This window comes from Bos taurus, chromosome 2 (assembly GCF_002263795.3).
Source record: "Bos taurus isolate L1 Dominette 01449 registration number 42190680 breed Hereford chromosome 2, ARS-UCD2.0, whole genome shotgun sequence".
In the NCBI taxonomy this organism is placed as follows: domain Eukaryota; kingdom Metazoa; phylum Chordata; class Mammalia; order Artiodactyla; family Bovidae; genus Bos; species Bos taurus.
The window spans coordinates 109,622,078-109,694,166 of record NC_037329.1 but is presented as its reverse complement, the minus strand read 5'-3'; the positions used below and the strand labels follow the sequence as shown (position 1 = coordinate 109,694,166).

The 72,089-nt window shown below is 41.5% G+C and overlaps 1 protein-coding gene across 1 annotated transcript; it reads left to right on the top strand.

Moving 5' to 3' along the window:
- The first annotated feature begins 16,169 nt into the window (after positions 1–16,169).
- EPHA4 (EPH receptor A4) lies at positions 16,170–67,507 on the top strand. Its single transcript, NM_001083441.1, is given in 4 exon segments — positions 16,170–16,289; positions 19,493–19,560; positions 23,716–24,379; positions 66,535–67,507. Coding segments are annotated over 4 exon segments (876 nt in total). The 5' UTR covers positions 16,170–16,198; the 3' UTR covers positions 66,588–67,507.
- Positions 67,508–72,089: the final 4,582 nt, after the last annotated feature.

The following is a 72,089-nucleotide window of genomic DNA, read 5'->3' as shown; positions in this document are numbered from 1 at the left end:
TTTATGGTGGATTCTTTAGGGTTTTCTATGTAGAGAATTGTGTCATCTGCAAACAGTGAGAGTTTTACTTCTTCTTTTCCAATTTGGATTCCTTTTATTTCTTTTTCTGCTCTGACTGCTGTGGCCAAAACTTCCAAAACTATGTTGACTAGTAGTGGTGAGAGTGGGCACCCTTGTCTTCTTCCTGACTTTAGGGTAAATGCTTTCAATTTTTCACCATTGAGGATAATGTTTGCTGTGGGTTTTTCATATATAGCTTTTATTATGTTGAACTATGTTCCTTCTATTCCTGCTTTCTGGAGGGTTATTTTTTTTTTATCATAAATGGATGTTGAATTTTGACAAAGGCTTTCTCTGCATCTATTGAGATAATTATATGGTTTTTATTTTTCAATTTGTTAATGTGATGTATTACATTGATTGATTTGCAGATATTGAAGAATTCTTACATCCCTGGGATAAAGCCCACTTGGTCATGATGTATGATCTTTTAAATATGTTATTGGATTTTGTTTGCTAGAATTTTGTTAAGGATTTTTGCATCTATGTTCATCAGGGATATTGGCCTGTAGTTTTCTCTTTTTGTGGCATCTTTGTCAGGTTATGGTATTAGCATGATGGTGGCCTCATAGAATGAGTTTGGAAGTTTACCTTCCTTTGCAATTTTCTGGAAGAGTTTGAGTAGGATAGATGTTAGCTCTTCTCTAAATTTTTGGTAGAATTCAAGGTGAAGCCATCTGGACCTGGGCTTTTGTTTGCTGGAAGATTCTGATTACAGTTTCAATTTCTGTGCTTGTGATGGGTCTGTTAAGATTTTCTATTTCTTCCTGGTTCAGTTTTGGAAAGTTGTACTTTTCTGAGAATTTGTCCATTTCTTCCAAGTTGTCCATTTTATTGGCATATAGTTGCTGATAGTAGTCTCTTATGATCCTTTGTATTTCTGTGTTGTCTGCTGTGATCTCTCCATTTTCATTTCTAATTTTGTTGATTTGACTTTTCTCCCTTTGTTTCTTGATGAGTCTGGCTAATGGTTTGTCAATTTTATTTATCTTCTCAAAGAACCAGCTTTTGGTTTTGTTGATTTTTGCTATGGTCTCTTTTGTTTCTTTGCATTTATTTCTGCCCTAATTTTTAAGATTTCTTTCCTTCTACTAACACTGGGGTTCTTCATTTCTTCCTTTTCTAGTTGCTCTAGGTGTAGAGTTAGGTTATTTATTTGACTTTTTCTTGTTTCAGTACAGGCATACAGGTATGCCGTATTGCTATGAACCTCCCCCTTAGCACTGCTTTTACAGTGTCCCACAGGTTTTGGGGACACTGTAAAAGCACTTCACGACCCAGATAATCATGATGATGTGATCACTGACCTAGAGCCAGACATCCTGGAATGTGAAGTCAAGTGGGCCTTAGAAAGCATCACTATGAACAAAGCTAGTGGCGGTGATGGAATTCCAGTTGAGCTATTTCAAATCCTGAAAGATGATGCTGTGAAAGTGCTGCACTCAATATGCCAGGAAATGTGGAAAACTCAGCAGTGGCCACAGGACTGGAAAAGGTCAGTTTTCATTCCAATCCCAAAGAAAGGCAATGCCAAAGAATGCTCAAACTACTGCACAATTGCACTCATCTCACACGGTAGTAAAGTAATGCTGAAAATTCTCCAAGCCAGGCTTCAGCAATATGTGAACCGTGAACTTCCAGAAATTCAGGCTGGTTTTAGAAAAGGCAGAGGAACCAGAGATCAAATTGCCAACATCCGCTGGATCATGGAAAAAGCAAGAGAGTTCCAGAAAAGCATCTATTTCTGCTTTATTGACTATGCCAAAGCCTTTGACTGTGTGGATCACAATAAACTGTGGAACATTCTTCAAGAGATGGGAATAGCAGACCACCTGATCTGCCTCTTGAGAAATCTGTATGCAGGTCAGGAAGCAACAGTTAGAACTGGACATGGAACAACAGACTGGTTCCAAATAGGAAAAGGAATATGTCAAGGCTGTATATTGTCACCCTGCTTATTTAACTTACATGCAGAGTACATCATGAGAAACCCTGGACTGGAAGAAGCATAAGCTGGAATCAAGATTGCCGGGAGAAGTCTCAATAACCTCAGATATGCAGATGACACCACCCTTATGGCAGAAAGTGAAGAGGAACTAAAAAGCCTCTTGATGAAAGTGAAAGTGGAGAGTGAAAAAGTTGGCTTAAAGCTCAACATTCAGAAAATGAAGATCATGGCATCCGGTCCCATCACTTCATGGGAAATAGATGGGGAAACAGTGGAAACAGTGTCAGGCTTTATTTTGGGGGGCTCCAAAATCACTGCAGATGGTGACTGCAGCCATGAAATTAAAAGACGCTTACTCCTTGGAAGGAAAGTTATGACCAACCTAGATAGCATATTCAAAAGCAGAGACATTACTTTGCCAACAAAGGTTCATCTAGTCAAGGCTACGGTTTTTCCAGTGGTCATGTATGGATATGAGAGTTGGACTGTGAAGAAAGCTGAGTGCCAAAGAATTGATGCTTTTGAACTGTGGTGTTGGAGAAGACTCTTGAGAGTCCTTTGGACTGCAAGGAGATCCAACCAGTCCATTCTGAAGGAGATCAGCCCCGGGATTTCTGTGGAAGGAATGATGTTAAAGCTGAAACTCCAGTACTTTGGCCACCTCAGGCAAAGAGTTGACTCATTGGAAAAGACTCTGATGCTGGGAGGGATTTGGGGGCAGGAGGAGAAGGGAATGACAGAGGATGAGATGGCTGGATGGCATCACTGACTCGATGGGCATGAGTCTGAGTGAACTCCAGGAGTTGGTGATGGACAGGGAGGCCTGGTGTGCTGCGATTCATGGGGTCGCAAACAGTCGGATATGACTGAGAGACTGAACTGAACTGAACAGGTTTTGGATTATTGTGTTCTCATTTTCATTCGTTTCTATGCATATTTTGATTTCTTTTTTGATTTCTTCTGTGATTTGTTGGTTATTCAACAGCGTGTTGTTCAGCCTCCATATGTTGGAATTCGTAATAGTTTTTCTCCTGTAATTGAGATCTATTCTTACTGCATTGTGGTCAGAAAAGATACTTGAAATGATTTCAATTTTTTTTTTTTTGCATTTACCAAGGCTCTATTTATGGCCCAGGATGTGATCTATCCTGGAGAAGGTTCCATATGCGCTTGATAAAAAGGTGAAATTCATTGTTTTGGAGTGAAAGGTCCTATAGATATCAATTAGGTCTAACTGTTCTATTGTATCATTTCAAGTTTGTGTTTCCTTGTTAATTTTCTGTTTAGTTGATTTATCCATAGGTGTTAGTGGGGTATTAAAGTCTCCCACTGTTATTGTGTTATTGTTAATTTCCCCTTTCATACTTGTTAGCATTTGTCTTACATATTGTGGTGCTCCTATGTTGGGTGCATATATATTTATAATTGTTATATCTTCTTCTTGGACTGATCCTTTGATCATTATGTAATGTCTTTCTTTGTGTTTTTTCACAGCCTTTGTTTTAAAGTCTATTTTATCTAATATGAGTATTGCTACTCCTGCTTTCTTTTGGTCTCTATTTATGTGGAATATCTTTTTCCAGCCCTTCACTATCAGTCTGTATGTGTCCCTTGTTTTGAGGTGGGTCTCTTGCAGACAACATATATAGGGGTCTAGTTTTTGTATCCATTCAGTCAGTCTTTGTCTTTTGGTTGGGGCCTTCAACCCATTTACATTTAAGGTAATTATTGGTAAGTATGATCCTGTTGCCATTTACTTTATTGTTTTGGGTTCAAGTTTATACACCCTTTTTGTGTGTCCTGTCTAGAGAAGATCCTTTAGCATTTGTTGGAGAGCTGGTTTGGTGGTGCTGAATTCTCTCAGCTTTTGCTTGTCTGTAAAGCTTTTGATTTCTCCTCATATTTGAATGAGATCCCTGCTGGGTACAGTAATCTGGGCTGTAGGTTATTTTCTTTCATCGCTTTAAGTATGTCCTGCCATTCCCCTCTGGCCTGAAGAGTTTCTACTATCCTTATGGGAATCCCCTAGTGTGTTATTTGTTGTTTTTCCCTTGCTGCTTTTAATATTTGTTCTTTGTGTTTTATCTTTGTTAATTTGATTAATATGTGTTTTGGGGTGTTTTGCCTTGGGTTTATCCTGTTTGGGACTCTCTGGGTTTCTTGGACTTGGGTGATTATTTCCTTCCCCATTTTAGGGAAGTTTTCAACTATTATCTCCTCAAGTATTTTCTCATGGTCTTTCTTTTTGTCTTCTTCTTCTGGGACTTCTATGATTTGAATGCTGGGACATTTAACATTGTCCCAGAGGTCTTTGAGATTGTCCTCATTTCTTTTAATTCATTTTTCTTTTTTTCTCTCTGATTCATTTATTTCACCATTCTATCTTCTACTCACTAATCCTATCTTCTGCCTCCATTATTCTACTGTTGGTTCTCTCCAGAGTGTTTTTTATCTCATTTATTGCATTATTCATTATATATTGACTCTTTTTTATTTCTTCTAGGTCCTTGTTAAACCTTTCTTGCATCTTCTCAATCCTTGTCTCCAGGCTATTTATCTGTGATTCCATTTTGTTTTCAAGATTTTGGGTCATTTTCACTATCATTATTTGGAATTCTTTATCAGGTAGATTCCCTATCTCTTCCTCTTTTGTTTGGTTTGGTGGGCATTTATCCTGTTCCTTTACCTGCTGAGTATTTCTCTGCCTTTTCATCTTGTTTATATTGCTGTGTTTGGGGTGGCCTTTCTGTATTCTGGCAGTTTGTGGAGTTCTCTTTATTGTGGAGTTTCCTTGCTGTGGGTGGGGTTGGACGGGTGGCTTGTCAAGGTTTCCTGGTTAGGGAAGCTTGTGTCGGTGTTCTGGTGGGTGGAGCTGGATTTCTTCTCTCTGGAGTGCAATGAAGTGTCCAGTAATGGGTTATTAGATGTCAGTGGGTTTGGTGTGACTTTGAGCAGTCTGGATATTGAAACTCAGTGCTGTGTACTTGTGTTGCTAGAGAATTTGTGTGGTATGTCTTGCTCTGGAACTTGTTGGCCCTTGGGTGGTGCTTGGTTTCAGTGTAGGTATGGAGGCGTTTGATGAGCTCCTATCAACTAATGTTCCCTGGAGTCAGCAGTTCTCTGGTGTTCTCAGGATTTGGACTTAAGCCTCCTCCCTCTGGTTTTCATCTTATTCTTACAGTAGCCTCAAGACTTCTCCATCCATACAGCACCGATGATAAAACATTTAGATTAAAGATGAAAAGTTTCTCCACAGTGAGGGACACCCAGAGAGTTTCAAAGAGTTACATGGAGAAGAGAAGAGGGAGGAGGGAGATAGAGGTGACCAAGAGGAGAAGAGGGGGAAATCAAAAGAGGAGAGAGAAAGCTAGCCAGTAATCACTTCCTTATGTGCTCTCCACAGTCTAGACCACTCAGAGATGTTCACGGAGTTACACAGAGGAGAAGAGGGAGGAAGGAGACAGAGGTGGCCAGGAGGATAAAGGGGGGAATCAAAAGGAGAGAGATAGATCCAGCCACTAATCAGTTCCCTAAGTGTTCTCCACAGTCCAGAACACACAAAGAGATTCACAGAGTTCGGTAGAGAAGAGAAGGGAGAGGGAGGAGATAGAGGTGACCTGGTGGAGAAAAAGGAGAGTCCAAAGGGGGAGAGAGCAGTCAAGCCAGGAATCTCGCTCCCAAGTAAAAATGGGTACTGAAGATTGGATTCTTAAAGGTACAAAATTGATAACAAATACCAAAAAGCAAAGATTAAAAATCTAGAATAGAGGTTGGATTCTCAAAAATATAATATTAAAGAAAAAAACAAAGTCACAAAAATTATAAAATATATATATATATGAAGTTTGCTTTAAAAAATGTGGTCTTTTATTTTTGCAAAGTAATAGTAGGTTATACAAATGAAAATTAAAGGAGTAAGAGAGGACTTAAAAATTTTTTTAAATTTTTTTAATTTAAAAAATGATAATAGTAAAAATATATCTAGGACTTTCTCTGGTGGTGTTGTGGACAGCGTGGGGTCAGTTCATTTTCAGATAGTTCCTTGAACTGGCTTATACTTCTCAAGATCTATAGGCCCCTTCCTATGTAGTCAGTGCTAACTACAGGGTTTTAACCAATTGCACCTGTCACTTCCAAGGCTGTTCTCTTTGTTTGTTTTAGCTTCTTCAGTTTGCTGGTCTCTTCAGTGTCTAATTTCTGCCCTGACACAAGGGGGCGGTAGTGGACACTTTTTTAGGCTCACTTGTTCAGTCGTGCTGTGGGGAGGGAGGAACACTGCAAACAAATGACACTGGCGTGTGCTCACAGTGTCTCAGCCTCACTGGGTTTGCCCCTGCTCACAGCGTGTGTGCGTTCCCTGTCTACACTGCTTAGGCTCTAGGTTACTCTGACGGGAACTCTCTGAGGCTGGCCCTGGGTTGTATGTACTTCCCAGGTCTAAGCCGCTCAGGTTCAGGTACTCAGGTACTCCACAAAGGTGCGGATTCGGTTGGGCCTGCGTTTTGTGCCCTTCCCAGGTCCAAGAAGCTCAGGTGACCAGGTGCTTGGCGAGTGTGGTCCCTGCGACTTATCGCCTCCCCCATCCCTGCCACTCGGTTTTCTGGGTGTACAACCGGTGCACCTTCTCAGGTGTGCCGTGTGTCTCTTGTGGGGAGCTGATCTCTGGCTGTGACCCTCCCGGCGGATGTTGACCATCCAGAATCCCAAGAAGTCTTGGTTAGCAACGAAGCCTGCTTGCAGTTTGGAAGAGGATGCCTCTCTGGGGCCGTGATTACCCCCTTCCAGCTCTGGCTGCCCTCGCCTGCCTGTCTCCAGCGGGGGATGGGCCAGTCCGCAGCCGGCTAGCTCTGCTCAGTCCTTTGTTCTGTGAGCGGGCCTGGCGGTGTCTTAGGTTAGGGCTTTTCCCAGGATAGCTATCCCACAGTCTGGTTTGCTATCTCCAGATAGTTCCCTTGCCCTCAGGGCATTCAGGATTGGTCCTTACTCTAAGCAATGCAGCCCGCGCCTCCCTGCCCAGGCCCCGCTTGCTAGTGGCAGATGTGGGCATCTGCACTGCTTCTCTGCTGGGAGTTACCATTGGGCACGTATTCTGTGGGTTTTAATTATTTATTTATTTTTCCTCTCGGTTATGTTGCCCTCTGAGGTTCCAAGGCTCACCACAGACTCGCCAGTGAGAGTGTTTCCTGGTGTTTGGAAACTTCTCTCTTTTTAAAGACCCTTCCCAGGATGGATCTCCATCCCTACCTCTTTTGTCTCTCTTTTTATCTTTTATTTTTTTTCCTACCTCCTTTCGAAGACAATGGGCTGCTTTTCTGGGTGCTTGATGTCCTCTGCCAGCATTCAGAAGTCAGTTTGTGGCATTTACTCAGCATTCAAATGTTCTTTTGATGAATTTGTGGGAGAAAGTGGTCTCCCCGTCCTATCCCTCTGCCATCTTAAGACTGCCCTCCTGCTTTTTTCTATCCTAAATCCCCCACAGGGTGTGCCCTTGGAGGCGGTTTTGTGGCTGATGACTCAATGGCCAATGACGTTCATTTTTTACTGAATTGGCAGGCAACAGTGTTTTGTTCACAGTATATATCTGACATTTTAGACATCTTTAAAATATTCAGAGATCTTTTGAAATTACAAAATAAATATTTGGAGTACCAGCATTATACAAATGCTTTAGACGATGATGAAGGAAAAGAGATTTAGGTTTCCAAACTTGCATTCTCATTATACACTAAATCATACATTATGTTTATGATTCTGCTATTTTTCTTACTTGCAGCATTTCACTGCAATTACACATAGTTTTTCAGAAATAAAATTTTTTTTTAAAAAAAGAGGGGGGAGGAATGGCTGTTGCTGTACTTCCTGAAAATTGGTTCTTTAACCAGAAAATTACTTCTCTTTTAAAACAGCTAGAAAAAAGTTCCAGTTTATGCTAACTCAATACTTTTTAAATTTATTTTTAATTGGGGGATATTCCTATATATACTGGGGCTTCCCTGGTGGCTCAGCCAGTAAAGACTCTGCCTGCAATGTGGGAGACCCTATATATTATTATTAGTTTTTAATCATGAAACACTTTTAATTCCAAAGGCTCTTTTAATAATCACAAATCAACATGGTTATTAAACATTACAATATTTAATAGCTAAAATATTTAGTGATTGTAACTTGCAGCTTTACATTGGCATTTTGAGTAAAAATGAGTGAACACCATTTCCAAGGTATTTTATCAAAGGGGGTCCAAGTAAAAAGCATTTTACATTTCTTCCAGGGCATGGCTTTGATGCCTGAAAAATAAAATAGTTTTGATGTTTGACTTATGTTCCCAGTGCAGCCAAAAACAATGCAAACGATCTGCTCTGCATTCTTCTGAAGAGAGGTGAATTGTCTCTGAAAAATGTTTTGTTCTTGGCCTCTAGAGTCGCTGTGGAACTGAACTGGGTGTCTTCTCCTCTCTCCACCTCACTCTCTGCAGCTCCCAGGAGAACAAAAGTTCCCTGATGGTTTCTATTGGGTTCCATCTGGGTCCCCCGACTCCCACGTGTGGGTGCCATGCCTGCTCTGGGCTGAAAAGACAACTTTACATCTTAAACATGTGATCTTTGGCACTTGAGAAGTGTTTGTTAGAGTTGAACACAAATTCAGATACAGCACCAGAGTTTCAGAAAAGTCTTGACCCTTGAATGCAGAGTTCCAATTAATAGCAAGGAGAGATAAGAAAGCCTTCCTCAGCGATCAGTGCAAAAAAATAGAGGAAAACAATAGAATGGGAAAGACTAGAGATCTCTTCAAGAAAATTAGAGATACCAAGGGAACATTTCATGCAAAGATGGGCTCAATAAAGGACAGAAATGGTATGGACTTAATAGAAGCAAAAGATATTAAGAAGAGGTGGCAAGAATACACAACAGAACTATACAAAAAAGATCTTCATGATCCAGATAGTCATGATGGTGTGATCACTCACCTAGAGCCAGACATCCTGGAATGTGAAGTCAAGTGGGCCTTAGGAAGCATCACTATGAACAAAGCTACTGGAGGTGATGGAATTCCAGTTGAGCTATTTCAAATCCTGAAAGATGATGCTGTGAAAGTGTTGCATTCAATATGTTAGCAAACATGGAAAACTCAGCAGTGGCCACAGGACTAGAAAAGTTCAGTTTTCATTCCAATCCCAAAAAAAGGCAATGCCAAAGAATGCTCAAACTACTGCACAATTGCACTCATCTCACACGCTAGTAAAGTAATGCTCAAAATTCTCCAAGCCAGGCTTCAGCAATGCATGAACCGTGAACTTCCAGAAATTCAGGCTGGTTTTAGAAAAGGCAGAGGAACCAGAGATCAAATTGCCAACATCTGCTGGATCATCGAAAAAGCAAGAGAGTTCCAGAAAAACATCTATTTCTGCTTTATTGACTATGCCAAAGCCTTTGACTGTGTGGATCACAATAAACTGTGGAAAATTATTCAAGAGATGGGAATACCAGACCACCTGACTGCCTCTTGAGAAACCTATATGCAGGTCAGGAAGCAACAGTTAGAACTAGGCATGGAAAAACAGACTGGTTCCAAACAGGAAAAGGAGTATGTCAAGGCTGTATACTGTCACCCTACTTATTTAACCTATATGCAGAGCACATCATGAGAAATGCTGGGCTGGATGAAACATAAGCTGGAATCAAGATTGCCAGAGAAATATCAATAACCTCAGAAATGCAGATGATACCACCCTCTGGCAAAAAGTGAAGAAGAACTAAAGATCTTTTTGATGAAAGTGAAAGAGGAGAGTGAAAAAGTTGTCTTAAAGCTCAACATTCAAAAAACTAAGATCATGGCATCTGGTCCCATCACTTCATGGGAAATAGATGGCGAAACAGTGGAAACAGTGGCTGACTTTATTTTTCTGGGCTCCAAAATCACTGCAGATGATGATTGCAGCCATGAAATTAAAAGATGCTTCCTCCTTGGAAGGAAAGTTATGACCAACCTACACAGCATATTAAAAAGCAGAGACATTATTTTGTCAACAAAGGTCCATCTAGTCAAGGCTATGGTTTTTCCAGTGGTCATGTATGGATGTGAGAGTTGGACTATAAAGAAAGCTGAGCACAGAAGAATTGATGCTTTTGAACTGTGGTGTTGGATAAGACTCTTGAGAGTCCCTTGGACTGCAAGGAGATCCAACCAGTCCATCCTAAAGGAAATCAGTCCTGGGGTGTTCATTGGAAGGACTAATGTTGAAGCTTAAACTCCAATACTTTGGCCACCTGATTCGAAGAGCTGACTCATTTGGAAAGACCCTGATGCTGGGAAAGATTGAAGGCAGGAGGAGAAGGGGATGACAGAGAATGAGATGGTTGGATGGCATCACTGACTCAATGGACATGAGTTTGGGTAAATTCTGGGAGTTAGTGTTGGACAGGGGAGGCCTGGTGTGCTGCAGTTGATGGGGTCGCAAAGAGTCGGACACAACTGAGCTGCTGAACTGAACTTGAAATTCCCATCCTTTCTCTCTCTCTTTTTTTTTTTAACTTTTTATTTTTATTGGCATATAGCCATTTAATAATGCTGAGATAGTTTCAAGTGGACAGCAAAGGGACTCAGCTATACATATACCTGTATCCATTCTTTCCCCAACTTTCCTCCCATCCAGGTTGTCGCATAACATTGAGTGGAGCTCACTGTACTGTACAGTAGAGCCTTTTTGGGTTCCCATTTTAAGTACAGCAGTGTATACATGTCAATCTCAAACTCCCTGACTGACACTTCTCCCTATCGTTCCCCCGGCAACCATAAGTTCTCCAAATCTATGAGTCTGTTTCTGTTTTGTAAATAATTTCATTTGTATCATTTCTATTTAGATTCTGCAGTAAGGGGTGTCATATGGTATTTCTCCTTCTCTGACTTACTTCAGTCAGTATGACAATCTCTGGGTCTATCCATGTTGCTGCAAATGGCATTATTTCATTCTTTTAATGGCTGAGTAATATTCCCCATCCTATCTTTCTTATCTTTTTCTGCCTCAGTGATTCTGAAGGTCTTTTCCTGTGTCTTGGTATCTCACCCTTCTGAACAGTCAAGACCTGAGCTCTGTGGCTCACTTTCCCCCTCGGGTGTCAAGGGCTAACAAGAAATAGTATCAAAGCCTTTGCATCTAAAGATGAAATCTCCAACAAAGTTTCCTGGGAGTTTTAGGAAGCCCATCAACTGGTGTTTCAGGTCACTATATTTCAGGTGATAGTGAGGTTGGGAGCATTTTTTCTGATGAAAGTGGATATTTCATTAGAGCTTAGGTTATTTAATATCACCAACTTCTTGACTTGGTGGTAGCATTTTTGATTCCTTACACCTTGCTTCATTTAATTATTTTTGAAATATTACCTCTGAAGACAGCTACAATCCCTAGATTCAAATCCTACTGAATCATGTAGGGATACAAGAGTTAAGGGGCTTCCCTGGTAGCTCAGCTAGTAAAGAATCTAACTGTAATGCAGGAGACCCCACTTCGATTCCTGGGTTAGGAAGATCCTCTGGAGAAGGGATAGGCTACCCACTCCAGTATTCATGGGTTTCGCTGGTGGCTCAGACAGTAAAGAATCTGTCCCGCAACGCAGAAGACCTGGGTTTGATCCCTGAGTTGGGAAAGTCCCCTGGAGGAGGGGATGGCAACCCACTCCAGTATTCTGGAGAATCCCCATGGACAGATGAGCCTTGCAGGCTACAGTCCATGGGGTTTCAAAGAGTTGGACACAACTGAGTGACTAAGCACAGCAGTCAAGTGTGAGCTGTAATATATCAACAGTAAAAGGAAAGGAAACTCTTAGAATTTATTTCCATACCTACTCCAGGAGTTGGTGAAATAAAGCCTCCTCCCCTCATGGAGAGCAAAAGGTAAATCACAGAGCTTGGTTTCCTCGTGGAAGAGAAGGTTCAAGCTGAACAAATGATTGCTCATTTAACAAATATTAATCCTTACTAATGAAATATTATTTGAAAGTAGTAGTAGCTACTGACCACTAGCTGAATACCATACAATCTGCTCTACAAAATTTTTTCAATTTTCAGAAGCATCATGTAACTATCTCAAGTTCACAGATAAGAAAACCATATCTTAGAGGGTTAAAGTAACTTACCCAGAGACACACAGCTAGTAAAAGAGCTGTTAGAATGCCAAAGTAAGGATTTCAGTCTTGAAAATCCTGGTTCTGGCAATGACAGGAAGTCACTGGAGCACTGTTGGAGGCTCCATTTTATAGTAAATGGACTGAAGTCCAGGGAAGTCCAGCTACACTAGCTAGATACTCTGGCAGAGCATCTGGTAAAAGGCAGAGTGTATTTCTATTCTCATTCTGACCGTTTCTCTAGCCTTCCACGCACTTTCTTTCTTGTTGCTCATTTGTCCAAAGGTCTTGTTACTTGGGTAAAACTGGCCCTCCACTTAGAGATAGAAATTCTAAGAGACCTGGAATTATTTTAAAATGTCTTTACACATTAAAGATACTTTTGAAATTCAGCCTTCATTCATATAAGCATTTTAAATGCACTTTGTAGCTCAAATTTTTATGGTAGGCAATGAAAAAAAAAGGAAAAATTTTATAAAAAATTCAAATTATTAAATTATTATTTTCATTAAGCTTATAAGACTATATATTTTGACATATTTCTTATTGGATTCAAAGTATTCTCAACTTCTCACAGCAGTTAGGAGGCTAGTTTTACTCGAGGCAAGCCAATTTATATTAAAAGCAGGTGATTTTAGGTGCTTTTGATGTAGTATTCTATTGTATGCTTGTGACTCCATTGAGTGATTGATTTTTATAAGTACTCCCAAGTGTCTGAAAACTCCAAGGTGTTTTCTAATAAAGTAGGGGGTTTGCATAGAAGGTGGATGGACCAATACCATTTGGTCCATTGATGGACTAAGACCACGATCTTTTTTTTTTCTCTGTTGCCCTGTTTTTTTAAAGGAAGAATGGTGTCTATTAGATTAGGACAGTTTTCCTCTAGGTTGTCACAATGGATAGAGTAATTTGGAAGATCTCCTGGAGAAGGGAATGGCTACCCACTTCAGTATTCTTGTCTGGAGAATTCCATGGACAGAGGAGCCTGGTGGGCTACTGTAGTCCATGGGGTTGCAAAGAGTAAGACACAACTGAGTGACTAACATTTCTTTTTCCTTTTTTTTTTTTTTTTAATTGTACTACAACTTTTTAATGGAAAACACTGAATAAACATAAGCGTAGAAAGGATAGTGTAATGACTTCAAGAGTCCCGTTTTTCAGCACTTAAAAACACACCAAAATTTTCCAATACTGTTTTATCTATTTATTCCTTTATACTTTTTCTTTCTTTTCCATTTTTTTTTATTGGAATGTTTCTAGAGAAAGCCAAGCTATCATATACTTTTATCCTAAATACTTCAGTATGCAACAGCTCATTTCTGATCTTCAGCCCAGAACTGTTTTAAAGAGAAAGTTACAGTTCAGTTTTTCCGAGTTAGCATTTCCTGTCTCTTGGGTTTCCAGATTATTGGGCTGCTTTGGGTCTTGAAAAGGGAAATGGGAAGAAAAAAGGGGACTGAAGTCACTGAATGTCCTCTAGCAAATGAAGCCTTGCTTTCAGGCAGCTGTAGCCAGAAAGATTTTAAAATTCAGCGTGCATATAGGGTAGGGGGGAAGGGTTGGTTCAAGTCTTAGAAATGTTACTGTTTTTAAGAAGGCAGGCAGTCAATTTCCCATTTCAACTACCCATACATGCAAAAATCAAATCTTGCAGAGAGGCAACTAGCAACTATTGTTTCAAAAACGTTTTAAAAAGAATTCAGATTGCTCCTTTTATCTTCTGCATCTGCGTATAGAATGACAGGGATCAATATTCATCTCCTTTTCCTAGAAACTCAGGGCATGAAAGAACCTAGAAATGCATTCCTTTAAAGGACTTCGTATAGTTGTTAAATAATTTATACACACACACACACACACACACATGTATATCCCGTGTGCATTTCTTTGCCCCCTTTTACTTGTGTAAAATCTACACAAGGTAAAATCTACAATGACTGAAATCCACTTCCTCAGACTGTGACATTTCAGCAGGTCTTTCACGGAGAAATCAGAACGTCTGCAGCCGCACGAGCTGTGTCCCTCCAAGCCACCAGGCTCACACAGCTACTGTCCAGCCCCTCGCCCAGCAGCGCTCAAGTAAAAGTTGCCCATCTTATTATCCCGGGTCTAAATTTGCACAAGTGGAGGAGACACGATGTGCTCCGGAAGCCGATGACCTGAAACCGTGGACAAGATCTCCTCTCTCCTGCACCTTCCCGCTTTATCTAGGATTTTTCAGGGATAGCAGCTATTCAGGTTACCCCTGGGATACTGACTACGAGTTTCTCCTTGAAACGCTTTCTGATTTCGTCTTCTGCCATCCGAAGTGCGACAGGATTCCCGGGTCCTCTCCACGGCCTCCCGCCACAGCTCCACAAGTGTGGCCTGGGGGCTCGGGACAGGGAAGGGTGGGTGAAAAGGTAGCCAACCGACATACCTACTCTCGGCGGGCTACGTGGTGCTGTCTTTGTCCGCTTGCCCTTCCGGGGGCGGGGGTGGGGTTGTGGGGGGGGTGGGGGGGTGCCGCTCATTTCCTTTCATGGCCGGCAGGTGGCGCGGTTGGTTCACGTTCAGCCGCCACCGGAGCCGGGAAAGGAGCTTCCACCTCCCGGCGGTCACAGACCCTCCCGCTGGGACCCAGGCTCGGGAGGAAAACCCGGCCTCACCCCACGGGGAGTCAGAGGAGGGGCAATTTGGGAGGAAGGAAGAGGGGAGACGTTGTCAGGAATCGGGGCGTCTTCCAACGTCCAGAGAGTTGCGTGGGGGGCCGGGCACCAGGCCGCCTGCTGCGTTGCGGTCTCTGGGCAGCTCTCGGTTTGCTGAGCCCGCGGCCGGGGCATCGGGGGACAAATCTGGGCCCAGTGCTGCCGGCTCCCCTAGAAGGGCCACAGGGACACTCGAGCACTCCAGCAGGGGCGGCTGCGCGGATTTCTGCGGGTCCTGTCGCCGACACCGTCTTCCTGGCGGCGGCGAGAAGTGTCGGGACCAGCGCAGGGGAAGCGACCCTGAGCGCAGAGCCGCAGCCGCCGCTCGGGGCAGCTCCTGAGCTCGGGTGGGCGGCCCGTCTGCACTACCTTTGGTCCCCGCACTCCCTCATCAGCCCTTCCCTTCGACCCCCTGCACCCCAGACTTGCTAGGCCTGGCTCCAGGGACTCCACACCGGGAAGCACACAGTCGATTCCCGGCAGTAAAGGCCACCTCCGGGCGTCTTGCCGGTGGGGAGTCCTGTCCCGAGCCGGGGCGGGGGTAGTGGGGAGCCTCTACGGCTGAGTGCGGAGATGGTTCCCCAGGGGACTTCTCCGTTGCTACGAAGTCTTTCGTTCAGCCCCCGGAGACAGGGACAGAGCCTTGCTTCTGGCCCAGCGCTGCACCCGACGTTGGGGACTGATTAGGTCCAGCTTTCCAGGCAACTAGGAGCCTGGGATAAAGGAATAACCCAATCCCAAAACTCCCCAAAGAGCATTTCTTATGGAGATGCGCCCCTAAGGCATGAAACGGGGCAAGGTAGTAGAGCGGCGGTGGTGGCGGCGCACAGGAGTGACTGTGCAGTCCTAGTCGGGGCGCACGGGACGCGAACACTTCAACCCTCAGAAAAGAGCAACAGTAAAGAGGCAGGTCAACTTGATACTTTTTTTTATGGCAATAAAAGAGCGTTTTCCTCCATCTCAAACCGCCCGAGGAGGAACACGGGGTGCCCAACCTTTCTTCGGACCTTCCCTACCCTAACCAATTCAGAGTCTCTCAAAGCTCCGGCCGCTCAGGGGCTGGAACCCTGAGAGGCGACCAGGGGACCCCGCTGCTTCCCTCCAGCGGGGGAGGGACGCGGCAAAACTCTCCCCCTCAACCCCGGGGAGACTGAACGCCCCGCCGAGCCCAGAGGGGGCGGGGCTCCGGGACAGGCTCTGCTCATCAGGGGCGGGGCCATGCAGCGCCGTCTGCGCTATCATTGGCCAAGAACCCCGGACTGGCGGGCGGGCGTCACGGGTCGGGCCCACCCCCTTGGCAATGTCTTCAGCCTGCTGCACTCCTAAGTTAAGCATTTATTCCACTGGGATAGAAGCGGCAGGAGCAGCGTTGGCATCGACGAACCATGGCTGGGATTTTTTATTTTGTCCTCTTTTCGTTTCTCTTTGGGATTTGCGACGCTGTCACCGGTTCCAGGGTGTATCCCGCGAATGAAGGTAAGAGCAGGGCGACCTTTCTGCGGTTTGGGACAGAGAAGCGACGATCGGCGGTTGACTGGTCCCCGGGAGTGCGAGGCCGGAGGGTGCGGGGGGATCCCGTAGCGAGCAATGCGCCCTGACTCCGGAGAAGGGAGCTGGAGCGAGGGGGAACCGCGAAGGGACCGCGGGAAGCGGCCGGGAAGCCTGCTGCGGGGCGGTGACCCGTGCGTGTGAAGGGGTTGCCCAAGTTTGTAGCGAAAGGACGAAGTTTATCGGTATCCACAGGCGAGGGCAGCCCGTGGATGCGCCCCGAGGGAACGCACAGGCGACAACGCCAAGATTAAAAAAAAAAAAAAACATAAAATTTGTGGACCTATTCCTACTACCACTTCCCAACTCCCCTCAGGTCGAGGGGGAAAGGAAGCCTCGAGCTCCTTGAGGGTATCGTGGTGCTCTCGGGTTCTTGCGAAAGCCTTACGAGCTCTGGTTTCTGCAAAGTTTCCCAAGCCCTGCGCTTCCCGGGACCCGGCTCCCGAGCCTCCGCCGCACAGCGGTCGTGGCGCTGCTCGGCGGACGCCGGTGACCTGATTTCTAGCACCCGGCGTTAAACACCTTTCTCCCAGTGGGGCCCCGCGCCCTGGGGATGCGATTGTCGGCCTAGGGGGCCCCAAGCTACTTATGTCACCCCCAGACCTGGGGAACCCGCTGGCAAGTTGAATGTACTCGAGTTTTGGCTTTTGGCCCCCAGAACTGTACCCCTGGTTAGTTTGGAGGGAACGTGCGGGACCGACTGGTTCCGTGCGGGTGCTCAGTTTTCTGCGCGTCGGTTTGGACGTGCTGGGAGGACTGTGTGTGTGTGCCTGTGTCGTGGAGGTGGGGGTTGATCATTTAGTTTCCAATGATCTCAGAGAAAGGAGAGTTGCGTGCGCGTGTGTGTTTGCGCGCGGGCGCATATGCGTGGATGTGGGTGCGCGGGTGCTCGCGTGGACGCGGACAATTGTGTGCTTGTGCTCGAGTGCCCCGATTGGGCGCGCGTGTGTTCTGGTGATGCTCGCCCTCGAGCCTGCGCGCATCCGTCTCGTCTACTCCTCCACCTCCCCACCCTCCCCCATCCTCCCATCCGTCCATCCGTCAGTCTGTCTCTCTCCAGGATCCGTCCATCCATTCCCGTACGATCTATCATTTTCCCTATTCCGAAGGAGGGAGCCAAAAACCAACTTAGCTTCAGCTGGGCAGCCGGTACCCAGAGCTCGCCAGACGGAGGCTCCCAGAGATTCACACACCTGCCGGCAGACACGGCTCGGCTTGGGAGGAAAGGGGCGCTCTCTCACCCTTCTGGTCTCCTCCCTCCTTCAGAAGGGCCGTCTCGGTCGCTCCTGCCCCCTCGGTCCCCAGAGTCATTCCTCTGAGCCGAATCCTGGATCCCGCGTTCTCCTGACTACTTCGCACTCTTGTTAGGACGTCCCTCAAGACCTTTCTGCACCAAACGTAGAGATCCCCCCCCCCCCCCCCGCCCCTTGCTTTTTCTTTTGGAAGGAAAACTTGGGAAACCTAGACAAAAAAGGCGCTGATGGAGCTGTAGGCTGCTGTCGAAAGGGGGGGGGGGTCACCCCCTCTCCGACCCCTCCTCCCCCTTAAAAATTAATTCATTTTGTTGCTTTTTATTCCCATCACGTTTTCTTTTCTCCCTTTTACCCTCCCTTCTACTCCCTCCCTTTTTTTGTAAATTGGGTCTTATTGTTCCCTTTGTGTCCCTAATCCACCTTACATAAATCCAAATGGATGTAGCGGGCTTTTCTCTAGGGACCGAGAGGAGAGAAAGGAGGGGGGCGCAGCTCCGGGCTGGAGCAAACCAGGGAAAGCTCTACATTTTAAAATAATTAAGAGACCCTAGGAATTCAGACTTCTCAGGAAAATCAGGAGAAAGAGGCTCGATTTAACTACTTTGACGTCAAGGTGAAATGAATGGGGAGGTGGGCAGAATTCAGGAGCCGGGGGGCAAGACAGAGTTGGGGTACGCTGGAGCAAGAATGAAGGGTTCGCATTCCCACCCCTCCCCCAGACCAAAGAGCTATCTTCGCTGATCAAATTAATAACCCAGTGGTTTCTTTGAGATAGGCCTTTCGACCCCAGGCCTGCAGCTCTCGGTGGGAAAGAGAATGTGGAGAGTTCAGGAATTCATGGCGTCCTTTTCAATGCCCTCTGTGCCTAGGACTGTTTCAGCTTGGGCGGGGTGCGACGGCTGTGTAGTCGACCTCCCGGTGGTCCTAAGCTTGGATGCATGCTCGTCATAGGTGTAGCACAAGCACAGTAAATCTTTTCGGCAGCTCTCCTCCATATCTCAAATTTAAACCAGTGATTTCCTCCTGGCCAAAGGAGTAGTCTTCGATTGTCCTCAAAAAGACCTGGGATGTTAAGGGGAGGGAGGAGGGAAGAGGGTTCAGGATGGGGAACACAAGTATACCTGTGGTGGATTCATTTTGATATATAGCAAAACCATACCTGTGGTGGATTCATTTTGATATATAGCAAAACCAATACAATATTGTAAAGTTAAAAAAAAAAAAAAAAAGACCTGGGAAAGCGAATACTTAAAGTGTATTTGCATCCTAAGTCCACACGTCTGCCATCCCTCACTTCTGAAACTTTGATATTTGAAAAAACAGCGGATACCACATCCAGAGCCTATTTATTTGGTGGTGGAGCGGGAAAAAAATGGTAAGAGAGAGAGCCTTTTCATGACCCTTTGAGTACTCTCTGATAGAATTCACTTGTGGCTCTGTCACCATGATGATGAGTTATGCGGTCATCTGAAACTTGCAAAAACAAATAACTCTAGTAGATACCAGACAGAGATGAATGCAGATTTTGCTCTGGAGTGTAACTGCCTTACATAGATATATTTATTTTTTGAATTGTACTTGAGATTCTCTATTCATCCTTTTTAGAAAATGAATCAACTGAGTCCAGGGATGGAATTTTAAATGCTAAGCAAGTTAAATAAATAAGAACCTGCAGATTTAAAGAGGGGAGAAGATCAAGTGAGTAATGATTATTTACATAAGTGAGACCAAGTTTAGGTTTTGATCAGAGCTGGATATGCACACCCTCGGCACATATGGAAACGCTCAGGCAAATGGTTTTTTGTAGTATTGGCTTTTTGCAATTGGAAATTAATCTATTTTTCTTTGGTTTTCTTTCTTTTTTTTTTTTTTTTGCAGTTACCTTATTGGATTCCAGATCTGTTCAGGGAGAACTTGGGTGGATAGCCAGCCCTCTGGAAGGAGGGGTAAGTTTTTCGAATTGCTCTCTGATCCACAGGGTAAAAAGGAGTGATTAGCAACTTTCTGAGAGTCCTAATGGCTTGATTCTTGTTGATTGTGGCCAGGGGGTCAGATTTCCACCATGGCCTATGAAGTGAATTACGCTTTGTTGGAGAAATCCTATACTCCCTTTGGATAGCTCTGTCATGGCAGAACTGGAATCCAAAAGGGCAGAAAGGGGTTTCAAAACTAGGAGACTGGTGGAGGCATCGCCTTAGATGCCCATTTAAAACTAAAACACGGACAAGAAGTATGATCTGGGGACCAAATTAGAATTTATGCCTATTCCTGTGATAGCCGTGAAATCCTGACAGGGTTAATTTTAAAGCAATTGTTCTGTTCCAGATGAGGAAAATGAAAAATAAAGATACCAGAGAGAAAACATTTCCAATTGTACCAGAAGCAGGTTTAGTTCTGTGTGTGAGCAGTGGGGGGCTCTGTAACTTGCTATGAGGACCTTAAATCAGCTGCTGTTCACTTGCACACTGAGAGAAAGCCTTATGAACCTGCGTAGGTGTTGCACCCGGGGCAACGTCTATGCAGAAAGAAAAAAAAAAGCCCCATGATTGTGCATTGTTGGTACTAAATGTGACAGTTATAGTATTTGGAATCTTGGATCTTTGGGGTTCTGGGAGACTGGGTTCTTAAAGTATGAGAGGGTGTATCACTGTTCATTTCTTCTTGAATTTGCCATCACTGCCTATATCAGAAGATTCTGAGAATAGAATTAGGTCGATAGCCACATTCTCCTATCCTTGTCCCCAACACCTTAATAACAGGTCAGAATGAATCAGCTTTGGAAAGAAATCAGTACAACGTGTAACTCTGGCTTCTGCCAAATTGAAATAACTCTCAAATGTTTTAAGAATTAAGCATATCATCCTACCTTTACATGCTTGATAGTCTATGACTCAGTCATTTGATTAAAAGCAGTAAAGATGAGGAATCCTTATCAGGCAAAAATTGTAATGCACAGTGTGGTGCTTCACACCTGGCCATTGAATAAACAGTAAAGGGTTGAAAAAAAACAAAGATTCATAGAAACTTTTGGAAGATAGGTGTCACAAATAAGGCAAGAAAGCAGACATGAAAAAGAATTTTAGGCTGGTTTTTTCCAAAGCCAGTCTTGTCATCCATTTGAAATAAAATGGAGATTGCCCTGCCTTCCTGTTTTTCAGCCTGAACTTGACTGCAGTTGGTTTGGTCGGTCTCTGCTGAAAAATTCTAGTCTGCCCTCAAAACCATTTTTTTTTTTAATGGGAGGGAGAGTGATTGGCAGGTCTCTGGCAGTGTAGACAGGCTGTATTCACCGCTGATTGCAGGCAATTGCCCTCATCCTTTGAATGCGAAGAAAGGTACAGCTTTATCTTGTGAGAGTCAGACTCTTGTTAATCCTATACCCTGGAAAGGTCACTGATTCAAGGAGGCTTTCCCATGCTACACCAGGGGTATTGCTCTGTAGATTGAAAGTGTTAGAACTGCTGGCAAAACTGAGAATGAAGGTATCCGTACTTGCATTAAAAAATATAATGAGCTTTATTTTTCTTACTGATTGTTTCCAAGTTTAAAGAGGGGACATATCTAGCGTGATTTTGGACCTGACCTGTTACTCTCAATGTACATGTGACCTATTTAAAAGCAAGGAGTAGCACATTTTTTGAGTATAGTTCATGGTCTGTCCTGTTTCTGGAAAGCTTTTATTATAATTTAATATGCCACAGACATCTCCTTCCCCACACCCCAGCTCCTGAGAACTGTTGAAAGACCATCTGATCACTTTTTCTAGATACAAAACTTCTTTTGGTTGTCTTGATGTCCCTTAAAAAAAATACTGTGCCTAGCTGAGTATACACAACCCAGAACTTTTTATGGGCAGAATGTGGACTTCTGAATATAGAATGTTCTCTTTCCCTTTCCTGAAATGCCATGTATGTGTAATGTTTTAAGTATTATTATGAAAGGTAAGAAATGAACTTGTCTGTAAGAAAATTAGTCCTTCTAAAATATATAGTAGCCGTTGAAAAATTATGTGACAAATTATAAAGTTTAATTAATTTCTAGCTTTTGTAATAAAGAAGACATTTGCAGACTTAGAATGAAGGGATAAATTGGATGTGTACCAAGTAGGAGATGGATTGGCTTTTAAAAGTTCTTTCTTTAGTGTAAAAGCATATTTGAGTTTTTTTTGTTTTGTTTTTTTTTTTTATTCTGAAATCTCTACTTATCCTTAGAACAGTTCACACCTTGGTTGGAAATTTGAAATTATAATTTTGACCAATAATGCCATACGTTTGTTTGTTGTTATTGTTATCTTTAAAAAGAAACCTTATTTGACAATACCACCAGGTCAAAAATGAGCTATGGTTTCATTTTTTCATTAGAACAGCTAAGCAGAACATGAAAATAATGGAAAGTGATGACTCCTGATGGCAACATTGTAGCAAAAACCTAATTTCTTGGCAGTATTCATTTAAAGGAGAATATTGAGTTTCTGACACTGATTGTAAAATGCAAAACTAAGGGGAGATTTGTCATTGTTCTGGTGAATTGATCAATGTGTTTAGACAATTAAGTTTGGCTGGAAAATCTGAATTAGATCTGAATTATCTGTATGAACAGTGGATATGTCCCTACGTGCTTTCATTTACATTGATAAATGTGTTTTTCCATATATCCTTTGTTCTGAGATGAGAAGCATGCTGAGTAGGTTTTTTTGAAGGTGGGGATCTATTTTTGGATTTACATGAATTTCCCCAAATAAGTAAATTACTGGTGATTTATTGCTTAGTGGATAAAAATAAATTTTAATCACCACAGGGCACTTATCTCTTTCAGTTCCAACTTTCATAATGGTGGCAGATGAAAGGGATGCAGAATTTTATGTATTATGGCCCTTCACATAGTAACATTTCTATCCATTAATAGTTTTCCAATGCACAGATGGGAAACCTGTTAAAAGATACATTATGATTCTATGTACTTCATTGGATTGAATGGAGCTTTAAGTGGAGCTATTATAGAATATGATTTTTTTAAACTATCTTTTTTCTTCTAATTATATTCATGTGTTAGATATTTAAGCTGATTTATACCAGCTCTATATAAAGCCATTACTGTAGATGCTAATGAAGAATTGGAGGCTGCCTCCTAGTCTGGTAGGAGCCCCCAAATTATCTTGCTGCTTTTAGGATTGTTTTAAAAGCATAGCAAAAATGAAACTAGAATGCTAGTCACAGTGAATTTTGCTGAACTCAGATTATCCCACTGTGAGAATCTTTATGTTACAAAGTAGATTGAAAGAAAACCCTACCATACTTTAATTTTCTTGGGCTTTCCATCATAAATACCACTTAGTATTTTTTTCTCAATATCCACAGACTATTTAGAAGCAATGCATGTGTACATTCATGTTTACTTAATGTGGCTTTCTTTTAAAAATAAGAACAGTATACAAACTTTTGGACTGAATACATGCTCTTGAAACGTGTCCTACCATTTTAAATGACAGTGTATTTGAGAAATCCAACCATAAAGTTTACTCTCTGTCTTTCCAGGATTACCGAAACCAGAATGGTGAGATTTTCTTTACCCCTTTAAAGAGTAATGACAATGCCAAAAAGAAAAGAAAAAACAAAACTGACTGCGATTTTTTTTAGGTATTAGAGAGCAAAGTTCTGACAGGAGCACCACTAATTAACTGATAATTGTCTTCCTTTGGCAAACTCTGCTCTTCCTGCTCTTAATTTGCAGGTCTATGCTCAGTTGTTGGAACAATACACATCCCTAGTTTTTCATTTATGAGTAAATTTGAACTGTCGCCACTTGAAATTGCAGCTGTTGTAATAGGTGAATTTGAGGTTGTTAGACCACCACCAGGAACTGCCTGAGAACTCAGAAGCAATCAATCTAGTAATACCTCTGGAATTTTAGGCAAAAGAGTGAAACAATGAAAAGAAAACAGCTCCCCAATACAGTACCATCTTGATGAGGAATTAGTGCTGGGTAGTTTTCTTTCTTATTGAAACAAAAATTATCACTGTCCTATGAGGGGAAAACAGAACTGATAAATCACTGTATGATGAAATGTTTGCAATTGATGCATTTCCTTTGGCTCTTTGCAGTGGGAGGAAGTGAGTATTATGGATGAAAAAAATACACCAATCCGAACCTACCAAGTCTGCAACGTGATGGAGCCCAGCCAGAATAACTGGCTGCGAACTGATTGGATCACTCGGGAAGGGGCTCAGAGGGTGTATATCGAGATCAAGTTCACCTTGAGGGACTGCAACAGTCTTCCGGGTGTCATGGGCACTTGCAAGGAGACGTTTAACCTGTACTACTATGAATCAGACAATGACAAAGAGCGTTTTATCCGAGAGAGCCAGTTTGCCAAAATTGACACCATCGCAGCCGACGAGAGCTTCACCCAAGTAGACATTGGCGACCGAATCATGAAGCTAAACACGGAGATCCGGGATGTGGGGCCGTTGAGCAAAAAGGGGTTCTATCTGGCTTTTCAGGATGTGGGGGCCTGCATCGCCTTGGTATCGGTCCGCGTGTTCTACAAGAAGTGTCCGCTCACCGTTCGCAATCTGGCCCAGTTTCCAGACACCGTCACAGGTGCTGATACTTCTTCCCTGGTGGAAGTTCGAGGCTCCTGTGTCAACAACTCTGAAGAGAAGGATGTGCCAAAAATGTACTGCGGGGCAGATGGTGAATGGCTGGTACCCATTGGCAACTGCCTATGCAATGCCGGGCATGAAGAGCGGAATGGAGAATGCCAAGGTAAGGAGAGCCATATTGTACTTTTCATTAGGGCTTAGTGCACGTAATTAAATCAGAGATGAGACTAAATGGAGTAAAGCCAGTAATTAGCAGCCCCTGTGGGATGTGGTGGGACAGAGGGGTCTAATGAGTAAGTGCTACAGCTCCAGGTGGCAAAGCTAAGACGATTCTAATACTGACAAAATAAATGATGCTGCTGTAATCAGCAGAAGGCCAAACACATTTGCTAACAGGCACTTAGATGTGAACCGGCTTGATGTGCCCTCTGAAATGTAAATGAACAAGCTGAAGAAAGGGCGCTGATTGATCCTTGCTTCAAGAGGACCCACACATTTTCGAACCCTGGTTCCCCTGTTGGTAAACATCTCTCCTCCTGTGGATATGTCCGTGAATGATTTCAATGTCAAATTAGGGTTTGTTGTTCCAATTTCCTCCTGCTGATTAAAATCGAACTGTGTGAGGAAAGTCCAGTTTTTCCTGCCTTGTGGAGCAGCGTAGACATGGATCAGCAAAGTGGAGTGACAGGGTTTCACGTGCCTTCTGTTCCATTGAGCTCCCATTGATGGGATCTCCAAGTGAACTGAATCTTGATGAAAGACCTCTTAATTTCCCTGAGGAGGTGATAAAGAGCTAATAAGAGTCTTCTTATTGGATCTGTGGTCAGAGGTAGTAGTAAATTGTGATCCATTTTGATTATTGAGTTTTTGAAGAAATCCAGGTTTGTTTGGTTTTTTTTGGTCATGTTAATGACTATTTATCATATTACTAAGCTGACTTCTTTTCCTCTTATTTAACCCTGTCTGCAATTCCCTCTTCCCTTATTTCCCCTTTTGGAGAGAGTTTGCAGACTTCTTATATTAGCTTTGTTTTTGAGTAAAGGCTGGGAGTATTCCATATTTATATGGATTGCTCATATCACGTGCGAATTAAAGCTTGCAAAAATCAGTTATCTCAAGACTTGTATTTTTGCTTGGTATTTATCTTCAGTGGTTATCAATAGTCTGCTGCCGCCAGTCTTATTACGGTTACTACTAAAGCGTGTAACTCTGGGTCCCATCTCTGGAACAGATCAGATTAATCTTTTCTCAGGGTGATTGTTGAGCTGGAGACTACACTACCACATGGTTCATCTGATTTGGTGATTAAAGAACCCGAAATAACTGACTGCCAAACAATTTGTCTGGCATTTCAACCGTTTTAATGACAGGTGGGATTGACCATAGAGCAGTCCACTTGACCAATTGGAAATCAGCAGTTATAACCTAAAGAAAGTTGCGTTTAGGGTAGTTTGGTGTCATAGAGTTTTAAGAGATCATAAGTGTTCTTCTTGATGTGATATAGTTATTTCTAGAAGTAGCTAACAATGAATGTCTTTTAAATGCATTGAAAATATAAAACAGAATAAAGACTGGCAACCTTTTCTGTTGACTTTGAGTCAAAAGGTAAAGTTGAAAATTTAGATGTTTGAATTTCAAGGTGTTTTTTTTAACAAAGATTAATTTCTTACTTAGCAACTACTAGGTAAGCTGTACCAAATGGAAACCCTGAAGTATATTCCAGTGTTAATGTTAGAAAAATATGAGTGCATTGTTGGCACCTAAATTATAATCATCATAGCGGGAAGAGTGAAATGAATAGGGTAATAATACTGCTTCGCATCGTAGAGTAAATTGTTCTTCCTTCTTGATTTTTGTAAGACAAGACTTGCACATCTTAACATGTCAAGATTCTTACATATATGTTTCTTAAAAAACACATTGTCCTCCATTTTTGCTCAGATGTTCATGTTTCTGGCATCAGTACATCTCTCTGTATCTAATGTCATTGATTTCCAATTGTCACACAGCCCAGTAACTCATACATTGCTGCACTGTGAAACTCCTTGACATCTTTACAACCCAAATTAGAAGGAAAAGAGAAAAAGATGGAGGGGGGAGTGAATGTAAAGGCAATTGAACATGGTAGTGGATGGCTTTATGGAAATAATCTTAGGAATACAGTTCATCATCACGTGATTCATAGAAAGTTTGAGGCTGCATGGTTTAGGTTCAGTCCATTTCTGAGCAAACTATTCCTAACACAAGACTAGATATTTAATGGAAGTGGAAGTTTGATTAAGCTGTTGTTGAGAATCTTCATTCTTTGCACTCTCTCGTGCTATCCACGTACTTTCTTTGCTACTTGTAGAAAGATTCAATCTTTCAAGAAGACACTTTTTTGCACAAAACCTTGCACTGCTTGTTTTTAAACACTATCAGGTAGGAATCTCTGATGAATTTAGGGAGGAAGAAAAAACTTGAATCCTAAGAATTCTTAAATCCCAAACTTGAGTGAGATTTTTTTTTTAAAGAGATAAGTCAAGTCTGTAAACATCTATAGAGTAATAAGAAATGGTTGCTTCCATCTGTGCCACCATTTGGCTTCCTAGGTAGCACTCACTAGCGCTAAAGAACCTGCCTGGCAAGGCAGGATACATAAGAGACGTGGTTCAATGCCTGGGTTGGAAAGTTCCCCTGGAGAAGGAAATGGCAACATACTCCAGTGTTCTTGCCTGGAGAGAGTCCCATAGACAGAGGAACCTAGAGGGCTGAAGTCCATGGGGTTGCAAAGAGATGGACATTAGTGAAGTGACTTTGCACGCATGCACACAGGCATGTGCCATCATTACTGGGGTATCAGGATTATCTAAGTAGAGCAGAAAAACATCCACATAAGGAAATGTGTCTCAGTTTGGTCACTTAGCTGCATGACCTTGAGCATGTTTCTTAAACACTCTGTGCCTTTGTTTGTTAATCTATAAAATGGGTTGATAATAATTGTACTTAGCTTAGAGACTTAGAGGACACAGTGATGTAAAATTGGTAAAAAAAAAATCACTGTTTAGATTATAAAGCATTAAACTGATGTTAATGCTAGCTTCTTTTATCACTTATCAAGGTCATACCTATTGACTTTTAAGGGTGTTGAGTTGAAATGGTAAAAGGGAAGTCCATCTTCGAGCCACTCTTAGAAGTCAAGGACAAAGATAGGAAGCATTGCGTTTGCCCTAACAAAGAGTAAGGATCATTTGAAAATGATATTTGAAGAGTGTCTTTTTTTCCACCCCCCCACCCCCCCCCCTCCCCGCTATAGGAAAGAGAACTTTTCCTTTGAGTGAAAGAAAAGTGATTTGGGAGTGGAACAAGAAAGACCAGGGTGTAAAGGGAGCTTAAGAAAGGATATAAAAGAGAATGGGCAAGTCTTCAGAACTCTGGCAGCAGATCCCTCCCCAATTGTCTTTTCAATGGGTCTTCTGTGGCAGGACAAATAGAAGGACAGGTGAAAGGTCACCTACTTCCTCATCCATCTTCCTTGGGGTCTGGGAGGTCAGAGTGAAGATTGATTAAGATCTTAAATGTTTGACAAAAGATCCCTGGGCAAAAATGGCCAGGGCGGGTGGGGGCCTGGGGTATGCTGTTGTTTGAATCTAACCCTGATCATCTGCCAGAATCCTCCAGAGACCTCGAAGACAGAAGGACACTTCCTCTTGGAGTTCTTACCTCCAAGCAGTACATGCAAATGCAGACGGAGGGCGAGGAGCCCCGTCAAAAGTGTCAAGAGTGGCAGGGCATGGCAGGCTTGCCCTCTGCAGCAGCTGCAAGTTCACCCTCCCCTAGAATAACATTTTCTGAAATGATTTGGCTCCGTCTCAGCAGGACAAAAAAAGAGTGGAAGCCACTCATTTGTCTCCTGCAGGAGAATGTCTGGCTGGCATTAGCAGTAGTTTGAACTTGCCTAGTGATGGGGTGCAGAGAATAAGAAACTGTTCTAGTTAGTCGGAGAAAGGAGAAAAAATTCCACCTCAGACATGTCTCCCTCTCCCCTAGTACGAACCCTGCCCCTCATGAGGGAATGTTCCAGATGTTTTACAGGATTATTTTTATTACTTCAAAAATATTAAGCTGGAGGAAGAGACAAAAAGATTTTTATTACCTTATTTTTTACTTAATTAAAAAGCTGAAAAATGAAAGGGAAGTCACAGATTTACTCTTTGTGAAATAGTAATAAGCAGCATATTCAGAGAGCGTGTATAAAAATAATACTAATAAAAAGAAAACAGTCTTATGGAGTCACTTAAGGACAAATAATCACAACTGTGACAAAATTAAGCTGGGTAGGAATCAACCCTTGCTTAAATATATAATTTTGCTGTAAATTGTTTGGGGTCCTATATACTTAGGGACCTCTATTATGTATTATTATATATATGATGCCTTCATATCAGTATAAGCTTCTTAAAAGCTCTTTTGAGAAAAAACAAGATGGAAATGCTTTGATGGCTATAGAATAGAAATATTTCATATTCATGCTCTGAAAAAAGAGAGAGGTCTGTGTTTAAAAAAATGACTACTTTGTTTTTCTAATATATTACAGAAGAACCTTAGGAGAAAGAAGTACCAGAAAGGATGCATTTAAAATATAGTTCAGAGAGATGCTGTTATATTCTTTCCACTTTTGAAATTTTTCTTCCACCTTTGAATCATGTCTTTAAGAATCAATTGGTTAAATCACATGGTTGCTTTTATTTCTGACTTTGAAGCATGGCTGTGATCACTGAAAGACGCAATTCTTTATATCCGAGAAGAGCAGGGTTTAATTATTGTCCTTTTTCTGTTATACTTTTTTATTTTCCCTTCTACATGTGACCAGGCTTCTTTTGTGAGCGAATCAGGCAATGGTCTATTTTGGATTCACTAAAGCATCATGTAGGAATTATCTCAGTTAGGGATTTTTGAATCCGGTATTTAAGATTTGATGACTTATTTTAATCTGACTGAGCTTCCTTGTACTTTTCAAAAATGAATTAAGACATAATTATTCTGTTAAGACTTGAGTCTTTAGGAGAAAGACCGATTAAATGGCTTTTCAGCTACTACTGTGCAAAGCAGAGGTGGTCATGATATATGTTTGACTTTCATTGAATTTTAATACTTAGGTTTTGGGGGGCATTTTTTTTTTTGCATTTAATCGATGAATTTAACATTACAAAAGAATTGTATGCTTCAAACTCTTACTCCAGCTTACTTCTGATTTATCAGTCTTTATGATTTAGTAGATAACCCAAATATATCTGTACAGTATATTTTAAAAAATAACTGAAATGGAGTCATCTTCTAGTCATCTTGTTTTTATGATATTTGACTATGTATCTTGGACATCATTCCATATTAGAGAATATAACTTTTCTCCATCCTTCATAATTGATAATTAATATTCTGTAGTGTGAATATATCATACTTTATTTAATTTTTTCTTTTTTGATGGATAGTTCGGGAATCTTGGTTTTTTTCTAGTAATATTTTTAAACCAACAGTTTAACTTGTCAATCATACATATACTTAAAAAAAAATTGAATGGTTAACCTTGCTTTGTTATTTTTCTGGCTTTTTCTTGGACAAATAATTTTAATAAACCTTCTTGACCATGAGCATATATATGGAAGGAGTTCAGTCCAGGACAGCCAGACAAGTAACATTGCTGACAATTAAGGAGCATGGTTGTGTCTCATTAAATGTTCATTGACTGAATGAATAAATAAATGCAGAAGGAATTGTGGCCTGTTTCATATTAAACATTTATTTGGTGGAGTAACATTTCATGGAGTCAACATGATATATCAGACTCTTTGCATGTGACATCTATTAATGAACTCCTTGTTTATAATTCCTACTTCAATTGGGTCTTAGCTATTTTCATTATATTTATGAACCATCTCTACACCTGGATGTTCAAAAATCTCTGTAGTCTATGTGCTAACATAAGTATTAGTACAAACTGGCTAAGATCTGCCTTTGGAGTTTGAGACCTGAGTTTAGTTTGTAGGTGTGCTACTTAACTAGGTGGATGATCATGGTCACTAACTTAACCTCCCTAACTTCAAGTCTATATTTGCAAATTGGTGACAATGGTATGTTATTATGTATGAGACACACATGTAAGGATGAGGGCATGTCAACCCACTCCAGTATCCTTGCCTGGAGAATCCTATGTGTAGAGGAGCCTGGCAGGCTACAGTCCACAGGGTCACAAAAAGACACGACTGAAGTGACTTGTCACACATACACATGTATGTATACAGGTTCTAGCACTGTGGCTAGAATCATTAAGCGCCTAAGAAGTGGAAAATGTTATTGTTATTTTTGTTGTTATTCAATAGAAATATGGTGACATTATAGGCTATTTGGTCATTGTTTGTCCAACAATGGAAACTGATTTAGGTTTTGAAGCAGTTTTTTTGAATGGAGAGCTGAGGGCAATGGTTACAAATCCAAGTGTAGGGGGTGGTATGAAATGACTGGTCTTGTCTCTATTGGTCAGGTCCTCTGTTCCTCAGCTTACTGCAGTGGCCCTCAAAATGTGCTCAGTTGGGTTCCCCCAAGACCCTTTCCTGTGGTCTGCAGGTCAAAACTTTAATATGCTATTTGCCTTTTCCCTCCCCTTTTCTCATGAATGGAGTTTTCCAGAGGCTACCTGATATATGATATCTCATCAAATTAAACAGAGAAGCAAATCTGAGAATCCAGCCATCCTCTATTAAGCCAGACATTAACAATGTCACCCTTGTCACTAAATCAGTTTTAGAAAATTTTGTTCTTTTTTCATCAAAATATGTTATTTGTGTTGACATGTAATGGGTTTAACTATCAATACTTTTAAATAAATTCATCTGAGTTTCAGTTTCTAATGGTAAGTATTGGTATCTTTAACTCCCGTACACAGAAGCACTTTGGCATCCTCAGTCTTTTTAAACAGTGTGTAAAGGGGTCCTGAGACCCAAAAGTTTGAGAAGTGCTGCACAAAAAGTGTCAACTTTTTATTTCTTCTGTAGGTGCAGAAAGTGTACCTAGGTTGTCTGCAGACACTTTTAGAATCAAAACAGATCAGGAAGCTCTGGAAACTTTCAGAATCTCGGAGATTTAGGTAGCTTAGAAGGATGACATTTATTCTACCCTTTAGATGTTTCTATAAAATCAGGCAGCAATTTGTAGCTCTTAGTTTTTTAAAAACGGTTTATCTGTGTCCAATAACATGCCTCAGTGCTCTCTTTAGTTTTACTGTGCTTGCGAGAAGGAATGATTAAGGAAAGCCTCAGCTGGCCCATGGGACCCTGAGAGACTGTATCTTTTTCACTGAGGGCATAAAACCTTTCTCCCTTACAGCTGGTACCTCTCGGCCATTTGCGGTGAGGGTGGGAGCAGGTGAGGTCACTGGGTCCCATGATCTGGAGGGTAATTAATAGTCCCATGACTAAATGGACATTTTATGAATATTCAGGGTCTATTTGGGCTTCTGGGGAAACAATCAGGTTGGTGCCGCTGACAACTCCCTTTGGAGACCCAGAGCGATTTCTGGGTGAATGCGGGTCGTCAGCTGTCGGCCTAGGGTTGCTTTTTTGCCGGCAGCAGATCCCTCGTTTGCATATTCTGTGTGCGCCCTCATGCAAAACAGCACACCCATTTCCCCCTTTCACAAAGGCTAGAGAGCTTCCTTTGGAAACTCCAGCCAAAATCTCCTTCTGTTTATGCAGAACCCAATGATTTAGACACCATGCAAATTAATTCGGTTTTGATTTGAATGCTTCCAGAGACTGGGGGTGGAAGGCGGAGAGTGGGGTGTTTGCACAGGGCCCCTTTTGTGCACCCCGCCGCCCCCCCCAACCCCCCGCTCCACTGGCCCTCCCCCAGTGTGGCTGGTTGTCATTCCCGGGGCCCCTAGCCCCATGTGAAACAACCCAAGCTCCTGCTGCTCATTTTATTTTGACCTTTGGAAAGGAACCTAGTCTTGGTGAATCCCTTGGCTTGTCTGTTTCCTGACAGTTTCAGCAGGAATCTCCCTGTTTTTTTTTTTCTGAGGAGGGAGGAGATAGCACTGTGCAGATTATGCTAGGAATGCTTAGAAGTGGCCCAACAAAGGGCTTTCAAAAATTGTCAAGGAAAAAGATAAAATTCTTGGAGAAAGAATTGTCAGATCTCAGAAAGTTCTGAAAATATAGGCGTTAGGTCACTCGTAGGCTGGAACCTATTCACCCCTTCAACAAATAAATCCTGAAAGTGTAGATTGCACAAATCATTGGTATTTTCATCATGTTAGTGTCATACACCTATGAATGAAGACAACCAATTGCATACCTAAAATCATGATTAAAATCCTTTATATTCACTCCTGTCCCACATGCATTTCTTTCAAAGTTGTATTGACACTAATTCTGTTCCTTATTCTGTATGTGTATTCGCTTTGGGTTGAATGTTGCCTTTTGAATCCCTGTTTTCCCATCCCACCAGTGTCTCCAAATTTACTTAACCTTTGCTTTGTTCCCTCAGAATGAAAATGCGAGTACAATACATATTTAACCCAACAAACTTCACTCTCATCTTGAAAATAGTACTGTCTTCAGAAGGCCCTGATCCTATGTATTCTATAAACTAAAAGAAGAGGACTTGGCATGAAATGTTTTTGAAGTTCAATTAGTTTTGAGTTCGAACTAATTTCACAGGGCAGCAAACGGGCAGAGCCAGACTTTGCAGTGTAATTAAGTGTAGGCAGGGTCAGCTAAAACAACATCTAAATGTGGAAGAGCTTTGGTTTAGCTCCACATGGCCTGACAAAATTTGATGATGCTGCTGTTCAAAGTCCATTTGGGATGGATTATTAGGATTAAAGAACAGCAGAAGGCTCTGTACTTGGTATGTTCTGTCCTGTCATTAGTGGATGAGAAAATTCAGCTGCTTATCTGGCTCTTGTTTCTAAGGATGGATTTAAACAGACTCACACTTCTCAAAGGTGATCTTACTAACCTCTTCTTAATAAGTTACAGATCTCCAATTGCTCAGAATCCTGAAAATACCATTTGAAGTAAGTTGATTGATAATTATCATTTCCCCCTCTATGTACAGATATTTTCCACAGTGGTACAAAGCTACGGTACAGTTTCTTAATTACCCAGATAATCCTGTTTGCTTGTATTTTTAAACTATGAAGTGCTGGGTAATTATTCAATTCTTAATAGAAGGCAAATGGCAATGTAAACAATAATTAGGATGTTAGACAGAGTAATGCGCTTCAAAGCAAATTGGATTTTTTTCATACTGTTCAGCATGAAGTCCCATAAAGCCAACAATTTAGAAGTAAGGCAAAAAGGTTCCATTTGGTTCATATTTTATGGCGTTATCTCCTCATGGCTTGTTTCTGTGAATAGAAGTTTGCCCCAATAAAGCTGGCTGTGCCCAAGCCAACTGTTTCCGTAACAATCGCTTCCCTGCTGTTTGACATTTGGCGGTGTTCTCCCAGGCCTCCAGATTGGTCCTTTGTCTGCTGCAAATCCGAGGGGTCAGGGGTTAACAGAATACTGATTTCCTCCATAATACCATGGCAGGTAAATATGGGCCAACCTCATGATCAGTTAAGACGCAGCTCAGTAAGGAATGCTTTTCTCATGGGCTTTTGTCCTTAAGAACTTCCCTGATTTGAGATGCTGAGTTTCCCAGCTCTTGCCTTCCACAGGGGCTTCTTCATTACCAAAGCTGCCATCTCTCTTTTCTATGGCTTTCTCTGTTAATAACCATTCACAGATAACAATATATCCCCAGAAATACATGACCTGAAAACTGAGCAAATCATCATGTTTGATGAATTAATTTTACAAGCGTTAACAATACTTGCAACCTTATGCACTTAATTATGTCTTGCAGTCTTATCTGTACTGTGTGTTTCATTGGTGAAATAATAAACTGATAGCAAAGACGGTAGACAAAGTTCCTTTAATAATGGTGCTCTTACCCACCCTACTTTTTTTTTCCCATCTAGCCATCATGGTGTGTTGCCAGTTAGAGGTATAATTAAACAAACAGTTTTATTCCATTTTCACCATTATGGAGATGTCCAAGCATTCATCAACATCAATGCTATTACCATATTATATCAGTTTAATTATATCAGTGTTTATTCTTCTCCCAAGGAATATTGTAATCTACATAGTAGGTTATATCCTAATTGTTCATGGGGGACACACTGGCTCTAGAAGTTTAAAGTGTCTTTCAAACTTTTAAACTTCTTGTTACCATCAATTAATGAATGAAAAGGGCACTTTTGCATACATCACTCTCCATTTGCATATATCACTCTCCGCATTTCTGTTTGTCCAACCTCCTTCACATTGTACCGTGAACTTGATGCTTAGATTCATTTGTTTTCAGTTTTAAGTGTTTGAAAAAGACATCTCCACTTTGAAAAACAGTTTCCTTTTGAAGTGTCCAGTTTGGCAATGACTGAAGCAGTCCCCCGGGCCAATTAGCATGTTAAAAGAATGGATCAATACCTTTCTGCCTCCTCCACCCTCCTTGCTCTCTTCCAAGGGGAAAGAGTTTGGAAGAACCCTGGGAGGCTCTTGACAGATGTGCCAGGAGACTTCAAGAGGATTGTCAATTGCCCCAAGTGGGGAACATTGACAATTTGATCTAGTGCCCGTCGGCTTCTCGGCTAGCCATTTGAAAATGGATGCAGGAGGAACTGACAGCGTCAGGAAAGCTCTTGCAGTTCATGTAATTATGGAGAGGATTAGAAGAAAAGTGTTGGGAGAAATAAGAGATCAATACAGGGGCACTAGTTGACTTGAACTCACCTTTAGCTGTTAAACACTACATTTTGTAACATTTAGCCTATGCACATGGAAGACTATAGTTTTTTGTTTTTGTTTTTTTAGGATTGTGTAAACCCATGCATAAGAAAAAATTAAAAAAACATAAGCAGCCACTGATTTTTGAGAGCAGACTCCTAGGTAATTAACAGTGTAACACTTTCAGTACTTAAGATGCAAAGGTGCTAATTAACTAATGGGAGAAATTGAGATTTCATTACTTGGTTCTCTAACGAGGTGCCAGCAAAGAAATGCAGCTGAAAGTAATATTTGAACATTCAGGTTTCTTTTAAAGCAGTTTCTTTAGGAACTGCTTCTCTGTTTATCCTAGAGTTTTCAATTAGCCTAATACAGGGCTACAGTAAAACATTATAAAAGTGTGGTATTTTTGCACCAGGAAACTCATGTTGATGGAAAAATGAGAATGTTATCATTGCAAGATTAAAAAGAAAAGCTTTAAAAAAGTTTGAAACACACCACCTGAGGGTCTCACATGGTCTTCCTTTAGGACAGTTAGCGTACTAAGCTGCTGCTGCTGCCAAGTCACTTCAGTCGTGTCCGACTCTGTGCGACCCCATAGACAGCAGCCCACCAGGCTCCCCCGTCCCTGGGATTCTCCAGGCAAGAACACTGGAGTGGGTTGCCATTTCCTTCTCCAATACATGAAAGTGAAAAGTGAAAGGCAAGTCGCTCAGTCATGTCCGACTCTCAGCGACCCCATGGACTGCAGCCTACCAGGCTCCTCCATCCATGGGATTTTCCGGGCAAGAGTACTGGAGTGGGGTGCCAGCTAACCAGACCCCATTACATAATTTATCTAACCTTCAGGAAAGATTCTGGAGTCCTTATTTACAGAACGTTGTTGCTGTAACTATTTCAGTAATTCTTAAATGGGTTCTTGATAAGGCAAGAATTTTACACTGATTTCAGCAATTGTACTGAACCATTGTTGGATCTTTCCTTTTCTATTAGAGAAACAAAGTCATTTATTAAAGAGAAGTAATGTCTGACCTTGTGAAAAATCACAATTATTATTGCAACTTCAAAAAACAGATATACTAAAAAAGAACCCTTAGCCCCACAAAAGGATCGTTGACTTCTACTGCAGATAATGATTGAGATATAGAAATCTATTGAGTTTTCCCAGTATTTTCCATTATATCTTCTGGCTGGTTATCACTGATCTACAGGAATGCTATTGATTTTTGTATGTTTATCTTGCATCCAATCTTTTTATTGAACTGTCTTGTGAATACTAACAGGTTTTCAGTTAATTCTCTAGACTTTTTAGAGAGCCAATATTTTTAGGTACAAGCAATTATATATTTTTCCTTCTTTTTAAAAACTAGACCTCTTATTTATGATTTTTATCTTACAACATTGATCAGAATTTTTAGGCCACAGAAAAATAATAATATTGATTGTAAGCATCTTTATTTTATGCCAGTTTTAGTGGACATAATTTAAGCATGCTATGAGATATTTTAAACATTTCTAAGAGAGAAGGGTGGAGAAGGCAATGGCACCCCACTCCAGTACTCTTGCCTGGAAAATCCCATGGACGGAGGAGCCTGGTGGGCTGCAGTCCATGGGGACGCTAAGAGTTGGACACGACTGAGCGACTTGCCTTTCATTTTTCACTTTCATGCTTTGGAGAAGGAAATGGCAACCCACTCCAGTGTTCTTGCCTGGAGAATCCCAGGGATGGGGGAGCCTGGTGGGCTGCTGTCTATGGGGTCGCACAGAGTCGGACATGACTGAAGTGACTTAGCAGCAGCAGCAGCAAGAGAGAAGGGGTTTTGAATTTTGTTAGATAACTTCAAATATCTCTTTCAGATATGTGATCTTTCTGATATGTGTTTATGGGTGTTTATTCACTATTATGAATATTGAATATATTTGTAGATTTAAAAAAATAATCCATAAACTCTCTTTGCATCTGTGAAAAAAACCCTATCAGGTGGCAGTAAATTTTGGCTAAAAGTTTCTTACATTCTGTTTGTTAATTGTGGTGATGAAGAGCCAGGGCCTTGGAATAAGAATTTAATTTTAATCTCAGCTTTGTCATTTACAGTGGTGACTACCACCTCTAGGCACTTAACTTTAGTGCTCTGTTATTTTTTCTCCTCTGTTATAGGAGAATAATGACACCTACCCCATAGGTAGGGCTTCCCTGATAGCTCAGTTGGTAAAGAATCTGACTGCAATGTAGGAGACCCTGGTTTGATTCCTGGGTCAGGAAGGTCCACTGGCAAAAGGATAGACTACCCATTCCAGTATTCTTGGACTTCTCTTGTTGCTCAGCTGGTAAAGAATTGGCCTGCAATGTGGGAGACCTGGGTTTGATCTCTGGGTTGGGAAGATCCTCTGGAGAAGGGAAAGGCTACCCACTTCAGTATTCTGGCCTGGAGAATTGGGGTTGCAAAGAGTTGGACATGACTAAGCGACTTTCACTCACCCCGTAGGTATCCTTAGGATTAAATAAGACAGTATAAGTCTTGCTAGGAAGTGACATCTATTCAGTGGTCAGTAAAATAGAGCAAATAGAAATTTGAGTAAATAGATTTGAGAAATTTGAGAGTAAATAGAAATTTGTATTATTTTTATTTTGAATTTTTAACAAATAACTGATGGATATTAGCCTATGTATTCTCTTTTCCTCTTTCTTTCTGACTATATCTCTTTCTCTCTTTCCTCTTATTCTTAGCAGATTTTAGGATTATAATTAATACATAAAGTTAAGATAGTTTTCCATCTTTTATTAGCATTACAGAAAGTGTGCAGAGACTCTAGCTTTTACTTTGCAAATTTGAAAGGTTTCACCATTAAAACTGGCTCTAGATTATTCACTTAGGATTTAGACACTTCTTTTCTGTATATTTGCTAGACTTCGGTAAAAACAAAAATGCAACAACCACAACAAGGAAATTGACTCTGAGACCTCATTCCATTGCTTTCCCAGTCACATAAATGACTCTCCAGTCCATAGTGGACATGTTCTCTGAATGTGGGCTGTTCCCATCTCTGCTGGGTGGAAGGCACAGATGCCATGTTGCTCTCCTCCATAATTACACTATTGAGCTTTCTCATTACTTGTGTATATCTTAAACATAGAAGCTAAAGGCAGTGGGATATTCAGCCTAGAGTCAGTGCACAGGCATGGTTGAGCTAGGCATAAATCGGGATCCTGCTTGTTAATGAGGATCTAGTTGAGACCGTATTTATTATTAATCTCATTAGGAAAAGCTGGGTTTCACTGCAGCACCTCTGAGTTGTGATGCTTTGCTTTTTTTTTTTTTTTTTAACTGAGGGAGAAAAAATGTGAAATGACAGATTCACTGTTCTAGAAACATCTGGTGTTCTTAGAGCCACGACTTTGACAAAATAATGTGTAAATATTTTATATTGGTTTGGAGGATGGGTAAGTTTCATTTTGTTCATTTCAAATTATTCTGTGGGCTACATGGAAACAAAACGAGGACCAGAGGACAGGTACTGCCTCAGTATAAGGAAAGACCCATCTGATATTTTGAACTGGACCGAAGTGGATGTGATGACTTTTGAGAAGATGAGTTCTCTTTTAGAGCGGGTGTTCACACTGGCTGGATGACCCTAGGGCATTTAACTGTATATTCTTGCAGTAAGAGATTGGAGATTTTGTGTTTTTTTTTTTTTTTTTTAATCTTTTGAATTTATTTATTCTTTTTATTTTGTGGTTGCCCTGAGTCTTCTTTACTATGTGCAGGCTTTCTCTAGTTGCAGCAAGCAGGGGCTACTCTTCATCGCTGCGTGTGGGCTTCTCGTTGTGGTGGCTTCTCTAGTTGGGGAGCACAGGCTCTTCACACATGGGGCTCAGCAGTTGGAATTCGCCGGCTCAGTAAGCAGCTCGCAGGCCCTAGAGCATGGGCTCAGTAGTGGTGTCACATGGGCTTAGTTGCTCTGTGGCACATGGAATCTCTCCAGACCAGGAATTGAACCTGTGTCCCCTGCATTTGCAGGAGGATTCCTTGCCTGCAATATGGGAGGCCTGGGTTCAATCCCTGGAACAGGAAGATCCCTTGGAGAAGGGAATGGCTACCCACTCCAGGATTCTTGCCTGGAGAATTCCATGGACAGAGCAGACTGGTGGGGTAATAGCCCATGAGGTCGCAAAGAGTTGGGCATGACTGAGCAAATCGCACTTTCATTTCTTTTTTTTTTCCCCTTCTACTGCGTCACTGGGGAATTCTGACCCTGTGTTTCTTAAAAGGGGCACCATTGTAATTTTGGGCAGGATGATTCTTCCCTGAGTGCAATATTTATCAAGGCTTGTGAATCCATCCTGTGCATGGTGGATATGCACTTTGCAAGGCATTTGGTGTCCTGAGGAGTCCCTGGGTAGTAGATACCTGTGGCATCCTCTAATCACTGTGACAGGCTAGATCTTCCCTTCACTTGTTCAGTTGCCTCACATATGGATACTGATCTCAATGGGAAACTTCTGGATTAGACAAACTGTAAGATAATTTATAGCTCTTAAGATTCCAAGATAGTAGGATAGTCCTTGTTACAAAGATTGCATATTTCCTATAGGGTAGGTAGCCCAGGTTTAGGATCCTGTAGTTGTAGGCAGTCGGAGAAGGCAATGGTATCCCACTCCAGTACTCTTGCCTGGAAAATCCCATGGATGGAGAGCCTGGTAGGCTGCAGTCCATGGGGTCGCTAAGAGTCAAACACGACTGAGTGACTTCCCTTTCACTTTTCACTTTCATGTATTGGAGAAGGAAATGGCAACCCACTCCAGTGTTCTTGCCTGGAGAATCCCAGGGACGGGGGAGCCTGGTGGGCTGCTGTCTATGGGGTCACACAGAGTCGGACACGACTGAAGTGACTTAGCAGTAGCAGCAGCAGTTGTAGGCAATGGCACCCCACTCGAGTACTCTTGCCTGGAAAATCCCATGGATGGAGGAGCCTGGTAGGCTGCAGTCCATGGGGTTGCCAAGAGTCGGAGTCGACTGAGTGACTTCACTTTCACTTTTCACTTTCATGCATGCAAATGTACACCATAGCATCACAAAGTTAGATCATCTATTTCCCCAATAGGCACCAATTATAGGAGGAGATGGGGATGTCTTCTGGAAGAAACTACTCACATTTTATAAAAGCGTCTGTAACGATGACCATCAACCAAGTTCCCTACTAACTTACTTACTTCTAAAACAGCTTTATCAGGCAGGTAGAGTGTTATCATCCCCATTTTACAGTTGGGAAGGCTGAGTCATGGAAGGATGCCCAGAGTTCTGTACCGCTACTCAAAGTGATTTGAAACCAGGTAGACTGGCTCCAGCCTCTAAGTTCCCAACTCTGTGCCATACTTTTCCTGGGTAAGAACTGTTAGAAATCAAGAAACATCCTCCTAAGTTAACTTAACAATATGGAATCTGCTTTGCATTCTTACAAGGTAAGAAGAACATTTTAAATGCCTGAGTTATAAACTTATGTAAACAGTGTCCTGTATTGACTCCAAGATTTGGCAAATATTCCTCTGTCAATGGGTGGCCTTTGTATTATTTCAGATGGCCTGGCAAAGAGGAAAATGTGACTTTGCAATTGTTAAAGCTGAAGACCTTGTCATAGAATGTATTACTGAGCAAATTATTCTTATTTTGACTCTGAATCACAGCACAGAGGGAGGTTATAAGCATAGACCCAAGTCTATACAAGACAGAACATCGTCTCCTCTTAACTGGAGGATAGCTGAACCGAATAACTTTTAATTTCTCAGAGGTGGTACGATAAATCCAAGGGCTATTTACCTGGAAAATCAATCTAAAAAGAGGATGTACTTTTAATAATCTAAATGTTGGATTTGTGCTTTTATGCTGGTTCAGATACCGTATTTATTTGCAAATGTGTGCAGGAAAAAAATGGCAATGGAATCTTTTGTAATGCAATTCATTTCTGCAGTTGGGTGCAAGGAGAAAAAAGGTGGGGTCAGCATTGGAAATGGTGGCAAACGTGGTTCCTTCAGTACCTACACAGCTATTCATCCTCCTTCCCTCGTGTTGCTACCTCGTGGCTTCAGTGAAAATGGCTCACCTTTCAACACCTAACACCAGCTGTATCCTGAATTGTTCTGTTATGCAAGTCTCAAAAATTCTTTTTTTTTTCAGAGGGGGTCCTAAATCATTTAGAACCAGGTTTTCTGTTGCTTGCAACACAATGCTAATTGATAAAGGAGGTCATTAATTTAACATGCAAACCAGTTTTCTATACACAAATGTTTCACATAGGAAATATAGTAGGTGGCTCAGACAGGAAAGAATCTGCCTGCAATGCCAGAGACCCTGGTTTGATCTCTGGGTCAGGAAGACACCCTGGAGAAGGGAATGGCAACCCACTCCAGTATTCTTGCCTAGAAATTCCATGGACAGACCATGGGGTTACAAAGAGTCAAACACGACCGAGCAACTAACACAACACAAAGCTGAGTAGTTGGATTCCCAGGTGGCACAATGGTAAAGAATGTGCCTGCCATTGCAGGAGACACAGGAGACACCAGTTCAATCCCTGAGTCAGGAGGATCCCCTGGAGGAGGAAACGGTAACCCACTCCAGTATTCTTGCCTGGAAAATCCCATAGACAGAGGAGCCTGGTGGGCTACAGTCCATGTGGTCGTAAAGAGTCCAGCATGGCTGAATGACTAAGCACACACACAGGCACACAAGCTGAGTAGTAACTTTTCCAAAAGATTTCTTCCTCGTCTTGTAAATAACAGAAACATATTGGAGGCTATTTTTGCGCTCCCTTCTTAGCCTGATGGCAAGATAGACTAGTTTGGTTTGGTTCCATTGCTGACAGAAACCCTCTTCCATACTGTGGCTTGGTGAAGTGGGATGTCTTTCTTCTTAGAGCTAAAGAATATTCAAACTGGAAGGAAGTCCTTTATTTAATTCATGCTTTTCATTTTCCAGATGAGGAAACTGAGGCTCAGATTAATAAAGTATATAATAAGTTAATAAAGAGGTACAAACTTCAGTTACAAAATAAATGAGTCACAGAAATGAAATGTACTGGGTGGGGAATATTGTCAATAATAATGTAATATCTTTGCATGGTGACAGATGGTAACTAGACTTGTCATGGTGATCATTTTGTGATGTATAGAAATATCCTTGTGTTGTACACCAGGATCTAACGTAATGGTTTAAGTCAATTATACTTCAAACAGGGCTTCCCTGGTGGCTCAGACAGTAAAGAATCTGCCCACAATGCGGGAGACCTGGGTTCGATTCCTGGGTTGGGAAGATCCCCTGGAGGAGGGCATGGCAACCCACTTGCCTGGAGAATCCCCATTGACTGAGAAGCCTACAGCCCTTGGGGTTGCAAAGAGTCCGACGCGACTGAGTGACTAACACTTCCACTTTCACTTTCATAGCTGCTGTGTACCGTGGGGCATTCTACTTATTGGAGTACCTAAGTATGGTTTAAAAGCGTGTTGAAAGGAACTGATGAATCACAAAGTTATTGTGATCAGAAAAGAAAAAACATCATGAGAAATTCATGGTTTTTTGTAGAAAAATATGGTAATACCGTAGGCAAGTAAAAAAGACTGGCCAAATCATCTCTAATGTCACCACATAATGAGTCATACTTACTGTTTTGGTTTCTGTGCTTCCAGGTTTTGGTGTGTGCCCAGGCACGCATGGTCACCGAGTTACCCATCATATGGAATGACGATAAAATACAACTTCATAACACGACTTTTAAGGGCCACAGAGATGTCTGTTACTTGGATAAGGCACACTTTCTTCACCTGTCCTCTACTGAGATGTCTGTTACTTGGATAAGGCACACTTTCTTCACCTGTCCTCTACTGTTGGGATTTTAGGTTGCTTTTGGTGTGGCGTACTAACACTGTGGATATCCTTAAGCAACATCTTCAAATATAGGCTGAATTATTTTCTAATAACTGTTGGTTTGAAAAATGTGCAGTTTTAGAGGCTTTGATATTATTGAAAAAGACACAGTTTTGAGATAACGTGCTTACCTAAGCTTGAAACAATGAGAAACAGCATACCTTCAGTGAGATCATATGATAATTTCCATACAATCCTCATTAATGCAGTGAACTCCAAAGTGGAGGTAGTTTTACTCATTAGCACTTGCATGTGATAAAACTTCTTTTAAGGCTTTTGCCTACAGATGCTTTCTTTTCATCCTAAAAAAAAAGCAATTAACTTTTAAGCTTATTTTAAACAAAGATAGGATTCATTGGCTATCTGTGATAGCTGATTGTAACTACCCTCTAATATGAAGGATGTATGTGTTTGTGTGTGTTCAGTGTGTGTGTGTGTTCAATCTCCTTCCTCTGACTCTTTCGTGACCTAACAGAGTGTAGCCTACAGACTCCTCTGTCCATGAAATTTTCCAGGCAAGAATACTGGAGCCATTTCCTGCTCTAGGGGATCTTCCTACCTAGGGATTGAACTCACATTTCTTGCATCTCCTGCATTGGCAGGTGGATTCTTTACCATTGTGCCACCTGGGAAGCCCAATATAAAGGATCCTCTTTGATATAAATGATTATATAGTATAGTCACCTGAAGTACATTATTGCCTCTAAATCTCCTTTAAATTTTCTCTCCTACTATCTAACGAACATCATTGCTTTGGAAACTCAGAGAATCACTGCCTTTCATAAAGGCATTGTGAAAGTGAGCTTGATGAGGCTGATTGCTTCATATAATCCCCGAGTTACTGTTTTCTTAATAGTTTTACAGTGTGCCTTCAGGGCTTCAGCAACTGGAAAGGAAAATGACGTCATGGACTATGTGTGGGCTTTAAACCCTGTCCACTCTCAGAAATCAGCTTTTCAAATTCCTGAAGGATTGGCTAATTCTCCCTCTTTATGAGTTCAATGCACCGATTCACTGATTGCTGTGTAATCAATTGTTTCTTTGGCCTTAAAATCCATCTTGTCACACTCCAGAGATTTAACACCCTTAAACTGGGCCATCCAAGAGCCTATATGAGCATTCCCTGCACTTATCTCCTAGGACCGACTTGCTCACCATGGGATATTAATTATGCAGTTTAGTTTTAAGATAAACACTGCAAGTTATTTCTCCAGTTGCATGGATGGGATATGGAAAAACATTGCATTCTTTCTTTCCCACCTTCATCAATTCCTTTGGCCTCTATCTTTCTCAGTGAAGCGTTCCTGCACACATTGGCTTTAAACTGGAAGATCCTGTCATTTGGAAATAGTGTCTCCAAGGACAGTGAAACCTTGCATGCATTTCCTCAAACCTATAACATTCATTCTTCTTTCCGCAACTCATCTTTTAGTGATGTGAAAAAATAAAAGCTTGCTAGTTTTGATGGATGTTCCCCTGTTAAATGAATTATCACATTTTATTTATGAAACAAATCCTGGTCATTATAGAGCATCTGGAAAATGAGAGAAGGAAATACACACAGAAAACCAGAAGTCATGTTTGGCATCGCCCCTGTACCCATCCTCTGGCCTCTTGCTGTCCTTGCCTCAGTGCAGAATGATGTTTCTCTGTTTGCCTGGTGGGACTTCCTTTTCCTTTCTCCTGCCAGTGCAAGACAAGAAAGTGCTTCATTAGAATCACCTGCTTCCTGGGTAGGTGATTCGTTTTGCTGTTGTAGGCTGCATTCCTGTCCTGCTTGGCGTGATTATTGGCATCTTCATGTCTGTGGTGTTGCAGCTTCCCACGGACTTTATTGGCTCAGAAACACCAGCTACTCCTTTTCTTTCCAGCTCGGCATTCCAGTTCCCCAATGGGACCAGCACCTTTGGCTGGAACCCCAAAATCCTCTATGGATGCGCTTGCTGATCCCTTCCCATAGAGAGTTGCACCCTATTTCTCAATCCCACAGAATCTTGTTTTGAATCATCAGGAACTTGAATGTGGGTTGCCTATCCAACTGCCAGGGTGGTACCTTCTGATTACGCTATCTCTAGCTGCTTCTAGCTGGGAGTTCTGAGAGTTTGATGTTGTCCCCAATCAAGACTTGGTTCTTCATGATATTTTGGACATGAATTTGGTCACTCTCTTTAGATCTAGTCTCCTGGGAGTCATCTCCCTCTGCTGCCTGTGTCAGTGAAGTTTTACATGTCTGAACAGCCAACCCATCAAAGAGAAGTGGCTCTGTGCCATGGAAAATGTTTAAGTAGAAACTAGAGGGAGTCTTTAGTAAGAGAAGCCTCAGCAAGTATCCCACACTGGAGAGAAGGACCGGAATAACTACTCTGATCCCTTATAATTTTAAGATTATTATAATTCAACAGTAATTGCCTCTCCCACTCACAGATTCAGTAAAAATTCTCTTGTTTATTTTTCTGATCCTATGATGAGAGCACAGATTGGTATAGAAGGCTTGCTGAATTCCCTGAATGTAAAATCACATTTTAAAAAGGTCATATTCTACAAAAGGAGGGAAAAATAATGTGTTAATCAGAAGTGTGACTATTTGGTAATTTAGATTGTCTTGGCCAAAATATTTAAAATATGTATTGATCCTATTTACTTCTATCAGATATCAAGACAACTAAGGGAGGTTTGATTCACTAGCTATAATTTATCACCAGTTGGATGCATATTCGTTTGTTTTGCATGTGGAAACTTGAGTCATCTCAAGAGCAGTGGCTGGATATTTTGCTATGAATAGAGAGTATTTATTGAATTTATTAATTAAGAAAAGTATCTCATAAAAATGGACAAGTGCTAATAAATGAAGTGGTATTTAGGCATAATGACAAGTCTGTTCCCTCTTCTCTCTGGTCCTCCAGGCCCATCCAGCCTTTATGATGTAGGCTGGATTATAGAATTATAATGGGAAACCCATAGGCTGGGATTATTCGTCTTCCTAACCCTGAGTGTTGATCATGTGACCCTCCCACTCTGAAGTCACCCTTGACTTTTACCTCTGACCCTGCAGGGCAAGGTGGTCCAGAGTCTTTCATGTTTTCTCTCTTTAATGCTTCAGTGCTGTAAGAAGCAACCTCAGGGCTTCTGTCCACAGGATTCCACTGCCCAACAGGCTTCCCTGCCTGTCACTGTTAGACACCTCCTTCAAGGCCCTCTCAAGCAGCACTTTCCCTTTGAACTCTCCTGAGAGTTTTGATTGTGCTTCTTAATGTTGCTTATACTTTCTATTAACATACTCTTACTTTTCACAGCACAGTGTATTAGTCAGTGAGTCAGCTCCCTACTGCTTATTACCTGTTTGACTTTTCAGCAAATCAACTTATTTCTCTGTGCTTGATTTACTTGTATATTAAAGGCAGATAGTAATAGTGCTTCCTCCACAGGTGGTTGTATGGATTAGACATGTAAATACTTGCAAAGCACCTGAACCATGTCTGGAACATAGTAACTACTCAGTAAAAATAAGCTCTTACCACTACTACTACTACTACTACTAGTTGTTATGGTCTTGTTTCAAGGCCCAGAGCGTGGTAAGCAGCACTTTAGCTGTATTTCAGACTCCACTTTCCTTTCAGTTTCCCCTTCAGTTTGATGCCTTTGTGCAGTGAACAACCTATGCAACTGTACATGACGGTTCAGTCAGAATCTATGTTCTTCCAGGCCTCAGTGTATTTTCCATTTATCTTTGCATCTCTTCTAGTCCCTAAAATATAGTACCCAGAGTTCTATTCTGTCCCGGTACTCCATATATGATCACTGAGATGAATGAATAAACAATGTAAAAAGAAAAATGTCACTACAGTTTTGTTTGTTTCTAAGAGGCCTATTGATTTTTAAAGCACGCTCACAGAATACATCATGTCTTTTCAGTAAGAAATCACTCTTTGTCACCATCTTGTTACAGTACTAGATATGTCATAAATTTAAAGAGTGTAATTGAGGGTAAATTTTCTGTGGGTTTATTTACTAGATCAAAGAGTGACTTCAACTTTCAGCACTTATTTTATTTGCCAGCATAATCTCAGGGGTTTAGTCAAGTGCCAAGAAAAAAAGTTAATCATCTGAATTATGTGGAATCTAGCAAATCACTTTTTTCTTTTGGGGGAGGGGAGTAAAAAGGGCTTTGAGTCTTTATCTCCCTTCAGCAAATCCAAATGATTATAAAAGTAAGAATAAAATTCTAGTAATTAATCTAATAGCTCTAGGCTGCTAATCATTTTGGAAAAGTTGACATTACCCAGAATATACTGGTTATCCTTATTGCTTGTCATTGATATATAATTCAATTGATTTTCACACTTTTTACATTCCAGAATGAAATACAGCTTTTGTCATGTCACTAGATTGGAATTCTTTGACAATACATTAACATGCCAAAAATAATATTACACACAAGAATAATGTAGAAATAAATTACAGGTAGAGCTGTATCCCTAAGGAGGTTTTCATTTGTGTTTTAGAATAGAAGACTTATAACCCTTTTCACACATCTATTTCATTCCAGTATGTTTTAGACTCTTAGTTCAATTCAATAAATTACTCATTTTGTGCTTGCTGTATGCTAGACATTCAGTTTTGCTGAGCAGTGTACTTACACAAAAGTCTGTGTAACTCTCAAGTACAGCATGATTTTATTTCAGAGTGCCCATACAGAGACTTTTATGCAAATAGATCCTTGAAAGTGGTCACCTTGACAGTGTTATAGAATTAATATATTGCTGCTATGACTTGAAAATTTTGGGATTGCCTTTTAAAAAATCCCTGTCTTCTTTTCAGATGTGCTTGGTACTAGATAATTGTGTGCTTTAAGATGGATTTCATTTTTGGAAATCAAATAATTTATAGACAGGGTTGTGGTAGGTGAGGAGATCGATCATTTTGTGTTATATGTATTTGTTCATTCAAGAACAATGAGTGATTGCATTGTAACAAATTCTTTTCATGAGTAATCCTACTGTGAATACAGCTTCAAAAGAAGTGTTTGCAGCCACGGTTAAATTAGTGGAATAAGGGTGCGGTCCAGCATTCTTGGCTTTAGCTGTCAATCACAGTGTAACCTCTATGAGATCAAAGGTGAAGGTGAGGTGAAGTCGCTCAGTCGTGTCCGACTCTTTGCGACCCCATGGACTGTAGCCTACCAGGCTTCTCCATCCATGGGATTCTCCAGGCAAGAATACTGGAGTGGGTTACCATTTCCTTCTCCAGGGGATCTTCCCAACCCAGGGATCGAACCCTGGTCTCCCGCATTGGAGGCAGACGCTTTAACCTCTGAGCCACCAGGGAGATCAGGTCTAGTTAATTCCTTCTTGAATCCTCAGAATCCTAGAACTGAGCCTGGTATGTACTTGCTGTTGAAATGAATGAGTGAATGAATGGAAACTTGCATGAATGAATGTAAACAGCGGTTCACAAATGCACTCATAGGCCCTTGGGTATATAGCAGTTTATCTTGTTTATTTTATTAATTTATTTTTTAATTTTCTGCCATTGCTTTAAATCATTTGTGTTAAGGTCACCATGCACACTTGTTGAGAATCTGGCTCTATGTTAACCTCTTTTCTTGCAGTATTTCTTTGTAGCTTTACAACCTGGTGAAGGTAGTGGCTGTCATTATTCCTTTTTTCATAGATAAGGAAAGTCAGGCCCAGAGAACAAAGCAACTTGCCCAAAGCCACACAGCTAGTAAATGTGGAGTCTGGACTCAACCTGAGAAGTCTGGCCATTGATTTACACTCTAAACCATGATGCTATGCTTTCTTTCAATGTGTCTTTGTTTTTCTGGTTGGATACATGTTCTCACATTATACTTTGAATCGTCCTAAATTGGGATTATAGAAATCCTTTTCAGAAGTTTGATTTGGTCAAATTGAAAGATATTTTATATTTTTTATATATATATATTTATATATCAAATTGAAAGGTATATTATATTTTATAATCAGTTCAGTTCAGTCACTCAGTCATGTCCGACTCTTTGTGACCCCATGGACTGCAGCATGCCAGGCTTCCCTGTTCATCACCAATGCCTGGAGCTTACTCAAACCATGTCCATCAAGTTGGTGATGTGATCCAATCATCTCATCCTCTGTCCTCCCCTTCTCCTCCTGTCTTCAATCTTTCCTAGCATCAGGGTCTTTTCAAGTGAGTCAGTTCTTCACATCAGGTGGCCAAGCTATTGGAACTTCCAGGTTCGGCATCAGTCCTTCCAATGAATATTTAGGACTAATTTCCTTTAGAATTGTCTGGTTTGATCTCCTTGCAGTCCAAGGGACTCTCAAGAGTCTTCTCCAACACCACAGTTCAAAAGCATCAATTCTTCAGCATTCAGCTTTCTTTGTGGTCCAGCTCTCACATCCATACATGAAGACTGGAAAAACCGCAGCTTTGACTAGATGGACCTTTGTTGGCAAAGTAATGTCTCTGCTTTTTAGTATCCTGTCTAGGTTGGTCATAGTTTTTCTTCCAAGGAGCAAGCATCTTTTAATTTCATGGCTGCAGTCACCATCTGCAGTGATTTTGGAGCCCAAGGAAATAAAGTCTGTCACTGTTTCCACTGTTTCCCCATCTATTTGTCATGAAGTGATGGGACCTGATGCCATGATCTTAGTTTCTGAATGTCCAATTTTAAGCCAATTTTTTCACTCTCCTCTTTCATTTTCATCAAGAAGCTTTTTAATTCTTTGCTTTCTGCCATAAGGGTGGTGTCATCTGCATATCTGATAGGGATTTTCTAATTTAGGAACTAATGGGGTTTGGGGAAATAAAGGTTGAGGATCTATTGCAGAGCAACTTTATGCAAGGAACATAATGGTTAGCTTTCAGTGAAAGGGTAAACAACCAGTACATTTATTTAAAGTAATTTCTCATCTAAAGCCCAAGCTCCCCAAAAGATCTATAGTCTTCTTGAGGAGTACTTTAGGGTGGAAAGACTGAGCTTCAAATCTCTGTTTGAAAGTATGCAGTTATCTGATCATGGGCCAGTTTCTTAACTTTCCCACATGTAGAAAATAATTAGCTGGAATAAGTGTTTTACAGGATGCCTTTTAGCTCTTTGTCGTTAAAATGTTTGATAAGATATTAAATGCTGGTTCTATGGAGATCGGGGTAGGGGGGGAGGGAAAGTTGACTGGAGTTGTCTGGAAAGGTTTTCAGGGAGAAAAGGAACTTGATAAAACTGAGATAATAAAGGTGGTAGGAGAGAAATGAACACCTCTTGAGCTAAGAATAGGGAATTAACTATCATGCCTGGGCCTGAGGACACTAGATTTTTGGAAGACTTTGAAGTGTGGAGGAAGGATTTGGTTTCTTCTCTTGCTCATTCACTATATAGTCCTTGATTGCCTGCTCCCTTCTAGCCATTGAGAACCACTGAGCATAGAAGACTCTAGATATTTCCTTCAGCTAAATGGAATGTTTCGTTGATATGAAGATTTGTGATGTTTACTCAAACCTCTGTTCTACCATTAAGGCATGAAGAAAAAAGATAAAGCCTCCCAGTAAAGTTGACCTGGAGGTTATATGTAAAGGTGGATTTGCTTTATTTAAGCAAAAGGAGAAAATGACAAATCAGTTGTTTGAAAACCAAAAAAAAAAAGAAAGGTACTGTGGATTTGTCATGATTGTTTTTCTTTCAGCTTTTCAGTCTGTATCCCTTAGGAGATGTTCATGTATCTTAGAATAGAAGACTTATAACCCTTCTCACACATTCGCTTTGAGCACAACAGCTTTCTTCTCTTAAGAGTCATCAACCCCCTTAATCAAGTACATGTCTGTGTCCTTTATTGACATGTGTGGAGGCAGGGGCAAGGGGTGATGACTGCTACTGTCTCCATTTCCTCATTCAAACATTCAGCGAAGGGCCACAAACAGAACGAGAAACCAATAAGGCCTTATGATTTGTTTACATATTTGGAACAAAAAATGCCAGTGTTTAGAGAAGTAGAGCTGCCAGATGATAGGATAAATAATGAATTTACTATGTGCTCAGTCATGTCCGACTTTACAGCCCCCATGTGCTGTAGCCCGCCAGGCTTCTCTGACCAGGAGATTCTCCAGGCAAGAATACTGGAGTGGGATGCCATTCCCTTCTCCAGGGGATCTTCCAGACCCAGGGATCAAACCCTTGTCTCCTGCATTGCAGGCAGATTCTTTACCACCGAGCCATCAAGTTTACTATAAGGCATATCCATTGTTAAATGGAACTTCCTCTTAGTTTCCATACCAAGGCCTTTTGCTTGGCTCAAATGAAACGTAGCAGGCAGTATTGACATGACTGCTTTATTTTTACGCTGATCTCCTGGAAGCTCATAAATTGGCTCAAAGTGTTGATTCTTTAAGCAGGAACTGAAGTTAATAACCTGCCCTTAGAATGAGAAGGGATTTGGTTAAAGCATGTGCCTACTTAGGAAATTACAGGTGGCCAACAAGCAGAATTGATTGTGGAATCTCAACTGATCCACTTTTCTGATCTTTTAATAGGATGCATTTAACTATCTTGGTGACAGTCGATGGTTGTTTGAAATTTCCCTTGCAAACACTGTAATACAGTTGGTTTGTCTCAATGGGTTCCTCTCTGAAAGAGCATTGGCTGCACCTTGAAAAAGGAAAAGGGTCAGTGATGGCAGCTAGAGGTTCTTGCTTCTGACACCCTTTCCTTTGATTTGTTTTTTGGCTGTTCCACATGGCTTGTGGAATCTTAGTTCCCCGACCAGTGATTAAACCTGGGCCCGGTGCAGTGGAAGCTTGGAGCCCTAACCACTGCTGCATGCTCAGTTGCTCAGTCATGTTTGACTGTTTGCAACCCCCATGAGTTGTAACCCACCAGGTTCTTCTGTACAGGGAATTTCCAATGCAAGAACGCTGGGGTGGGTTGTCATTTCCTTCTCCAGGGGATCTTCCTGACCCAGGGCTCTAACTCATGTCTCCTGCATTGGTAGGTGGATTCTTTATCACTGAGCCATCTGGGAAGCTCCCTAACCACTGGACCACCAGGAAATTCCTCTGACAAATTTTCGTTGGGAAATTCTGCATGCAGTCTCTCTTCATTCATCCGTCCCTTCATTAAGCAAACATTTGTCCTTCAGTCTCTACTTTGCTGACAGGACCATCAGGTCCTGGCCTTTGTTCAAATACAGAATTCTCTTTGGGTTTGAATAGCTGGTGGCTCAGATGGTAAAGAATCTGCCTGCAATGTGGGAGACCTGGGTTTGATCCTCGGGTTGGGAAGATTCCCTGGAGGAGGGAATGACTACCCACTCCAGTATTCTGGCCTGAAGAAATCCATGGACTATATAGTCCATGGGGTCACAGAGAATTGGACATGACTGAGCGACTCTCACACTTTTGAATAGCTGCAGTGTAAAAAGTAAAAATAAAATACACATCTAGATGAAGTGTTTTTGTCTATATCTAGATACATAAAAATTGTTTAGATCAGATATAGGTGTGCTGCAACTAAATGGATATAACTGTGATTGCTTTTTGTTCTTTAAAAAAAGAATAAAAGCTTTTCATATGCATCAGTGAAGGAAAAGGGTATCATTAAAAATGTGCCCTGAGTTGCAAGACAAATGTACTAATTTGTACCAGAAGTGTATTTTTATATTTTTCATTTCTATCATGGTTCAATCTTGAATTAGAACATCTTTTTTTTCTTTTACTTTCATTTGTGATTACTATAAAATTCCTGCATGAGGACTGCCAAAAATCTTATAAAACGAATACAATGCAAATTTCTTTAAAAGAGAATTCTGAGTCCCAACCATCCTGGCTCTTTAACCTTAAAAAGTACACATGGCATTTGCAAACAGAAACAAGTCTAAAGCTTTGAAGAATGTAAGAAATGATTAGTGTTTCAGAGACATTGAACTGGTTAATCTGTTAATCTATACTAGGGTAATAAACCCCAGTATGAACACTTTCTAACCAGATTTTGGTGTTGTAGACTTATGTAATAGAGAGTTGAATGTTAATTTTCTAATTTGGCAGTTTTTGATACTAAGTTTGGTTAGAAGGGGGCTTCCCAGGTGGCTCAGTGGTAGAGTCTGCCTGCCAATGCAGGAAATTCAGAAGCAAGTTTGATCCCTGAGTTGGGAAGATCCCCCGGAGAAGGGAATGGTTACCTACTCCAGTATTCTTGCCTGGGAAAATCCCATGGACAGAGGAGCCCGGCGGGCTGCAGCCCATGGGGGTTGCAAAGAGTCAAGAACGACTGAGCACACACACATGCACATGGTTAGAAGCCCACACTGGACTTTCTAGTAGTTATTTTTTCTTGACCTTGCTTTCTTGAGTTGTCTTGTGTGTGTGTGCTAAGTTGATTCAGTCATGTCCTTGAAGGGACTTAGGGTGTGTTGCCATGCCCTTCTTCAGAGGATCTTCCTGACCTAGGGATTGAAGCTGTGTCTCTTACATTTCCTGAGTTGTCTTGAAGTGAAGTGAAAGTTGTTCAGTCGTGTCCAACTCTTTGCTACTCGTGGACTGTAGCCTCTCAGGCTCCTCTGTCCATGGGATTATCATACTACAGTGGGTTGCCATTTCCTTCTCCAGAGGATCTTCCCAACCCAGGGATCGAACCCCAGTCTCCTGCATTGCGGGCAGATTCTTTACTGTCTGAGCCACCAGGGAAACCCTGAGTTGTCTTAGAACATACTTACTTGCTGCAATTAAAGCAGTTGTATCTTAACTCATTTTTTTCTTAACTTGATTGTAGCTGGGTACAACAGGGCTGATCATGTGACTCCAAATTAACGTTTTTAAGTTAGTTCCCAGGCCTTGGAGGTGTCAGTTCTGTCTTCAGACACTTACCACTGGGTTTGAAGGACTTCCAGGGTACCCGGGAATGAGGCGGGTGCTCAGAGAATCACATTTACCCATAACACATCGGAGTAGTGGAATCTGGGCTGAGTGTAGGATGTACTACTTTCTGGACAAAAAAAAAAAAAAATGTCTTCCTGCTGACTGCAAATGTCCTGCTATAATTCTTCCCTTCCTGGCTCCCCCAGGGCTGCGGAGTACCCAGTGGAGCTGGAAAACAGGCTTTCTCCTGTCCCCCATTCCCAAATCATAAACGTCAAGCCCTCAGCCCACGTGTTTAAGGATGCTGAGCCCAGCAGCTTTTCCTAGCAGCTGTTCTCCTTCTGAGAATGATGCCCAGGGCCCCCTGTGTCCCTCTTCCCCTGCAGGATTCTACTGTGTGAGTCACCTCCTGTCCATGCCAGGCTCAGATCTTCACCCATCCCTAAGTCCTTCCATGCATCTGTGGTTACCTGCTGCTGCGTTGTTTCATTCTAGTACTGGCTTCCAACTGCGCTCAAATGCTTCACTGTGAACTGCCATCTCCTCCCTAATGGATGATGCCAAACACGAAGGCAGTTGAAAGTAACAGTGTGATCAAATCCTTTCTCTTCCTGTTCTGCTGCATGAGTCAGTCTCCTGGCTTTATGTTTACACAGATCCTTAATAACAAATAACAGCTGATGGCGACTTGCTGAGACATGTACAATAAGGAAAGAAATTACGTATTAAAGATTTGGGCCTCGTCCCAATTTTTTTTGAAAGAGAAAAAAAAAAAAAAAAGCAGGGAGGGAGAGAGAGCCCTGTGCTAATAGCCAGTTTGTGAAACAGTGTTCTTTTTTTCAAACCTAATGAGGTCCGATTCCCACAAGTGTTTTGATTTATTACCTGCTCCTTCTGGCCTGTCTGCTTTGCGTGTTTATTATTTTGACATTCAGTTAATATCACACTTGAAATGCTTTCACTTTCTGAATCTGTTTTTCTCCCTTTTCATGAGTGGGTTTGTGGGAGGTCAGACTTGCGCCTGTGAATGTGACACTCAGGTTAAAACGGATTTTCCATTTCTGGTGCTCTGTCTTCAGATTGAGGAAACCATATTTGTGGGTTTGCCCAGTTGTTGGATTGGGGTCTGAAAGCTCCGTGTGTCCCAGCTGGTGACTGAAATTTCTGCCACCGTCAGTGCTGTGAATGTGGAGCCGCTGAGAGTTGGAGAGGTTATGCCCTTTGGCAGCATCTCAAATGTTGCTTTTAAGTCTGGGCTTCCAGACCAGGTACGAGGACCTCTGAGATGCTTTTGAGTCAGATCTGATACCAGGGAATCTCAAAGCATTAGGTCAAAATAATTAGCTCTGCCTAAGGGATAATCAACCCCCTCTCTGCCGAGATCCAAACAGTCTTTAAATTTGTTTTAGAGGATAGGCATTCTCTGTTGGTACAAGTCAGCGTGTTTAGATGTGGAGAGGGTTGGCAGCCCTTAGGGCGGGGCGGCTGGTTCCCAGAAGTCAGAGCCTCTGGTGGAGAGAGGGAGCTGTCCACGCAGCCTGCCCCACCGTGTGCTCTGGGCATGGTGGGCGCCACCCTCACCCCATCTTCTCCACAGCCCCCACGTGACCCTGCAAGATAAGTCCCTTTCCTTCCTTCCTCAAGAGACATGACATCTCAATGTTTTCATGGCTTAACATTTTAAAAAGTGATTTTTCCTCCAGTGTCAGTATGTGAAATATATTAATTATAGAAAATTTAGAAAGTACAAAGTATCGTGATGAAGAAAATTACAGTCCCATCACTCAGTGAGACCCACTCGTACTAGATCGTGTATATTCTTGAAGTATATTTTCTCCCTTTTTGGCGGGGAGGGGTGAGCGTGGAGGAGCATATGGAGATGGTTTTTAATGCTTTCTGCTTTTAATTTATTTGAGACTGCACGAGCTAATTTGATTCTTGATCTGGTTGTTTCAGAGGGGCATATCTGATCCAGGCTAAGATCATGCCTTTAGTTGTATGAGTGAGTAAACACTGTTGGAAATTCTGGGATGTAGCAATTTGGGGATGACACAGAAGAACATAGAACCAGAAGGCTGGGATGCAGGAAGAAGGGTGTGGAGATGGCCATCAAAGGCACCGAAAGTGGTGAAATGGGAGCAGCGGTGGATTTATTATAGAATCTGGAATCAGCTTCTTGCTCTCTGGGCTGGGTAACCTCCCTAAAGCTCTATTTCCTAATCTGGGAAATGGGAGAACTCCAGCTTTTCTGGGTTGTACCGATGATTCAGTTTATTATATGAGGTACTGTTTGTGCAAGTGATTTGTAAGCAGGCACTGCAAGAATCAGATAATAGTAATAGTATCATAATAAAAAAGGTGTTCAGGCTGGCCCTGGTGATTCAAAGGGAATAAGAATAAAGTGACCAAAGGAGGTGACTGGGAGTTTTAGGCAAGTGAGCAGATAGGAGGTTTAATTGTCGGGTTTGATTTTATTGTTGTTGTTAATGTATATAATGGTTAATGCAGACTTTCTGTGGAGGTGGTTATCTGGCCTGCAAGTAGGTTGATTTTCTTTGCTATTCCATCTGGTCACTCCTCCTTTTCTCGTCTGTGTATTTTTAACTCAATAAGTACATTCTCCTGTAAAGCTAATATGTTTGCTCTTTCACCTAAGAGACCCATATCAGAGTTTTGCTGAGGGATTACAGGCCTCCATATCAGAAATCTCCCTGCATTTACACAGGGGTGAGCTGGACAGGCAGAGCTCTGTGTTTTAAACAACAGATAAGGTTTGTGTTGTGTGTGTGTGGAAGGAGGAGAGAGGGAAGAGGGAGTAATTGGGTGGGGGTAGGGCCTGGGAAAGGTGTCTAAACACCTTTAATATGTGAAAGAATTTCCCTGTCTCTGCTCCTGAGCTTCAGAAATGGAAGAAATATGAAAAGAAGGGGTGTGCAGGGCAGCCTCACGAGCTCCCTGACGGTTCAGGTGATAAAGAATCTGCCCACAATACAGGAGACCCGGGTTCGATCCCTGGCTCCAGATGATGCCCTAAAGAGGAAATTCTCCAGTATTCTTACCTGGAGAATTCCATGGACAGGAGCCTGGTAGGCTGCAGTCCATGGAGTCACCAAGTGTCAGACATGAAGGATTAATGCTTTCACTTGAGAGCTCTGGAGTCAAATTGCCTCAGTCTATACACGCTATCCCATCCAGAGCTTAGCTATGTGACAGGCAAGTTACTTCATCTTTATGTGCCTCAGTTTCCTCTTTGGTAAAATGGTGATAACCATAGTATCCAACTCCTAGTGCTGTTGTGGGATAAGTATAAGCCGTTGATGTCTATGGCACCGACTCTTGCCAACTTTGCCTTGTCTCCTCTGGAAGGATCTGAGGAATGGGCCCAAGGCAGTATGGGCTGCCAGGGTCTGTGACTCTGAGCACACACGAGGTGGGCACAGACCGCTGTGGGCCTCTCTTGTGCGGGGCTGCCCAGCCTGGCGGTACACTTCTAGGCAGGGAGGAGGGCGGAGGGTCAGGGCTACATCTTGAGCAGTGACTCCTCCGAACTGTGGGGCTGGGTCTTGTCCTAAATCTGGACATTATCAAGATCTGTCCAGGGTATCTTTTGAGGAATGCATGTTTGCTAAGTCACTTCAGTCATGTCTGACTCTCTGTGACCCCATGGACTGTAGCCTGCCAGGCTCCTCTGTCCAAGGGATTCTCCAGGCAAGAATACTGGAATGAGTTGCCATGCCCTCCTCCAGGGGATCTTCCGGACCCGGGGATCGAACTCATGTCTCTTGTGTCCTGCATTGGCACACAGGTTCTTTACTGCTAGAGCCAGCTGGATAATACATTCAATCATTTCAACTGCGTCTTCCTTGCATCATGGTTAAGTATTTCTCCTTTCCTGTTCCCTTTCTCTTCACATTTTTCAAGGAGAGACTGGGCTGGTGGCTCTGCGCATATGGATATTAACCAAAGACAGTTATTGAAGAGTTGAACATGTTTTTAATAAGAATTCTCTGAACCACACCATTCTAAATTTTTTTCCTTATGCTATTCCAAAGTAGATTAGTAGGCTGGGACTTTTAACTTTTAAAAAGTTTTTCCCATTTTAAATGCGTGTGTGTGTGTGTGCGTCTATTGGGTATATGTGTGTATATATGTGATATATGTGTGTGTATAAAGTGAGTGTGGGTGGGTGTGGGTGTGGGGAGGTATGTGTGAATTTTTCTTCACTCTGGATCCTATTATTTCCTGAGCACACAGGGGAAAGAGAAGCTTTCGAGACATGCATGGTTCTGGAATTATATTTCCTTGGTTCAAATACTGACACTAAAATTTATTACCCACACTCCAGCACTTGCTTAACTCTGCATGCCTCAGTTTCCATAGTCTAAAATAGAGGTCATACATTTTCTTATTCATCAGGTTGTCTCACGTACTTTGCAAGATTATGCTTGTAAGATTCTGAGCCATGATCATTCAATAAATACTAGTTATAGTTATTTTTAGAATGTGGCAATCCTCAATTTGACTTAGCTTTGGCCATTTTTAACTAACTGGAACCTTTGTTTGAAACTCTATTTTCTCATCTAGAAAATAAAATGGGGAAAACGGTATCTAATTCCGAGTTGTAAAGAGCATTTTGGGGGACGCACACCTAAAAGCACTCCATAGGTTTTTTTCCTTCCTCACTCCTAGCCACTTTCCTTGGCAAGGTTTTTTCAGGAAATGTCCCTCTCAGGAAGACGCACTTCTGTATAGAGGATATAGGCTCCCGGTTTATGTTTCCTGCTGAGGCCCTCGGGGCAGCCTGGTAGCAGTGTGTTTTGAGCGCCCTGCCAAATACTTGGTGGGCAGTTTTCCAGTATTCCTCACGCAATGTTGTCCCAGAAGGAAATGGCAGCTGAGGGTTAAGTCTCACATCTCGTTGTTGAGCATCAGCTCCATCCTTTGAGTCTGTCTGACTTGTGTGCTTAACCCCTGAGTCATCCTACTGCTGCTGAGGAAACTCAGCGGAAGCCAGGAGCATGGGCATTCCCACCGCTGGAACTAATGGAGCTAAGTAGAGGACACATCCCTCGGTCACCTCCTTATCTTGTTTCACCGCAAGGTAATTTAAGAAGCATATGATAGCTCATTTTACTCCACGGCCCTAATATCCAGGCCACGAGTCAGAAAATTTACCTTTTAACTTAATATATATGTCGTTTATGCAGTCTAGCTCATCCACCTCAATGGTAGGTTTCACGCAGCTTAATGAAGGTCCTCTCTGTGTACACGTTATCGGGGATGCACGTCTTGCAGCCGCTTTGCCCTGAGGCCGTTGTGAATGCCACGTTACTTGACAGATGGGTCTAGTTTACATCATCAATTTTTATCACATTCTTTTATGAAATAGAAATTTCTATCATGGGCATGTAATTTGGTGAGTATTGAAAATAGTAAGCTCTTTCAGAAAGCTGTAAAATTATTTATAGACTTATGAAATTTGCCTTGTTTTTCCTCTCTCCTTCGCCATTTATCTCACATGAATCAAACAATAGATAGGGCAGTTTGGGAAATTTAAAGAGTTATAAAATCATAATCATTATTCGAAAAACTTTGTTTTAAATCTCTGAATTGGGGAAATGCATATCTCAAATATGAGCCTGTTTGTAGTAATTCACTGGCAATAGCCATTAAAATGCGATCAAATCAAATCTGGCTTTGAAATGCTAAGAAAGATCTTTTATGTGGCAATGGATTCAGGTTGTGTTTAGTAATCTGAATGGACCCTGAGCTGTTGTAAGTATTGAGAAGTCCAAGTACAAATTTCTTATATGTTGTGTCTTTCTAGTTTAAGTAAAGCCATTAAGATGTATTTAAATTTTATGTAGATGGTTAAGCATATGGGAAATTCTGAAAGGTCACTCTCTAGGACTGCATCGCCTTACCTTTTCTGATTTGCTTTTCATTTGATATAGGCTTCATTCAGAAGTGACAGTTGTACTTCCCAGCTAACATTCATCCTCATGTAAGACTAGTTGTAAGTCTAACTCAGTGGATCATGATGACGTACAGCTATATTCTCATTCTCATTTTAGCAAAAACACCTGCAAAGAAAGGCAAACACTGGAGAAATGATCATTTAACTTACCACTTACCTTATTGACTACACATGATTACACTTTCTCAGGTTTCACGTTTCTTTCTTTCACCCAGCAGCCTGGCATTAAAGTGCACTCAGGCAGAATCTGGTGAGTTTACTGCTTAAATTCTTGTGGAGTTCTGGTGCTGAGGAGGGAGGGGAGCCCCTGGCAGGAGGCAGCATGTAGGAGTGACGAGAGTCTTGGCTTTGGAGCCATTCTCTCTGCATCTGATCTCCCATCCACCACTTAATAAATATTTTATTGCCTCTCCCAGTCAAGCCTGGTTTGGGCACCTCGTTTTTCTCAATTGAAATAAATCTTTTGGGAGGCCTATTGATGACATTGAGGTTCTCAAGTTCTAGGTGGTGATGCACAGTTTTAAAATAATGTAACAGAATTTTATTTTTACTATCACCTTCAATTTATGGCGGGGGATGTTGGTTTTAAGAAATTCAGCATATGATCAGACTTTCAGGAGATAAAACTGAAAATGGAACATAAGTCAGTGAAGTGTGGTGGACCCTTCTAGAACCATGTGTTGGAGTGGGTGTTTATTGGGAATGTTGATTGGGCTTAAATTCCTGTAATAGGGGGCTTACTTGTTAACAGTTAACCTACTGTCTTAATGTAATTTCTAGATTGGTCATTGCATAAATATTGTTACTAACTCTTTGACTCATTGTATTTTATCAACGGGACCAATCTTAAAATTTAGCTGCTCCCGCATCACTCACCAGAGACTCTGCTCACAGAATACAGACATGTTGACAATCCAAGTCTCTCCCTATGCCTTTTCCCCCTTAATAATTTCCTTGGCTGTGTGAAATTCTGATCTCCTTCAGCTTTCTTTGTGCACCATCCTGTTTCTTCCACAGTGAGTGTAGCATTTGATCTGTGGCAGTGGACACTGAAATTTTCAGGTGCTTGCACACACAATGGGCGTAACTGGCAACAAGAGCAAATGGTGGGGGTTAAATGTGATCACATATTTAAGTGCCTGGCCTAGTCCCTGGTGGTGGCCAGTAAATGCCAGTTCCCTTTCTGTTATCTGTCTTGCCTTTTTAATTCAATATTTTTTCCAATTGTCTTTGAAAGATATTTTCAAGATTCTTTCCTAAACTTCTTCTGAATCCACAACGTCTCCACTCCTGTGATTCTTTTTCTCTTTGCAGATGTTTTCTAAATCTCCACCTCTAGTTGGCTGACCTCCAGACCTGTATTTCCAATTGCTTCCTGAACATCTCAATTCAAACATCTCAGATCCAGTGACCACCTAGTGACCTCATGCCCTTCCTTGCAAAACCAGCTCCTCTTCCTCTAGTCCCTATTTTGGTTATGGTATCTTTTCTCTCAGGTATTTGGTCTAGAAACCTTAGCACCTCTTTCAATTCCGCTTTTCCTATATCCTATAACATCTCATCAGAACTGTTGGTTTGCTCCTGGATAGAGCTTTCTTCTTTTCCTCATCCAAGGACAAGTTTAGAAGTAAAGTTGCCTGCTTGAAGTTTGGCCAAGCAATGGCTACTTGATTGACATTCATAGTAGTACACCACAGAGTCTGTGGAGTTGAGAATAGGCTAGGAATTACTGCAAAATGTGCCTGGTTAATGCTGTATGGATGAGGCCAAACCTTGTTTTATATGGAGTCTCTCACAATCTAGTTTCCAAATACATGCAGGTGCTACTGTAGTTAATAAAATGGAAATGTTTTTTAAAGAGTTATTGAATGTATAGTAGCCTTTTGTCATTGTATATCTTGAAATAATTCCTATTGAAGGTGCAAGTGTTGGGAGGTTTCATCAAATGTTATCATGTCATATTATAAAACATGGATTTCAAGGATTATTGATTTTCACTTGTTCAGGGTCACAAATGCATAGGAAAGAGAAAAGTCAGAGATCATATGAGCTTTCAAAAATTAGATTTTGGGGAAGAGAAATCAGAATTGAAAATCTCAAAACACTTGGCTAGTAAATTTAGAACTCTCACCTGTTTTCACCAAGATAGGTTTTGTGTATGTGTGTGTGTCTAAAGATAAGAATGTCCTCTGGGTTTACCAGTTGCCCCCCTGCAAAATAGGGAACTAAATATATATGTAAATAAAATGAAGATAGAGAGGAGTATAGTGAACATAAGATAAATTTGAGCTCTAATTCCTGAATGTAGAGAAATGCTTGATAGAAGAGGTGTTGACTAATTTTATTTAGGCTTACAAGTGTCCACTGAAGAAAAATGCGTGACCTAAATATTTTGAGTTATATTTTATTTGGGGGACTTTACTGAGGACCATAACCCAGGAGACTGCCTCTCAGATAGCTCTAAGGAACTGTTCTGAAGAGGTAAAGGAGGAGCCAGGATTTATAAGAGTTTCTGTTGAAAAGAACAAACAAAAACAACAACAACAACAAAAAACCCCAAAACTACATAGTTGAACAGCAAGAGGTTATTGCTGACCACAAAAAATAGACATCTTAAGTTAACAATTGAGTGCTTGTCTATGTATGGGAAGATGTAAGAGTGTGGGCTCATCAAAACTCTTCCTTAGATATATATCTTAACTGTTTTAGGGTTAGTATCATGTTTTTCAACATCCTGACTTCCCCACAGGGTACACTGTCATCGGTGGCTGCTTGCTTGATAGTGGGCAGCATTCCTTGTCTATTGAAATTGTAGACAACACGTTTTTGTTCTGCAGAAGAGAGGTTAAGATTTTCTTATTTGAAAGTGATGGAGAATGTGTAAATCATTCAAGTGAGAACAAATGCTACACAATCTGATATGATTGAAGTGTAGGATATCTGAGGGACAAACGGGGGCTGGATATGAGGTTTTTGAGTATCTTGACTCTTCTGTTGGAATTTGATGGAGTACATAGTGGGACATCTCGAAAGATTTTAAACAGCCATGAGATGATCAGTGTGACATTGTATTTTATTTATTACCCAAAATGGGTATTTAAAAATTAACCTTGAAATCTAGATGATTACCAATGAAAGAAGTGGAAGCATAAGGTAGATAATTAAAAGAAGAGAGACAGAAAAACTGAGAAACTATAGTGGAAGTAAAAAGATGTTGGTTGAGGCGTTAGAAAGAATATGGTTGGAACTCTAGGTTGTGTTAGAGATAGCCTGCTTTTGTGTACTTGGTCTGGGAGTTTAGAATGCTATCTTTGCCTTGCATTTGAAAGATGAATTTGTTTGTTCTACCACTAGGCCCAGATCTTTTCATATTCTTTTATTCTTAAACCCTGAGAGGCTCCTTTCCTAGGGGATGGTTAGTTGTGTAAATTTTGAGTGGCAATGCCAGCAGCATTAACACCTTCCAAGACCAGTCTCCTAGGTGGGATGTCTTTATAGCTGGTTCAGAAGAAAGATGTTCCATTGGATTAGCCTGAAGAGCTGAAGAAAAGGAAATGAGTTTTCTCGATGTCCCTTCCTATTGTCCCTGTCTCTTTCCCTCTGATTCTTGCTCTGAATCACCATGTGTTTCCCACCTCACAGTGCATTTGGAGTCAATGTCAGCTCTGCAGTCTGTGACTCAAGGTCCAAACACCCTTTATTAAAAACTACATCATTTAAAGTACACTGAGGAAATTTGAGTTTTCTTTGTGGCCATAAGGACTCTAATACTCTCAGTATTCTTGTATTCTCAAACCATGGATCATGTTTTGTTATATTCTGCCCCCTTTGATGTTTTTTTTTTTTTTTTTTAATTTAAAACTACATTTATAGGCACCCTAGCTGTTACACTGCACATGTTTTGTTTAAAACATATGCCTGCTTTGTTAGTAAAGGAACCTTTGCCAAGAGAATTGTGTGTAGGTGGGTGTGACTAACTTAGCCAAGAGACTTATCTCTTCTCCTATCTGCCCGAGGCCCCAAGGCTGCCTTTGATATGACTTATTTCTCCCCTCACCAGCCCTGCCCCTTCCAACATTTATTGTTTTTTTTCTCCCCATATTTTTATATCTAAACATTTTAGCTTTCCAAAATGAAGCAGCTCTCTGGATTCACTTTCTGGTGGGTGACCTGAACCATGGGTTTCCTACTGCTTTGAGTGCCAAGTACTCAAAGGAGAACATTGAAATTTTGCCTCCTCACACCCCTCACCCTTAAAGTTTTATCAGCAAACCTTCTTGCTTGCCTGGGTTGGGATTGTCTTGTTTCCCTTTTGGCAACTTTCAGCAGAAGCTGTAATGTTGTTAGGCTATTTGAAGGGAAATCTGAGTCCCAGTGACCAATAAACATAGGAACAGGAAAAGGAGCCCAAAATGATCTTTATAAAGCTTTAGTTCCCTGGTGACTCAGACGGTGGAGAATCTGCTTGCAATGCGGGAGGCCCAGGTTGCATCCCTGGGTCAGGAAGATCCCCTGGAGAAGGGAATGGCAACCCACTCCAGTATTCTTGCCTGGAGAAGTCCACGGACAGGGGAACCTGGCGGGCTGCAGTCCACTAGGTCACAAATTGTCGGACATGATTGAGTGACTAACACACAAACCTTGGTTCACAGAGTCAAGGGTGGTCTGCTCATGTGTTTAGCCTTCTAAGGCTGATCATCAAGGTTTAGATGCTAAAGGCGATTCATCTATTCATTTATCCAGTCTGCCAATATGTCCTGAAGAGCTACCGATATAAGATGCTATATTCGTTGCTAGAGATACCATCGCAAATAGAGCAGGCACATTTACCACTGCTGTTGATCAGAGGATGCATTCTACAGGGGGAGAGGGGCAAGGAACCTCTAAACACACAGTTTATTACTGAATGATAGTTGTGCAGAAGGTGGGAGTGAGAAGGCAGTCTGTAAGAGAGAGGCTTTTCTTGTGGCTGGTATCAGCAAGCAAGGCATTTCCTTTTTTCTTATAAGCTGGAGATGACTGTTCTGCACTGTGGGCTAAGGACTGGGCTATATGACCACAAGAACTATCAGGAAAAAAGGTACCAGATCTGAAAATTCTACTCTCATCTTTTCAGTTTTCCTGGAAACCAGCTAGCTGTCTGCAGTCTCCCAATTAGGTCAGCATCAGCTCTGTGCAGAAACAGGAAATTAAAGACCTCACTTGGAAACCTACAGAGCCTGCCCACACCAACATCTGCTTAATGTCAACTCAAAACCTAACAGCTCTTCCTTTCCTTCTGCTGCTGTTGACAATGTCTTGTCAGTTGCATTCCTAGTTGCAGTTTGTGTCATGCTCGGGAATCCGGCCCCTAGGCAGGTTCCTTAGAGTAAGTGAGCGTCGTCATGCAGTTGCTATCAAGGTGTGGCGCCTCTAAGTGGTCAGAACCCTGGACCTGATTACCATCCTCAAAGGGACCATTGTGTTAGCAGGCGGTATTGTGTCATCAGCGGTGGGAGCGATGGCCCAGTCTGCTCAGGTGGTTCTAGACATGACTCATGTAGAAGGACAGAGACAAGGGGGAAACCAAGATTTGCTCCTTATGTCACTTGTTTGGTATCTTAAGTTCACACCCAGGAATATTTTGTGACCACAGTGAAGAGCACAGTGAGTCCTTTATGTCACTCACTTGGAACCTAAGCACTGATCCCAGCTCCTCTGCCCCCAGCCCAGTCCAGGTCACCATCATCTCTTCCTGGTCTCCCTCAACAGCCTCCTTACTGGTGACCCTGCTTCTACTAGTGCTTCCTACCTCCCACCTCCCATGTGTGCATGCTAAATCACTTCAATCATGTCCAACTCTTTGGACTGTAGCCCGCCAGGCTCCTCTGTCCATGGGATTCTTCAGGCAAGAATACTGGAGTGGGTTGCCATTTCCTCCTCCAGGGTATCTTCTGGACCCAGAGATTGAACCCATGTCTCTTATGTCTCCTGCATTGGCAGGTGGGTTCTTTACCACTGAGCTACTGGGGAAGGCCTAAATAGACCAGCTCTAAGCCCCTTCTCCACCACTACTGCCCATCCTTTTTACTTCACCATTTTGTTCCCCTGTAATTATGTTAATATGTGCACCACTGGAGGGTGTGCTTTTTCATAGTACAGACCCCCCATCCATCATCCCCTTCCTGTGCCAGGCATATGTAGCTGCTCAACTGTACATGTGGAGTGAATAACCTTGACCCACAAGCTTTCTTTTCTTCATTCTCTTTTCTGATTTAAGTAAGTGGAAAAAAGCACACAGGGATGCTCAGAAATCTCTGCTAGGAGAGGTAAGAGAAAATTCAGTAAACAGTTTAAAGTTATGGGGACTTCCCTGGTGGAGTGGTTGGGACTTCAGCTTCAAATGCAGGGAGTGTGGGTTCAATTCCTGGTCGGGGAGCTAAAATAAAGATCCCACGTGCCTCTAGGCCAAAAAAACCCCAAAAAACCCAAGACATAAAATAGAAACCATATTGTAACAAATTTAGTAAAGACTTTAAAAATGATCCACATCAAAAAAATCTTTTAAAAAAAGAGCTTAAAGTTATGAATTTATGGGGAGAAGTTGTTTACATAAGCCCATAACACAGCCTCTCACTCATGTTCTCATGGCTGGTAAGTGGCCAAGCTCAGGTACTGAGTTCAGTGGCTGAGCCCTCATCAGGCCTGGAAAGGAAGGTAAATATTCTGAACTCATCTGCTGAACAGCCTTTGAACCAAATTGTAAATTACTTTAATATGTATTCCACAGGGCTTCCCTGGTGGCTCAGATGGTAAAGAATCTGCCTGCAATGCAGGAGATAGGGACTCAGTCCCTAGGTTGGGAAGATACCCTGGAGAATGGAGTGTCCACCCACTCCAATATTCTTGCCAGGAGAATCCCGTGGACAGAGGAGACTGGTGCTTGGCAATCAGAATCATTGTGTCTATCAGATCACAGGAGGAGTATAGATGTAGAACTTTCGAAGTTTAAAAAGAGATTTTATAAATTATGTAGTCTGGTGTCCTCAGAGGAAATGGAGGCCCAGAGACCTACAGTTGGTGAATGCTGGGACTGGAACCCAGGTCTGTCCCCCCACAGCCTGGCCTTTGGACTCACTTCATGCACTTCTACATATGCTAGGAATGAATTCCCGGTCGTGTTTCTGACATACCAAGTGTAACCTTGACATAGCCGTGAGGAAAAAAGATTCATTTTGTTCGTGGAGATGATCACCCACCTGCTAAATTTTTTTAATGCTTTCCTTTTTTTCTCTTCTGGGAGGAGGATTTATGACTTCATTTTTTTTTTTTTTTTTTAACATCTTCAAATCTGGACCTCATTCAGAATGATCCTGCCTCAGGCCTAGGAAAAAGTTTTCTATTCTAATAAATAAAATACAGCTTTTCTGGTCTCCGATTTCCAGACACAAAACTGATCTACTTTTGACAGCTGTTCCAAGGGACTTTTAATGATTTTCAACTGTTTTGTGATGTACAGAAAGGAAGTGTAATTAGTAAAGAAATTAAACTGTTTCCCAAAATCCAGGTTGGCTGCAGTCTTATAAATATCTATAGAATCCTAACAAAAAGTTTTTTTTCCCATGCTGCTTATAATCATTTTTGAAAGTTACTCCAGAAATTTGTTTTAGATCAATAAGGACTTTTGTCTCTCTGAAATGAATTTAGGTTATGTTGGTAAAATTCAGTTCTTTTGTATTTGTCAATAAACCTGATTTGTTCTATTCCTGGCTTTCAATGGGTTAATTCTCACTGTCACCCCATCTATATGTTACACACAAGAGTTGTCCCACTCTTTCCTCATGACCCAACACTGTGGGAACTTGTCAGCATCATAGTCTTGTTTTTGTTTTTATTAGCATCAGTTTTCATCGTGATTACTTGTGTTTGATATTTGGGATGAGATACAAACAGATTATGACTTCTGTTTCCCCTGGCATTCTTGCTTGTGATTTATAATTTATACCTGGAAGAGATTGGCTGACCTAACTGATAATCCTCCCAACATAAGATAAACACCCACATAAGTCATCTGTGTAAGTCAGATGCACTTGAAAGGGACAAAGAATTCACCTGCAAGCACTTTTGGCGTCTTGCCCTTTCCCATGAATTCAAACTGATGACAGAGAAAGCTGAGTCTGCCAAAACACTTTCAGCCAAAGAAGCTCCCAGAGCCCCTGAGGGTGGGGCCTACCTGACCTCTCATACTGTAAGGAGGACTGGAGACTGGCCCTTACCAGCCCCACCTGCCGTACTGTAAGGGCCATATACTGTAAAGGAGGTCTACTCTTTGTGCTTTAACTAGAGGGGATCTGATGAAAGCAAAGAGATTGTCCCAGTGCTGTGGAGCTCAGATCCGTGAACATGCAGCTTGGCTGCTTTCCTTTTGTCCAAGTGGTCCTGTGGAAAACCCAGAGGTGAGCCCAGGCCAGCTGTTAGGTCTTCATTGCCCAGGTGGGTGCAGGTGGGCTCTCCCTGTTAAGTTACGTATTCCTGCTAGCAATTCAAGCTGATTTCTTGGGACCCTGATCTGTCAACCTGGTGTGTTCAAAAACCATTAGATAAATGATCAAATCCACCCCATCGCCAGCCCTGCAGCTTGCAGGAGTATAACTGAGTCAGTAGGAGAGAGTGAGTTGGTATTAGCACTATCCGATTAGAAAGTATAGTGCTAGTACAATATTTTATCTTATGGGACTCTAGTTGCTTTACAATGTTGTTAGTTTCTATTGTTCAGCAAAGTGAACCACCACACGTATATTTATACCCCATCTTCCTTGGATTTCCTTCCCACTGAGGTCACGACGGAGCATTGAGTAGACTCCCCTGTGCTATATAGTCAGTTCTCATTGCTTATGTATTTTATGTGTAGTTAGTGTAGCCAATCCCAGTTTCCCAATTCATCGTACCCCTCTTTCCCCCTTGGTATCCATATGTTTGTTCTCTATGTCTGGGTCTCTATTTCTGCTCTCCAGATAATTTCATCCATACTATTTTTCTGAATTCTACATGTATATGTTAATCTGCGATATTTGCACTCTTCTGTATGATAGTGAAGTCATGGTTCTTGCTCTGATCTCTCATATTGTTTGTATACCGCACCAAAAACAGACAGTGCACATGCCCCATAAATTTCACTTAGTCTAGACTAGGCCTCTTGCAGGAGTTCCTTGGGATTTTGTTTTTGCTCTCCTCAGATGTGAGCAATGTTGAAATAGTTAAACATCTATAATATTCAATTCTGGCAGATAGTTAAATAAAATCATTGATCTACTACATGCAGTACCAAAAACAAAACAACTGTTTAACCCAATCATATCCATTCTGTATAAATCCCTTTTTAGTCATGAGTACTCAGAATTTTAAAACTCCCTCAAAATATTCAATACAATACAATAATATTCAAGAAGTAAATGTGAAGAGACCCACAATCAAAAACCTCAGCAGAGAATTGTAATGCGTTGGTAATAACTGCAATGGTGAATCTTGTAAAGCTTCTTTTTCTTCCTCTTCTTCTGAGCTCCTCTGGCCACGTCAACATAACAAAAAAGACAGGGGGGCACTGAGCAGTTATTACTGTAGTCATTTCAGCCACATAAATCATGATTTGTGACAATTCAGGCTGGCAAGTCGTTTGGATGACAATGACTGGCGACGCTGTTGGAGTTAATCAAATGATGATTTAACATGTGTTTCTCTTGGTCTGGCCTTGGCTTTGGAACATATTTCATTCGTTCCCTTATAACCTTTGCTTCTAAATGGAAAAACAGCAAGTGTAGGATGTACATTGAGTTAATGAGAGAATCCCTAACTGGGCTGTGATCCCCCTAAAAAGAGGGGACTTGTCTAAATCAGTTGAATAAAACCTTAGAGTGCCCACCACCATGATCTGTCTCTGGCTAGCAGTCACTAAGTCTCGTTTTATTTTCTTCTGGGTAGAACCAACTTTGTGACCAAACTCTTTTTCCTTCAGGAACACACTACTTAAAGGGTCATCCATTCTTATAGATGCCGTCTTTCTACTGAAGTTCCTTCTATAAGCAGATAGTCTTGGGTTAGGTGCATAGGAAAGGCCCCCATAAAGGATGCCCTCTGTCAGAGAGCATCATTGAGACGGGAGTGTGAGCCATGGTCTTCTCCCTTCCTAAAGGCAACAGTTTTCACATTTCCCCTGTTGCACTTAGTATGTGCTCGGCAAATACTTGCTATCAGTGTTACTAATACTCTTATCATAAAGGCTTAACGAAAGTATTATAATAATAATAAATGTTTGTTCGAACATGAATGGTCAAATGAATGAACAGATGTGCATACCTACTAATGGATGACTTTTTTACGTAATGATTCAAGTATTAAATTCAGACGATGTAGTGTGAGGCGTGGAAGAAAACATAGCTGCTTCCTTTATTCAGTGCTCTGACCTTGTATTTGAAATCAGTGGGTGTGTAATGAATGAACCACTAGTCTTTATGCACCCCAAATGTCAAGGGGCAAAGAAGGCAATAGCACAACTCGTTAAAAAGGTGGTCCTTCTTTGAAATGCCAGGGGTAATCAAGTTCAGTGTTATGGTACATGTCATCACTGTGATTAATGTATTATCAGTGGTGAGGATGGAGCATTATATAGTAGCATTTATTGCTGCTCTATAAACCCATATATTTTCAGTAATTTTATATTCAAGTTCAAGGCAGGGATTACGTGTTTTTAAAAACACAGGGAATTCCCTGGCATCCAGTGGTTAGGACTAAGCTTTTTCACTGTTAGGGCTCAGGTTCAGTCCCTGTTTGGAGAACTAAGATCCCACAAGCTGCATGCTCAGCAGTAAAGAATCCGCATGCCATTGTAAGAGACTCGGGTTACTATCAGTATTAGTAACACTGATAGCAAGGTCAGGACGATCCTTGGAGAAGGAAATGGCAAATTGCTCCAATATTCTTGCCTGGGAAATCCCATGGACAGAAGAGCCTGGTGGGTTATAGTCCATGGCGTTGCAAATAGTTGGGCATGACTTTGTGACTAAACAATGACAACATAATGATAATATTAAAAAGTAAAAACATAATTATACCCTTCCTACATTTAGTTTATCTTCAATATTTGGTTTTCTTGATATTTTTTCTTTATATTATATATGGTTGTAATTTTTTTTACCTTACACTTGTTTCCTTTCTTAAACTTTTGTGCACGTGTGCTCAGCTGTTCAGTCATGTCCGACTCTTCACAAACCTATGGGTTCTAGCCTGCCAGACTCCTCTGTCCGTGGAATTTTCCAGCCAAGAATACTGGAGTGGGTTGCCATTTCCTTCTCCAGGGGATCTTCCCAACCCAGGGATTGAACTCACATCTCCTGCATCTTCTGCATTCGCAGGCAAATTCCTTACCACTGAGCCACCTGGGAAGCCCCAATATAAACTTTTATATATTAGAAAAGTAAGAAATAAGAAAGACTTATCAAAATAAATCTTTTAAGTTCTGCTCAACACACTCATATGTATATCTTCAATAAATTTGGAACAATAAATTGAAAAGAAATCAATCTTTAATCTCAAATTTTACCAAAGAAAGTCACGGTTATTGATATGTGAAATTTAGTTTGAAATAAAAAGAAAATATCCACAAAATTTGTAGACCTCTGGGGATTAGATTGTTTCCTTGAAACAGTCTAATTGTTTTTGAAGGCAATATTGAAATCCATGATTTTTTTTAAACATAGCAAATGTTCAGTGTCTTGAGGGGAAGCATAAGAACAAAGGTTAGAGGTGAGAATAAAGAATCTTTATTTAACAAACTACATATTAAATATGTATGTAGTGATTTGCATAGTTTGCATGCTGCCTTCTATTTTAACATTGTTGTCCCCTATAAAGTTGAAATAACTTATTTGTGTCTAGCAGTTCTCTGCTCTGATTTATTATAAATATGTATTATTAACTCACATCTTAGAAAATTGTAAAGGTCAAACTAAAGTTTCTAACTTCAGTGTGATCAATTCTGGTAGTAACCTCTGGGCTTTAAGATTAGAATAGATTCTAGTCTCTTTCAAGAATACTGAACCCCTTCATTTGTCCTACCAGTCAAGTCACTTACATCTAAATTTGGAAGCCTAACTGCCTTTGTTGGAGCTCTTAACAATTCTCCCCTGAGAGAGAATCCCAAACTGATACCACCGAAGATTAGAGCTAGCAGCCTTCATCTGAGTCAGTTCCTTTACGAGTATTCAGAGGAGGGCTTCTTCTAAGCAGTTTCTGGTAGTGGAATTATGCCTTATGCTGAGTCTACTAATTAATTTTCTTCTCCTCCATGTT